The 56,477-nt window shown below is 35.0% G+C and overlaps 4 protein-coding genes across 4 annotated transcripts; 3 read left to right on the top strand and 1 right to left on the bottom strand.

The window, feature by feature from the left end:
* On the top strand, positions 10,415-11,071 carry LOC107621827. Its single transcript, XM_016323816.2, has 2 exons — positions 10,415-10,626; positions 10,822-11,071. Exons 1-2 carry the CDS (start codon positions 10,456-10,458, stop codon positions 11,044-11,046), a joined length of 396 nt encoding a protein of 131 aa, XP_016179302.1. The 5' UTR covers positions 10,415-10,455; the 3' UTR covers positions 11,047-11,071.
* LOC107620277 (protein FAR1-RELATED SEQUENCE 5-like) lies at positions 13,700-16,057 on the top strand. The gene has a single exon (XM_016322463.1). The coding sequence runs from the start codon at positions 13,700-13,702 to the stop codon at positions 16,055-16,057; it is 2,358 nt and encodes a 785-aa protein (XP_016177949.1).
* On the top strand, positions 27,116-27,969 carry LOC107624060 (putative 3,4-dihydroxy-2-butanone kinase). Its single transcript, XM_021113874.1, has 3 exons — positions 27,116-27,364; positions 27,448-27,488; positions 27,616-27,969. The coding sequence occupies exons 1-3, from the start codon at positions 27,194-27,196 to the stop codon at positions 27,740-27,742; spliced, it is 339 nt and encodes a 112-aa protein (XP_020969533.1). The 5' UTR covers positions 27,116-27,193; the 3' UTR covers positions 27,743-27,969.
* LOC107620279 (methyltransferase-like protein 6) lies at positions 33,888-37,522 on the bottom strand. Its single transcript, XM_021113873.1, has 9 exons — positions 37,417-37,522; positions 37,263-37,324; positions 36,760-36,810; positions 36,624-36,642; positions 36,395-36,499; positions 35,557-35,664; positions 35,165-35,215; positions 34,721-34,783; positions 33,888-34,632 (listed from the first exon to the last, which is right to left on the bottom strand). The coding sequence occupies exons 1-9, from the start codon at positions 37,438-37,440 to the stop codon at positions 34,513-34,515; spliced, it is 603 nt and encodes a 200-aa protein (XP_020969532.1). The 5' UTR covers positions 37,441-37,522; the 3' UTR covers positions 33,888-34,512.

Below are 56,477 nucleotides of genomic sequence, written 5' to 3' on the forward strand. Positions count from 1 at the left end.
ACTAGTATAATTTATTAATTTTACCAATAATTTAGTTAATATTTAAAAGTATTGACTAAAAATATAATATTAAACTAAAAATATTAAATTATTAATTAAAAATGTTAGTCAATATAAATTAAAATTAACGACCTCTGAACTTTTTTCATTTTTTAATCATATTATCAGAGATCAGACTAGCTAATCTTATTCAAGATTCATGAATATCTTTGCTTATATCGTCTTTTATGGAGATGGTATTGCCGTATTGCCCCACCCAAAATTGCTATTGTCATTCCCTTCTTAAATTTTTGTATGCTCTTCCTAATATACTCTTTCTTTCTTAAATGAATAATCCAATGAAACAATGATATAATTTCTGATTATAAGATTTCACTGTTGTGAAAAGTGTAACAATGTCTACGTTAAGCCAATAAACTATAACTCAAATGACATAGTCTTTTTATATTCATTTAGAAGTTGCAGGTTTAAGTATCACTTCTAACTTTAAAAAAAAATATATCTATGTTAGGTGTGATAATAATCCCTTCCCGTCTTGTACTTTACCTTCTTTTGGACTCACTCTTGATACAATAACGAAGGGACTTATTTAGCGAGTCAGTATATTACTAGAGTTAGTAACTTAATGTTTGCTAGTTGCCGCTCGTTAATTAGTTATAGGTAGTCATATGAATGTCTTGTGTTTTTATTTGGTATGCTTTTTGTAAAGCAACTACGTCACATAACGATGATGCATGGACTAGTACATAATATATCACACATATCTCTCACGCTAAAGCTTCTTGATGAGTGTGCCGGCAAGTAACATAACAAGCCCGTGACCATAATTAATCAATGGTAGTTCAATACTTATTTGAGAGTGTATGAATATTTGGATTTTGGATCCTAATTTGAAATGTGACCAATTTGGAAATAGCAATGTGCGTTGATTAGTTTCGCCTGCATACCGTGGTCCAAAGGGAATGAATGAAAGGATGAAAATTGACGAATATTACGTTTTGGCCTAAGGTTGGACGTATGGCATAATAGTACAAGAATATAGGCTTTTTTATATAAATAAATAATAAAAATACATTATTTACCAAAATACGCACAGATAGAAATCGTTTCAGAAACACACAGGCCCAACTTAGGGAGGGCGACCGCGAAGTGGAGATCCACTCCAAACCGTGTCTGGTGGCCACAAAATGGGCCTAACACCTGCAGCTCCCATATCATTTTCGGCGTCCACGAAATGGGGGAGGGGGGCACCTAGTTGCCGCTGCCTGCGAAATGGCCGAAATGGCCATAGCAGGGGAGGGGATGAATTTCATATTACCACAAAGTTAATTCATTAAATATGATGAGTTTGGAAAACTCCAAATTAATTTGATGATGATCAAACATTATTAAAATAATTAGTCACAAAATTATTAACTTGAATTTTAACTCATATTTGTTAATTAATAATTTTGTTGCTTGCATATTTTGTCATTGGGCATAAAGAAAACTTGAACCCCATAATGGTTGGCAAAAATAATCAGCCTTGTGCAAAAATGTCTTAAAATATGTGACTGAATTATTATTATGAAAGTTGGGCCAGATTTTGTCGAACAAGCCCAAATTAATCTTTGCTACAAGACCATCAAGGCTTGGTCCGAAAAATTGAAAAAGGAAGAAAGCAATATTGCATGCTTTCCTCGATTACCCACTTTCATCGTTGAATGGATTTCAAATTCAATTAACTTGCATTAATTGCATTGGAAACAGAAAAGGGAAAGTGGAAATTGATTTGATGGTCTTTAATGTTTTACACGTTACTAGACATGGGTTTTGGAAACTTAATTCATTCTAATTCTCTTTCTTAGTTCCATTGAAAGCTTTTTCTGCATTCTCTCTCTTCTCTTTCTTTGCTTTCAGTCATGTCACAGGAAAGAAAAAGAAGTAAGTTATCAGAGATGAGGCACTGTAGCAGTGAAGTTAGAAGCAAGAAAAGGGATAAGGTGATGATGTCCTTAGCAGAAAGAAGATCCACAGTAGGGTGTGGCTGAGATCTTTGCCACTAATGGTAAGATGTGGTGAAGAAGTCTCAAGCTCTCAGAGAAGAAGATCCCTGGAGTATGACTCGTCTCTACTTTTGATCAACCATCACAGAAGATAGCTACTGTAGCTACGTGGAGGAAGAGGCAGAAGATAGAGCAAATGGAGCTGTCAAGCATCAAGGACTCATCAATGGTCAGGAATCCTTCTTGGAGTGCAAGTCAAGATGGAAGGCCTAGATTGATGAAGTTTGGTGAGAAGGGATGAGGAAGAGGTAATTGCATGTTGGATTTTACATTCAGTTCTCTCTCTTCTCTCTTTGTCTGAACCGGTTTGATGTTTGAAGAAGAAGAAGTTGGCTCAGTTCAACCGTTTCAACCTTGGAGGCTTCTCCTTCTATAATAAGGGTGGACAGCCAAGGCTTGAAGCAAGGAGAAAAGAGTGAAAGCATAGAGTTCTCATAGCTACCCAAGCTAACAGAAGTTCTTCTCCTTCAAAGTTTTTCATGTTGTATTTTTCTGTTTAGTTTTGTCTGTCTTGAGTCTTATGGAAAAAGGCAAACAGTAAGGTTTGTATGAAAAAGCCATAGAGCGAAAAAAGGCAGAGTATACAAAATTAAAAGAAAAAGTCATAGACGTCCTAGAGGTCCTTTGTACATCTGTGTTGTGTTTCATGATTCTGTGAGAATCCCCTTGCAAGTTGGGTTAGCACTTAGCAGTTGAAAGCTTGGTAGGTGACCAAGTCAAGTTTAGGATTGGGGATAGATTCTGGACTTGTCCCAGATAGGAATGGTAGTTCCTAAGGAGAATTGGTGTATGTAATCTGCTTGATTATAGTGAAATTCCATCATTGTTGTGATGGAGACTGGATATAGGCTGCACTGCACTTAGCAGCTGAACTAGGATACTTCTGGGTGTGATTCTCTCTTTCTATTCTACTCAATTTCTGATTCTGTTTGTAGGAGACAAAATTGAAAAATATCTCCTCACTGGTTACGAGACAAAAAGAAAAAGTCTCTTAACTAGCGACGAAACAAAAAGCAGAAATATCTCCTAAAACATTTTAAAAGGCAGCAAGAATCACTCAGCAAAAAAGGGACTAAGATTCAACCCCCTTCTCTTAACCACTGATAACCATCAAGATAATTATCTAAATAATAATTTGAACATTGAAGTATATGTTTTGCAATTAAATTAGAGTGGTGTCATGTGCTTCTATGTTGTTTACATGTGTAATATTTATTTTGAAGGTTTATTTGCGTTCATTGTAAAACTTCGGTTAGTCGAAAATTCTATGTAGTGTGTTTTGGTAGTGGAAAGATATGGTTTCAAGTTGGTGTTTATGAGCCACAAGCATTGCCTTCAGCACCAAACACGATCCTTCGTGGAGGAAAAAAAATCAATGGTAACCTGACTATTTCAACCTTGTTGAATATGAATAGTACATCCCTGACCCTGAGAATATTATAACTTTGACAATTAAAGTTGAAGACAAACTATATATAACCATACAGGAATTCATAGATATTATCATCAACTATTACTTCTGCTAGAGGAAGCTGATTTAGTAGGAATTGACAAACCCAAGAAGCAGCTGTGTGATTTGCTTTTTAGTAATGAACAAGGTCGTTTTGTAATTCCCATTCATGGGATGGGAGGCTTGGGGAAAACTACATTGGCAAAGCAAGTCTATGATGATCGCAAAGTGCATAAGCGTTTCAAGATTCATGCTTGGGTTAGTGTCTCTCATCCTTTCCAAATAGAAGAACTCCTCAAAGACCTTGTTCACCAGCTCCATAATGTCATTCGCAAACTAGCTCCTGAAGAAGTTGGACAAATGAGAAGTGACAAGTTGAAAGAGGTGATCAAGAATCTACTTCAGCAAAGTAGGTACCTCATTGTGCTGGATGATGTCTGGCATATAAATGTCTGGGATTCAGTCAAACTTGCTTTTCCTAATAACAACCGAGGAAGTAGAGAAATGCTTACCACGCACAACAAAAACGTAACATTGTATTCCTGCTATGGCCATTTCGCAGGAACCGACAACTAGGTGCCCCCCATTTCGTGGACGCCGAAAATGATATGGGAGCTGCAGGTGTCAGGCCTATTTTGTGACCGCCAGACACGGTTTGGAGTAAATTTCTATTTTGCGGTCGCCCTCTCTGAGTTGGGCTTACGTATTTTTGGANAAAAAAAGACATATAATTTCGCTCTAATTAAATACAAGGAAGCTTTTCTAACACACTCACAAATCCAATACACTTGTTCAATTGTTCTTATATTATATATGCATTACTAGTTTATTGCTTTCTATATTTATAATTTATCTCTATATATACATTGACAATACTATAATCTTTCACATTTACATTTTACAACGGACTTTTTCGACGGATTTTCATGACCTAGCAATGGATATTGATGTTAGCAACAGATATTATTGCTAAAGATGACGACATCAACAGTTTCAAAGGAAATTTTCTATATATCGCTAATTTGTGATAGAATTTTGTAACAAATTTTTTAGAATATCAGTAGCTAATCCGAATTATAGAAATTCTTCTATTTAATTTAGACGCTAGCGACTAATTTTATCTATCGATAACTTTGGCCAAAAATTACTTTTGGACAACTAATGCGATCCCATGAGAAAAAAAAAAGTATGTTTGGAAAAGAAATATATGTTGCTAATAATGATAAAATTCAATTTTTCTCTAGTATTTTAAACTTAATTCTATATATGTTAAAATCAACGCATAAAATCTAATTATACAATAGACAATACATAATTTACAATGGAAAAGTATAGGGAGCCAAGTATTCACATGTTAAAAATTGAACAACTCAATTTTTAATGATTAATTTTAAATTATTTTTTTAAATTTAAAATTTGATTAATTGACATTAATGACATTTTTAAATTAAAACTTACTTTAATTTGTTTTTACTTCCACTCACCATTCACCACACAAAACCATAAATCCTAATTCCTCTTCCTAATGTCCCACGCTGCTGCGGTTTCATCCTCGCACTGTTAACGTCGCCGCTGCACCGTCCTCACGCGCCATCGCCAGTCGTCCTTGCATCCTTCTCTGCCACCTCATTTGCCGTTTACATACACAGGAAAGACAGCCACCATCGCGCTTTTACTTCACCCTCCTCCCATCTCATTGTGACTCCCCATCGCTGTCCTGATGCACCCTCGTCGCTCGCGACTTCCCATCGCTTGCCACTCGCACCCCGGAACTCTCCATCCGTCGCGACGTAGCCATCACCAAGTCCCAATTCGCGACACGTGATCAACTACTCCGATCCATGGCGACTCCTCCACTCATCGCAACCCGCCACCGTGAGTCCCTCACTGTCCACACAACGCCGTTCAAGACGTCGTCGTCGCCGCCGGCCATCCTGCGACTCTTCGATCTCCTCCTCTTATTTGGTTTTAAATGATTTTTTTAACTAATTTTTTATATTTCTTTTTTCTACATTTCAGATGATTCTTTTATTAGTTTTGGATGATTCTTTTTCCTATGTTTTGTATGTATTTTCTTAGAATTTGGATTATTCTTTTTATTAGTTTTGGATATTTTTTTCCTATGTTTTTTATGTTTTTTTCTTAGGATTTGGATGATTCTTTATCTTATATTTTGGTGTTAGCTATTTTTTGGAGTTTCAAAATTTTTTGTGGAAGGAGGAATTCGTGTTTGCGTAATAAATGGTAAAAGGTGAATTAGAGTAAAAAGAGGCTATTAATAATCATTAATTTATATCTTTTAATTAAAAAAAATTTTAAATAACCACTAATTAGTGACAATTAATGTTATTAATTAATATAGAATATAATTCAAAAATATTTGTTAGTTTATTGTTGGCCAAACCCCTCTCAATTCACTAGCGAGATTGATTTGGAAATTACAATTTAGCCATATCAATAATTTCAATAATATTAGACTTAATATATTTTTAAATCAAATTTTGTTAATTATCTTTATTGAACAATTAATTCCTTGAACTAATGAAATTAATCCCTAAGTAACTGATGATTAAATTTTCAAAAGTTTGAGGTCTTATACTTTTTATCTAGTGTTGCATTTTGTAAAAATTACTTCGATAAAAATTTATACAACGGTGCAACACTTAATTAAATTTATATTAATATTCTTTGATCCTATGACACATTACGAAAGGGTAATATGGGCAAGAAGAGAACTCAGCTGAGAGAAGAAGATTCTGAAAATTCAGGATCTAACAAACTCTGAAGCATGATCCAATAAAATGCAGTTTGGCGAGTATCAATAGTTGGAAGATAGTGAAAATTCTATCAGAATTATGATGAAGATTGATAAATACAAGTCACAATGTATAAAATGGTTGAATTAAGATACATGGTAGTGTAAGTTTATTTGTTTTTGTTCTGTTTTATTTTATTCGTTATGAGATAAAATAATTTTATCTCTTGCATAATCACTAACTCAAACATAACAGTAAATCATTAATAACAAAATTTCAATCTGTGTTGATGTTCAAATTTCTTAAAAGATAAAAAATGACGTTAGATTCAAACCCCTTCTTTAAGCCATTGTGAACCTTCACGCCGTTTGGATTAAATTGGTCGATTTAATCGTTGTTAACCAGTTCAAATATAGAAACGATCCTAATTTCTAATCAAGTTGACTAAACCTCCGATTAATTAGTTATTTGGTCGAATTTATCGATTCAACTAGAATTTGATAAATGTGATCACAGATGGAGGTAGTTTTAGGTGCTTTGGGATCCATATATGGCGGCTGTAGTTTGAGTCTTTGAGAGAGAGATGTTGAAACTAGGGAGTTAGTCTGACGAAGTGATAGAAGAAAAAATAAGGCTCGTAGGGATTATGGGAGAAAAAATGAAGATAATAAAAATGGTAGGATTGTCAAACAGTTCAGACTCGACTAAGTCTATATGGATTGGCCTGTTTATCTTTTGTTTGTTTATGTATTTTAATTTTCAAGTTCGAATTGTTTATGACGAGTCTTATGAGTTAAACGATTTGATCCATTATTTTTTAATATTTTATTTAAAAATTAAAAAAAAAATCGAAAAAAATTTGGACAAATTAAAAAATGGGTCGAATAAAAAAAATATTAAAAAAAAGTGATTTAAGCAATTTAATTTTCTACTTTTTTTTAAGTAAATCGATTTCAACCTGGTTAACCAAAAATTTAAATAGACCTATTTTATAAATAAAAATCTATTAGTTTAAACAGGTAAATAGATTGATTGAATAAATTTAGTCTATTTTGACAATCTTAAAAAATAGAAAGAAAATTAGTCAAAATGGATATGATAACGATGAATTAATAATTATTAATATATAGACACAACATATATATGAAGTTAACTATAATAAATAGAATGTAATTTTTAAGATAATTATGTAGTATATATATCTAAACATCGAGGAAACATGCACTACTATCACATTAACAACCTAAAAATGAAATGTTTAGATATTTATATGCATGATAGAAAGTGATTTCCTACAAATACATAAGAAATTCAAAGTTTTTTTAAATACTTCATTATGAACTAATTTGGTGGTTTACTACATGTACACATCGCACTTAACTTTTGTTTTCAACCAACGGACTTTGAATTTGAAAATTCAATTCAAAGAAATAATATGTAGTTCAATTCATATAAGTCAAAATAAGAGAGAGAATACGAGTTTTATTAAGAAACAATCACATTATTGTATCATTGTCTACGTAATCTACTTGCAGTCGTCATTCATTCTTGGCAAAACTAAAAGATACAAATGAATGTACACCTTTTCCAGTTTCATTATTCTTTCAACTATATCGACGTTCTCATTTCGACTTGATACTACAACATCCAATCAAATTCACCCATTTCGTTACAAATTTCACATGGCTATTAGTAAATTAAAAAAGATTCCATTATTACGTTTTCTTATACTATCGTCGTACACCAAAATTATTTTTAATATTTAAATTGGACTAATTATGTTTTTAAGATTGATAAAAATACATTATATAAATTTTTGATTGATTTATTGTTAACAGTCTACTAGTGATGCTCGATGATGTGTTATTTGTAATTTGGTTATACGTAACGGTATAATATGTTGGTCCATAAATAATATTTTCGCATATATAAATGATTATATAATGTGTTATAATAGTATCCGTCCACATGTTATTTGCTATTTTATCGTAAAACATATTTTTTATTTATTTTAGACAAAAAAAATTTTATTTCATAATAACCCAAACAAAATGTATTTCTATTCTTAATTTCTTGTGAAAACCACGCGTGTTTTTTAACGAATTTCTATCATTAAGATCATTATATATACCATGTAATTTAGAATAATAAGAACTCTATTGATTTAGTTAAATTTGTAAATGGATGATTATCATGGTTACGTATATGGCTATATATGATAAACAAAGAAGTTTGTGGATGAGTAGAGAGAAAGCAGAGATATAAATAGTAGACCAGAATGAGAAACGTAATTTAGTAGTGTAATGATTATTTAGAATTATTCTATTTATATAATATCAGATTATATTTACCATCACATAACACCCTTCCTTATATATATAATAGCTTAAATTCATAGCATTCCGTTATAACTGATTCTAGAGAATTGGCAAAACACTTATAATTGCTGAACCCTTTTAACTGATAAACATAGATATATACTTGATATTTTTATGATTTTACGTGGCTACGTAAAGTATTATTTTGATTCAAAACAAGTTTTAATTTATTCTTTAACATTTTAAACGTTTTATTTTAATAGTAACAATTTTAAATATGTTATTTAAATTTTAAAAAGTCTGAAATCGGATTTAATATTATCCCATCAGTAAATTTTACACAAATAATTTGCGTACCCAAAAATTAATAACTAATGTTCGATTTTAGTTTGTGACTTAAAAATTCATTAACAATTACTAACGTAAAATTTTTTTCTTTAATTTTGGAGCGTTAATAATTGATTACTAGAATTTGAAATTTTGTATAAAAAGTTGATCAAAAAAAATATTACAAAAAGGTTTAATTTTGATTATATTTTTTTAATATACAAAAAACATATGACTTAATTAATAATATCATAACATCTACATTTTTTGTTCTATTAATTATTTGCATCATAACATTAAATCTACTTATAATTTTTGAAGATAAAAATAAAATATTTAAAACATTAAAAATTAAATTAAAATTTAGATGGACCAAAATAGTATTTTATTTTTTTACAACAGAAGAATAAATATACAAATAACAAAACTCTAAATATAAATAACATAAATTAATTAATGTTGCTGCCTAGTAGCTGCTAGAATTTGAATCTCTTCCTTCTTCTTACACCACAAGATCATGCATATTATAGCAAGTGCAATCTTCAATATTTCTGTTGAGATCGTCGTGCATTTTGGCCTCCTCATTTCCATTTTCCGCTCAAGCTTTTCTTGATTATTATTATTTCTGAATTTGACACCACAATCTTCATTATTCTCATCATTTTCTTTGGTGAACCTTTCTTCTCCGACGTCTTCGTCTTCGGCTAGCAAATGCGGCAGTGGATAACCCTCCAAGTCTCTTCGTTCCCATTCTTCGATATCCATGGCGCATTCTCCGCCATAACTTGCGCCTGCCATTGCCAACGCTTCTAAGGAAACCATCATTGTCACTTGGATTGTTCGTTGCTAAGTTTTCAGTATTTCAATCCAAAAAGGTGAAAAGGCTAACGCAAACTGTTGTTAACTATTCAGAATGGTTTGCCTCAAATTGATGATCGAAGATGCTTATATGTTTGTGTTGTAAGTTGTAATAATGATTGCTTCGTTTCCAAATTATTTATATATAGATATGAACGTACGAAAAAAAAATATATTGTGAATACATGTCACGTGATGAGTGTATACAATTCAAATGTGGAAGATATTATTAATTGACTGTAGGATTGTTTAAATTAGAGGAAATGCTGAATTGAAATACACTCGTGAGCATGCGCAGTTAGATAATCTATTGTCTCTCTTAAGGGAGACACTCTAGTTGGATTAATCAAAACCAATTTCTACCAGAAGTTATTGAACGGTGTAATTTCTATTTTACAATATGGTCAATTGTTGATTGATACCACGTACACTCTATCACTTTGTGTGTGTATGAATGTGTCTATAAACTTCTGGATCAGATAAAAAATATAAACGGCAATGCATAATAGAAATATTCATGGTTGATATGTGATGTTTGTAGCAAGTTTATTAATGTGTGCGGTTAATCTTATGATAGGATGATGTTATTATATGTGCTATTGTGCTTCATCACTTAGTGTTCCATCCCCTAGTCAGTCTCATTTATCCTTGGATTCATTTGCACTGCTATCTCTTTGGTGGCTGCAGGTGTATCTGCAGCAATGAATGAGCTGCGTCCATGTGCCCCAATAAGTCTAAAACATGTCGTTGCCCAAGAATTGATTAAGGGATTACGAGCTGTTTCTGATTCATTGTTGCTGTACAATACAACTCGAGTGCTCAGAGCGAACGAATCAGGACTTTTCCTCTCACTCTGCCGGGCATTTATTGAGGTGCTTTATGATTTACATCCATGAGACTGATACTATAAAAATAATAACAAATTAACTAACCTTTGTCCCATTAAGTGGAGTACGATACAAAATTATTGTTTATAATTTGAGCTGCTAATCTGCTCTCATGCTCTTTCAATAAATTATTGTAAATATATGTTCTTGATTCCTTGAAATTTTTATTTTGATGTATAGGTTGCTTATCCTCATTCTGCAACATGTTTTGGACGATGTTACCCCGGTGGAGCAACAATTATTATGGATGCTAAGAACTTGTATGACGGAATCAGCCGCCTATTAGAGACATCCTCTGCTGCAAGAGAGCTCCCAAAACCAGTGAACAATGGCAAAGCAAAGGGTGCAGATGAGAATGGCGATGTTCCGGCAGCAGCAGAGAACGGAGAAACCACTATTGTATGAATTTTTGTGTTAGATATATAATTATTTATGTATCTTTTTCTAACAATTTAATTTCAAACTTTTGAAATCTTAATAACTCTATGGCAGTGCTTATTTTCCCCTTAATGTTTGTTGGTTTTCTTTTGAACACATTTAACAAATAGAAATATTGCAAAAATGTTATATCAACGTTCTTTTATGAATGAGTTTCAGTTATTAATTCCTTCTGGAATATGTAATATTTATCATTTTTTATAGAATTTATTACAAATTCTAACTTATTTGTCAACTTTTTGTTGGCATACGGGATAAATTTAGGTTGCATGCAATATTAGTATTAAAAGTATATATATATATATATATATGGGAGCTTCTATGGTGGCCAAGAAGTTAAGGTGGCCAAAGTGACCATATGATGTGTACTGCAATTTTTGATGACACCTGCAGTTAGAGATTGTGATTGACTTTATTATGACCAAATGAATTTTTTAATTACAGTAAAAATAATAATAGTTGATAACATTAATGAAGGGTAAAATCATAAATTTGAAATTTATTTTTGAGAAAAAAATTTATTAGAAAAAATAAAAGAAATTTGAAAGCCAAAGTTAGGGTTCCAAATTCAAACAGGGAATGAATGGTGTAGTGAGTCTATCGTTGTTGAAGGTTGCTGGCCTCTCTTTGTAGCCGGCGGTTGTCTGCAGAGGTAAAATTCATTGTGAGTTGTTGTCGCGGCACCTGTTAGAAATTGGTTGGAGAAGGTGATTTGTGTGGATTATTCTATCAAGGTGTCGGAGGCGGGGATATATCATGGACAGCGTTGAAGGGCGCTAGTTGGAGGTGAAAGCGGGGAAAAAGCATGGTGGGTCATTTGCGTCGTATCTGGTAGGCGCGGATTGGAGAAGACTGTGTGGGTGGAATTAAACATCAAGGTGTCGGAAGCGGCTTGGCACAACGGGTATATCATCGGTGGCATTAGCAGTCGCTACATTCAGGTATGTTATCATCCTTTTTTCGTTTTTGTCTGCAGTCATTGTTGAGTATTTTGTTTTTGTTCTTAGTATGCTGAATGAGTATGGCTCCTGGAACCATATTAAATGGTCGTCTTTAGATTATTATTGAAACTTCAATAAAAGTACCTTACTTCTGTTGGTATCCAATATTAATGAATTCAATAAAGTACTAAAACATGCCATTTGATTGTACAAAAAATTTAACAATAATGTGTGTACATATTTTAGTATTCATGAATCAAATTTTTTTCTCATTTTCTTCTTATCTTTAGAAAGTATTATTGATTTAGTTGCTGAGAGATGTATGTGTCAGACCATTTATGTATATTTAGCTTATTCACATTGATGGTATAGAGAGAGTCATTAGTTATAAAAAGTGTTTGTGTTAGAAATTTTTGTGGGAAGGATTGAAAGAAATTTGAGTACTTCTCCATAAATCTCACTGCAAGTTATGATCTTACTTATCTATTTGAGTGATCTGTATTTTATTTTATTTTGATTTCGAATTATTTTTGCGCAAAATAAATCTTTTACTTTCGAGTTATGCTTTAGTTCCTATTTATTCTCTCGAATGTTCTGGTTTTAAATAAACTCTCATGTTTATCTTCTTTTTCTCATTCTTTCGTTGAAAGGGTTAAAGGAGAGTTGAATACTTCTCCATAAATGTCACTGGAAGTTATATTTGAATTTTCTTTATGTTATTGTATTTCAATTTCCAAAATTTTTTGCACAAAATAAACCTCTTATGTTTGAGTTATGCTTTAGTTCTACTAGTACTTTTTTTGTCCGATATCCTCTGTTAAAATAAACCACATGTTTATCTTCTTTCTTTCTTTTTTTTTTTTATATTTGGAAGGATTGAAGGAGATTTGAGTACTTCTTCATAAATGCCACTACAAGTTATGATCGAATGTATCTATTTAAGATTTTCTTATTTTAGTTTATTTTGATTTTCAATTTTTTCGTACAAAATTAAATATTTTACTTTTGAGTTTTGCTTTAGTTCTACTAGTACTCTTTCTTGTCTGATATTCTTGATTCAAAATAAGAAATTGTTTATCTTCTTTGTCTCCTTTTGTTGGAAGGGTTGAAAGAGATTTTAATACTTTTCTTCAAATTCCAGTATAAACTATGATCTAATGTATGTATGTATTTGAGTTTTTCTTGTTTTATTTGATTTTGATTTTCAATTTCTGTTCTGCATAAAATTAAGGTGTTACTCTTGAGTTATGCTTTAGTTCTACTAGTACTATTTCCTCTCCAATATCTGAGTTTAAATAAATTTTCTTATGTATCTTCTTTCTCCCATTTTTTTTATAAGGGTTGGACTACCAAAATCATAAGGATTGATGATGTAAATAAAATAAACTTGTTTCTTTCTTTGATATGAAATTATTCTTTTATATATAAAGTTGTTGCTTTTGTATAATTAGGTAAAGGCTTTAAAATATCTTCAAAGCATTAGGAAAGCCAGGTAGCACTCTATTCTTCGTCTGATTTAATTTGAAGAGAATTGGAATTCTTAAGAGAATTGAAAATTATACTTTTCTTGAATTGTGATAAATGTTGTGAATCAAATGTTAGAATTTTATGTTATCTTCGGTGTTGCCAGTGTGTTTAAATTTGAATTGTATAATGCAAATACTTAATAACGCCTTGGAATGGATAGTGGCAGCGAAGGGAACTCGGACTTTTCGGGTCAATGGACCGATGGATGGAGTAGTGAGTCCGAAGAGGAAGAGGAAGAGGTGTCTAAGGGGTTAGAGTCACCGTCACGAGTGGGCAAGGATAATGAGCCGGTAGAGAGAGTTGATGTATTTGGTGAAGGGGACAATGGTGGCAGAATGCCTTCATCGGAGTCACCACGTGGTTCAGGCGATCAAATGAGTGATGATGTGGACACTTCGATGCTTTCAACCGCGGCTGCATTGGCCGATGCCGAATTTCATGGGGTTGAAGAGGCTTATGCAAGATATGTGGAGTATGCAAAGGCGACTGGATTTGCGATTCGAAAAGGGGATTCCATTAAAGATGATGAAGGCAATGTTGTGAGGAAATTTTTCTATTGCAATCGACAGGGCTTGCAGGAGAAGAAGCATTATGAGAGGGCGGATAGGAAAAGGGCGCATAAGGCAGAGACTAGGACCAACTGTAGTGCGAAGTTCATTGTATTTTTAGACAAACAGTGTGGCAAGTGGAGGACGAAGATATTTGTTCAAGATCACAATCATGATTTGACTTTGCCTGCTTTCACTAACGTGATGGCAGCTCACCGCAATATCAACGAAGGTGATAAAGCCCACATTCATAGTATGCACGAAGCAGGATTCCAAACCAATCAGATCATGGGGTTCTTTTCATATTTGTCCGGGGGTTATCGAAACTTGCACTTCATAAAGAAGGATGTTTACAACTATATCGACAATGTACGTCGCTCTCGGATTGTTCAGGGCGATGCGGCAGCAGCAATAAGTTATCTGAAGGGAAAAACCGAGATGGATCCATTAGCTGTTGTGATGTACACATATTGTCCCGAAAACCACCTTGGTCATCTGTTTTGGTCAGACGGAGCAATGCAGTATGACTATGAGTGCTTTGGTGACGTGTTGGCATTTGATTCGACATATAGGAAGAATCTATACAACCAGCCTTTAGTAATATTTTCTGGCACTAATCACCACCGACAGACAATAATTTTTAGTTTCGGGTTGTTGGAGGATGAGAAAATTCCATCTTATAAGTGGCTGCTAGGCACTTTCCTTGAGGTCATGCATCAAAAACAGCCCAAAGTTTTGGTTATAGATAGATACGAGTCAATGAAGGAGGCTATTAGGACAGAATTCCCTAATGCCACGCATCGACTTTGCACCTGGCACTTAGCGCGGAATGCTGTTTCAAACATCAAGGATAATGATTTTTGTTCTGCTTTTAAGACTGCTGTGTATGGTCATTTTGAGGTAGAGGAGTTTGATCAATATTGGGCAGACATGGTTGCTGCATTCGGGTTACAGGAGAACAAATGGATTTGGGCAACGTACGAGAAGAGGGTACATTGGAAAAATGCGTATTTGTGTGATACGTTTTGTGCTGGGTTGAGAACGACGTCAAGATGCGAGGGTATTAATGCATCGCTTAAAAGGTTTATCAAGTCCTCGAATTGTTTGTTGGAGTTGGTCGAGAATCTTGAACGTGTGGTTAAGGACTACAGGAATAATGAGTTTATCGCGGATTATAAATCTCTATATTCAGAACCGGTCATAACCACTGGGTTGGAATCAATTGAGAGGGCCATGTCACAAATCTACACTAGAGAGATATTTTTCGAGGTTAAGAAACAGATTGAAGGGGTGGCTGCGTTGATAGTTCTTCATAGGGAGAGTTATGGTAGCACAGAGAAATTCATGTTTAGAAAGTTTCGTAAGCCCCGTCGGGTTTACTCTGTACTGTATGAAAGCAACTCTGAAAGGTATGAGTGTTCTTGCAAGCTTTGGAACAGCATAGAAATTCCATGCAGCCATATCATCTGTGTTTTGAAAGAGCTGGAGAAGGATGCCTTGCCAATGCGGTTGGTGCTGAAAAGGTGGTGCAAAAATGCTAAGTCTGGATCATTCCACGACTCGGACGGAGGTTTGGATAGTAATAGAGCATTTCGAGGGCGATATGGTTCATTGTGGACTTCTTTCCTCCCTATGTGTTTGTTAGCGGCTCAACGGCCTGCCACGTACAAGTACGCTGCTGCCAAGATAGCGCAGCTATTAAAAGAGATTGAAGCGGAAGTTTCGAAGGGTAACAGTTCAACTTTCGTGCATGATACTGTAGATGGTGAAGATATTTTAGATCCAAAGATTATCAAGTCAAAAGGTGCACCGCGGTCAACCGGCAACGGCAAAATGGCTAGGCGATGCAAGCGCGGCCACGGTTTTGGACATGATCGGCGAAATTGCACAGCAAACAAGGAGGACATGTTAGATGAGGTTAGTGTTAAATTTAAAGTCGCCATTGGTAGTGTTACCGTATGATAATTTACTATTTCATTTTTTCAATACTAAGTATGGAAAAATACTGTAAATCAACTTATTGTCCAGTCATTAGGGTTCGATTTGAGACAAAGTCAGCATGGTGGAAAAAGATCTTGCCGTGCCAAGAATTGTGGGGTCAGCCAAGACACCATTTCTGCATGATCAAGGAGCTTCAACCATTAACACCTAAAGAAAGGGGGTATTTACTGGCTTCAAAAGTTCAGCATGGCTAGTCAAAGTGCCGAACACACTGGTGCTAAATTTAGATAACCATAAGATCATTTTGTCAAGGGGTAATGAGTGAATACATGTACCTGGTTTCATTAGTCTGATGTTAAAGAAACTGTTGGTCTTTATGATAGTTTTTATTTTGATGTTAAAAGAAATTGTTGGTCTTTTTGATAGTTATGTCGTATGTGTAAATTTCAGTTGATTCGAATTAAACTGTGCTAAACAAACTTTTATTTCAAACAAATGAAAACAAAAAATTAAAAATAATATTGGTGTTCAATTTTATGTACTCTTTATGTACTCCTACTATAATTAATTATCATCAACAAAGAAACTAATATAAAAATAATTTACGTAACGAATAATTTGAATATTTTTATATTTTTAATTTACATAACTATTAATATTATAATGGATTAATTTAAATTTAAAAAAAATTATTCATGTAGTACAATATAATACAAATAAAGTGAATTCGAAATCTATAAACACGGGTTTTGTGTGTAAATCAAATAGGATGAGTCCTATTACATTTGGCTAGTAGTTTATATGCGAAAACGTACTCCCTTGGGTGTTATATGCGATTTGCATCCATTTACCCTGTAGATTCCAAATTCGATGGATTTATATAGTAACATAAATGGGTGATCGAAATTATATTTGCATGGTTTTGGTTAATTGTGTTACTTTAATTTAAATTGTGACTTACTATTTAAATGAAGTTAATTTACTAGCTTCATGACCGTAACAGTTTGTACAGCTGAGTCGATTTTGAACTTTAGATCCAATCATATGGTAACCTCATCCAATATCTTAGTGTATATATATATATATATATCTTAAAGTTGTATCTGATTTGTATGTACATGTATGCTTTGGTTTTCACGAAAAAGAGTTATCGAAAGGTTATGCGGTTTTAAGTTTTAAACAGGCTCATATTTTAATCTTAAATATTATAAGAGTCGTGGTAATACTCGAGCTATCAGAGTGGCGCAGCCGGAAGCGTGACATTTCGATAGTTAGGGTGTTACATTTGTGGTATCAGAGCATTCTTTCCTGTAGAGCCTGAGGAATGGATTGACTATGCTTCAATTGCATACTCTGAGCGTTTGTCATGTTTTAGGTCTTGTTGAATGACGAGAATTAGAGCTTTATGCACTTGACGGTCTATTGATTAATGCCATTAGTCTTGCGTTGCGTGATTCCTGATATTAAGTTTGGCCGGCTTAATACTAGTGAATTATGTATATGAAAGCACTGATGGGTTATCATAGATGATATCCGAGTTTTGAGTAAGGTAAATCGCGGGTTTTGGGAACGTTAGAAACTATTTCTCGAGGTTACACAGTTATGTTCTTTGGATTCTGTTGGATGTCTTGTGACTTATTGTTTATTGACCTATCTTGATGTTCTTGTTGCCATTTCTTTTGGGAAACATTTTGTTTTCAATCCTATTTTTCTGTTCATATGCATTCTTCTTTGATCCCAAATTGCATATGTCGGTTTGAATTTCTTGGTGTATCTGTCTTTCTCTGTTTGAACTCTTTCTTGACCCATGTAATTTTTTGACATGACTTTGAACTTGTCTTGATGCAGTCTGCCTTTTTATGTCCATACTCCTAGTCTTGTTTAAAGAAATGGTGATTCAGTTTTTCTTTTAATTGACTATATTTATAACTAATTTTCAAACTTTTATAAAATCGCTTTTGATTTGATATACACCTATCGGGTAAAGTACTAAATTGGTCCCCTAGGTTTGGGCGTAATTCTGTTTTGGTCCTTAAGGTTTAAAGTGTTCTATTTGAATCCAAAACGTTTTCATTTAGCATCAATTTAGTCCCACAGTGAGGTCAAAATTAAATAATTAACAAAATGTCCTACATAACAACAGTTCAAGAACAAAATCGATAATTTGGAGAACAAGTACAAGCTCCAGAGGCATAAAATCAACCATTGATACATCAATACATTTATTTATTATTTTTTATAATATAAATAAAATATTTTCTATAAAACTAAAGAAAATGATAAATAAATGTATTGATGCATCAATGGTTGATTTTGTGCCTCTAGAGCTTGTACTTGTTCTCCAGATTATCGATTTTGTTCTTGAACTGTTGTTATATAGGACATTTTGTTAATTATTTAATTTTGACCTCACTGTGGGACTAAATTGATGCTAAATGAAAACGTTTTGGATTCAAATAGAACACTTTAAACCTTAAGGACCAAAACAGAATTACGCCCAAACCTAGAGGACCAATTTAGTACTTTACCCTACACCTATCTATATAAAACTTTGAAAATTCCTTATGCAATTTAAAAACTATTTATTTTTAATATCTCGTATGTTCTTTTACCGGTTTACGAAACTACACTTACTTTAAGTACAATTTAACTTTTCAAAAATAATTTTATTATGGTTCTGATACGTAACTTTATTTGATTATGTACTTAGGTAATTTTAAATTCTTAAAGGAAAGGCTTTTCGCTTTTATTCCAGTTAGTTTTCGTTTGACAAATTGACTTTAATTTAGCATGATACACTATTTACGCATTTGTTGTTCTTTTGAAAATATTGGGTTCATACATTTCCTCTTAAGTATGGGATAATTCTTTGAACTTTTGTTTCTATGGTTGTGATACTTGATTTTGTTATTAACTAATCTTTTTCTTTTATGAACTCCACCAGTAATCTCAATTTTCCTTCTCTTTTGAATTTCCTACTCCTCTAAGTCAGCTTGAATTTGTTTCTATCTAGTGTGTTGTTTGTCCTCCTAATTGTCCTTCTTTAGTCAAAGGTTCTTTCTTGAAAATTCACTGTTAATTGAGTTGTTTTTCCTGACGAGTTTTGCATTCTTTTGGACCAATGAAAAGCTTGTTTAGTATCCCATGCTTTGTGTACCTTGTTTTAACTCCCTTGATTTAAGATCCTTTCTTGTTTGGTCTGATTTCTTTTTAATTTCATCTTAAATATTCTTGAATGTTCTTATGTGATGGCAATTTCAAGTGTATTCCTAGAGTTTTGATGTGAACTTTTGAAACAAGTTTTGGATTCTCTTAAGAAATCTAAATCAATTCTTCTCGCTTAAATTGCATCCATAGTTATTCTTTAAAGTGACAAAGTTGCTTTGAAGTTGGCATGCATCGTTTTAAATAAATTTTTGAAACCGACTGATAAGCAAATTTTTACCTCGAAGTTTCCTTTTCTAAATAGAGTTTAACTTGTTCCATATCTGCTATAACATTTTATACACGCTTGTTTGAACTTAAACTTTGAGAGTTCTTGAACAAACATTTGATTTTCTTACAACCTTGCCACAACTTCAGTGTATACCTTTATTTGATTGAGTACCTAAATGTTCTTCAGGATTTTCAAAATTGTTTGGCCTTAACTCAATTGACTTTCATTTTTCAAACCTCGCCTATTCCATCTTTTACTTGGAAGCTATTTAGACAAAATGCAATTTAATTTTCTTTTAACCACATTGCAGTTTTGATATGTGTTTCTGTTACCCTTTTTGTGAAATGCGAGTTATATACATTTCTTTTAGCACATGAGGTGATTTTCTTTCAGTTTTTCATTCCTTATATTCAAATGTATTATGTGTACTAAAACATAAATTTTTAAACCTTGAGAGTGTTATCACTAGCTTTAGTTAACTTTCTTCTATGATTTTATACTTGTTACCTCAGCTTGATTTAGTTCCAAACTACTGCCTTGCTTATCCTTTTTGTGTTCCTATCAGTTTTCTCTAATTCAAGAGTCTTCCTTGAGGTTGTTAAACTGAATTTCTTTCCAATACTCTTCGTCGATTGTACATCCTTGTTTACTTGTGGATTCAGCAGTTCTTTCAGAACTCTTGCGGAGATTATCCTTGTTGTTTGTTTTTCTTTTTCAAATTCTTTTATCTTTCTGAGTAAACTCGAGAATTGTTTTGATGTCACGTGTGATCTTTAGGTATAGTAATGCGATGCGTTAGTTCCTTAAGACCTGTTTGTGGATCCGGAAGGTGAAGCGGCAAGTGTACAACGTTATGAGACGTCGTGAGAGTTTCGTTCCTCGCAAACAAGTTTGAAGATGTTATGCTTGCGAATGGTTATGAAGTTGTGAAGTGGTTGACGGAGTTAGGAAGTTGAAACTTAGAGAGGGGTACGAGATACATGAGTGAAAGCTATATCTGTTGTTAGATACCAACTTGTCTTGTAGCCTTTTGGCACATTAACCATAGCTCTGCCGTGTGAACACCTATCTTGACTTGCACCCTATATTGTTTCTCCAAAGCTTTTGTAAGGTTTTGAAACCATATAAACTTTTTGCATTGAGCCTATCTTGTATCTTTCACCTTACACTATACCATACCCTTATATTTAAATCTTATGGTTATCTAGTATTTGAAATTTTATGTATAGATGTTATGATTTCTTTCTTTCTTGAAAAGTATTTAAAAAGTAGTGTTAAGTCTATGTAGTATCTTATGCATTACTTCAATTTTCGAGGACGAAAATTTTTATAAGGTAGGTGGAATGTAAGACCCAAGACTTTTGGAAAGGTCTTATTTTGAACTAATTTCAAACCATATATCTATTTACAGTTTTAATTTCATAAATTATCTCATTGAAGGTAATTAAAGGTAGTTTTGATTAATTGGATTTGAAATAAATTAAGATTTTCATCCAAACTCTATAATTATGGATTATTTTTCTATTTACAACTTAAAGTTCTAGAAATCCAAAAATAATGAGTTTGGGCTATTTAAATTAAGATTTTATCTAATTCTACAATTACTGAGTTATTTTATATATTTAAATTGTAAAGTCGATAGTTGTGAAATAATAAGGATTTTTATATGATTTGGACTAAATAATGAATATTTTAAAATATTAATACTAATATTTTGGAAAATGAAGAAATTAAGTATATTATTTCCAACTATTTGATTTGGACATTTTATTGAAAATAATTTGTAAAATTGATGAACAAATAGTATTTTCTATATACAATTAGTGTTGGATTTAAATTGGGTTTCAATTACTATATTATCCACAATTTTATTTGAAATTACTAAAATGTCCCTAGCCCTAATTTTCTCAAAAACCCTAACCCATTACCCGGTTTCCCAAAACCCAACAGCAGTGACACACTTTCCCTTCCCCCAACTCAATGCGCAGCAATAGCTGCTGCCAAAGAAAGAAAGAAACAAAGAAAGAAAGAGAGATCAGAGGGGGAGGACCGGAGGGGAAAGAGAAGAGGAAGGAAGGGAGGTGGCGCCGGTGGGCGTCACTGCCACCGTCGCCACCGTCGTGATGCCGCCAGGAGGTCGGAACCGAGGAGAGTGAGAAAGTAGTAGCACCGAGAGGGAGAGGTCACTGTTGCTGCCACCGAGCTCGCCGCCATCGCTGCCAATGAAGCCCTCGTCGTCGCAGGTCAGATCTGAAGCGCGAGAGGAGGCCGCGAAGGAGGAGCCGCGCCACCCTTGTTGCCCGAGATTGCCGCCGCTGTTCGCCGCTGCTGGGTTCTGTCGCCGCCATCTTGCCTCTGCCGGCGAGCACGAAGAGAGAGAGATTGGACAGAGAGAGAGAAGACTCACGAGGGAGTCACCGCAGGAAGGAGTTCGCCGCCGCGTTCCGTTGTCTGCGCCGCTGTCATTCATCCTCCCTGCTGCCCGACGCCGTCGCCGTTCACGAAGAAGAGAGGGAGCTCGCATTGCCATTAGATCCACCGTTCCTAACCGTTTCTGTCGCCGCCGTCAGTGCCTTGCTGTTGCCGCCGCCGCCGCGGGAAGCTACGCCTCTATGTTTCTGGCCATCGGAAAACCTCGTCGCCATCGCCGGAAAAACTCTGCCGGTAAGGGTTTATGTTGGTCTTCATTTCCTTTGGGTTTCCGGAAGCTTCATTGTCGCTGTATGTTAGTTTCATCTATCGTCGCCGGAGATCTGGTCGCTGCCGCCACTCGAGGTGGTTACCGGGGCTGCTGCTAAGCCGGTTCAATGAACGCTGCTGGTTTGTTTTCTTAGTTCGGTAAGTAGTTGTGTTTTAGAAAACCCTGCATTAGTATCCTATTATGTTTGGTTATAAACTCTGAGGTCTTGGTAACGTAGGTTCGAGTTCTGTATGTTGCGTGTCACTTTTAAGTTGCTGTGAGTATTGCGAAAGTGATCAGATACCGAGTTGTGGTTTGCTGTTGATTTTGAGTTGAGACGAAAAGGACTCAGTGAGGCGTTTGGGATATGGTTTTGCGTCTTGAAGTAGGGGCTTTCAATACAAACTGATTTATTTTAAATTAGAAATTGTTATAAATGGATATGTTGTACGAAATGTATTTCTGGTGGTTATGTGAGTCTTATGAATTGTCTGATTGGCTCTGTTTTGAAAAGTGATTCTTGGCTAGCTGTGATTTGACTACGTTTGTTATTTAAAAGTAAATGGGTCAAGAATGATTTTGAAATAAGGTATTGAGCCTGATTGATTGTGGATATCATCAAGATTGATGAGTTATTGGTTGGTAGGCGTAAGGCCCGGGTTCGTCCCGCTTATGCTGAGAGATTTGATAATTGACGAGATTGTTGATAAGTCGCGTGCGCCTGGCAAGGACGGTGGTTAATCCCACTTGTCGAGGTTGCGGCGCCCGCGTAAGGATGGTGGTTAATCCCGCTTACGTGTAGATGTGAGGTCGGAGGCAAAGTATCCCGCTCACATCCTTTCGGATCACAGGAGTGTGCAGGCACTGACATCCTGGACCGTGTGGCGGGCACGTTATCCCAGAGGGTTCCCATGGGAATGTGTCGGGTTGGCAATTGAACCGACAATGTGATATCACAGCCAGTAGGACAGGAATTCATCATTTGCATCTATGTGATATTGTTTGGGTGTGCATATTGTATTTGGTTTGTCTATGTGAATACTTATGTTAACTTCTAACTATTATACTTGTTGTAATTGCTCTTGATTGTGTTTGAACCACATTAATTGTGATTGTGTTTGAATTGATTGGTTTGTGATGAGTTGGTTGCTGATTGAGCTGTTTGGGCCGGGGGCCGTGTTGGATTGGATGGGCTTGAGGCCGTGATTGGTATATTGAGTCCTAGTTTCAGGAGAGTTATGTTTATTATGATATGTATATTTGTAAACTAGTGTGTGTGCGTGTGTATATATATATATATATATATATATCTTAAGGTTGTATCTGATTTGTATGTACATGTATGTTTTGGTTTTCACGAAAAAGAGTTATCGAAAGGTTATGCGGTTTTAAGTTTTAAACAGGCTCATATTTTAATCTTAAATATTATAAGAGTCATGGTAATACTCGAGCTATCAGAGTGGCGCACCCGGAAGCGTGACATTTCGATAGTTAGGGTGTTACAGTTGGAAGGTAAGGCTCCAAACATGTCAAATGCCACACCTTCAGACAAGTCAATTGCAGAGTCATTTAAACTACCATTCGAACTATTTTGCTTTGCTTCGCTTCAGAACTACCAGAACGATTTCCCTCAGCTTCGTTACTAGAAGAAGAGCTCAAATCCTCTGTAAACCGGAATACAGCTTGGACCCAACGCCTGAAACCACCAAACACGATAGGAGAACTATAAAGGGTTATTACAGTCAAGAGAAGAGTGAAAGAAAAGCAAATCGCTTTTTCACTTTTAGGAAGTGGATAAAAAATGGGAAGAAATGAATATTATAACTAAAGTAAGATTATAACTCTTATATACAACACTAAGGTAACATTGCATGATTGTCCTGAGAGAGAAAACAGAAATCTTGGGGACAATAACATGTTTGGAGAAGGATACCGAGATAAAAAATTAAAATCGTCTCTGTCTCAGGACAATTTTAAGATAATTTACATAGTTCCAAAATAAAGGGACGAATGTGACATGCCTTTCTCCAAAAAGAAAGAATGCAGAACACGCATCTGTAAAACTATGCAAAAGAAAAGTTATCGGTTCATGATCAATTCTCTCGAACGGTTCTCAACTTGTTTGCAGTATACATGAAGCTTCACTACAAGGTTTTTGTTTATTTGTGGCAATTTTTTTCTTATTTGTGGAGGTTTATAACCCCCACCAAATGGTTTGTGGAGGTTTCTAAAACCCCAAAATTTGAGGTGCCACGAGATCTTTTGTGGGGGGTTTTATATGTGTTTAGTGAGGGTTTTATATTGAATTTTTGTGGCAGTTTTAAATCACTTTTGTGGCAGTTTAAAACCCCCACAAATTGACTTTTCAATTTAACACAAATTAATCATTTTGTGAGATTTTAAAACCTCCACAAACCTTATAGTTATTTATTTTTAATTTCAAATCATTCATTAATCTCATCTCATTTACATATTCTCAAATTAAAATTTTATTTTTTAATATCAAATTTAAAAACTAAATCTTTTATAACACAATTCCTCAATATAAGACATAATTCTAAATATAAAAAAATTCTCATCGTCAATAGTTTTAAACATATATGGTATTATTCTACATCATTAAATTTAAGCATAAAAATAACACTATTTAAGCAGCTTCCAAGAAGCAACATTAGCAATAACACTATGATGAGATTCTAAAGTTAAAAAATAAAAATAAAGCTGCTCTTGAAAATCTGCAAACCAGAGGTTAATGAAAATTGAATTAAAGGCACTACACCAAATTAGCCAAATAACTACACTTAATTTGTGACCCTTATTTTAAGGGTCTCTATTAATCAACATTGTGACACTTATACTCTTTATGTTTAAACTGTCATTGACTCTATGTCTCTCTCACTCTTTTTCTTTTTTCTTTTTTTCTAATTTTCTATTTTTTCTAAAACTGTATTCACATTTTCACTACTATTTTAGATGAGATGAGAAGAGATGAAAAACAGAGAAAGTCACGTAACAACCTTCACCACGCTATAGTTCGCCGTTCGTCGTTCGTCGTCATGATTCGCGTTGGACGTTCACCGTTCTCTATTTACCGTTCGTTGTACACTGTGGCGGTTCGCATTCGCCGTTCACCGTTCGCTGTCTCCCGCGTCGTCTTTTCTCTTCCCCTCGAGTGCGAACCCTAATTCCTTATCCAGTGACTTTTTCTTCTCTTCCAACCTCAATACTAAATACTGATTGTGAGTATTTAATTGTTCTTCTACTGTAATTTTTACCCCTGCAATTTCTTTGTTGTTGCATAATATTTTTTGTGCTGAAGTTGTTGCAATTGTTTGATCTTGGTGCTCTATTTTTTTGCAATTTATCGTAATGATTATATCCTCATGTTCATATTTGCTATGTTCTTTGAATTCTCTTATTTCTTTTTTCCGCACTCAACATGTTCGATGAAATGCTTCAACTAGATTTCTTTGAATTCTCTCTTTATTATTTCTTCTCTTGATTTCTTTGATATTTTTGTGCCTTGATAACATCATGAATTGGTTAGTACTCTTCTTGAATGATGCAAATTGCTACACTAGAAATGGAAAAGCTAATTAGCTAAAAATGCTAATTGGAATAAAATATAAGTAAACTATCTTAAGCTCTAAGAAATTATAAGCCATACTAGGCACTGAATTTAGAAAATTAAAGGTGTTGAATTCTTTTTCTATTCACAACATATTAAAAGCATTTGAACATATTAAAAGCATTTGAATGGTAGTTAAAATTCAAATTTGTCGGCCAAATGTTATAATTCCCAAAGCCATCAATTTTAGTTGTCACACCACCTTTAGGGTGATAATGTGAAAAAGGCAGCAAGGCAACTCAGGGCATGCCTTTCATGGAGAGACACCATTGTCACTGGTATGGTATATGCATTTTCAGTTACTTTTTGAATCATCCACTTCTCTTTTTGTTAGTTTTTCTTGCTTTACTGAATATGTTTTTTATTGTTCATTTCACCCTTTAACTAGCTAGTGTGACTTAGATTCATTTGACCATTATTTTACCAGAGTAAGAAAGATAGGTAATACTTTACTGTTATTGAGGAAACTGACGACCAGATCACTACCTCTTGAAATTTTCACTCACATTATCTCACTGTATTTATAGTTCTGTATTTATACTACACAACGTACAATTCCTTTAGTTCCCTTGCAGCACCTTATAGCTCCTTTATCAATTTACAATGAAGTGACGTGTATTTTGTTGTGCTCTCTCAAATATTGATCATTTGCATTAGATTGCAGATGGACGGTTTGGCCAAGACTGATAAGCTTGTTTTTATTTTGACGGCAACAAATCTTCCCTGGAATTAGATGCAGCCATAACCACTTCCAACCGCAACCAAAAGAAGTCCTCCAAGTTCGCATCAATGTAGCAGCACAAGTTGAAGTTTTAATCAAACAAGAAGATTTACTAGAATTCAAAAAATTGTAGGAGTTGCTGAAATTCAAAAATTGTTCCCTTCTTTCCACCTTGAAAAATAGGTATTGTTAAATACCCTGAGAAAATTAATATTGAAAAAGAAATAGAATATAAAACTGATCAAAGGATTTTGAAAAGAATACAACTTATGAAGCGCTGGGCTAGGTGGGAGGTATGAATTGAGCCTTAACTAATCAAAGGATTTTGATTCTAATATAATATGCATATGAATCACTTATATTTATTAATTTTATAATCCCTTGTGCAGATCAGTAATTTTGACTACCTAATGCAACTCAATACACTGGCTGGGCGTAGTTATAATGATATAACACAGGTGATCTTTTTCCCTTGTTTCTTAACCAGTAATTATTTCTTTTCTTAATTTATTAATTTTTATCTTATATGAAATTGTTATTTAAATGGAATTGACTTGTCAATATCATTTTGGTGAATCGGTAAAAGTAGAATTGACTTGTCAATATCATTTGAAAGTTGGTTGAGTTTTATTAAATCTATGTTAATCATGTCAACTGTATATGTACTTATATCCTGATATAATTTTTGAAATATGGTTCCTATGTTTACTTTACATAAGCCACAGAGACGACCTCTACAGCTAAGTGAGCAAGGCCAAGTCCTTGAGATTGCCATTGAAACCGCTGCAAATGTTATTCTAGATCTTAAGGACAGCCCTAATGATTGGGTCAGTAAAGTTGGTGATGGTGACTGTGGATCAACTGTGAGTCCTGTCCTCAAAATTGTCTATTATAGCTGTTGAAGTATCATGTGAATTACTTGATTTATATGGTTCAACTTCTGCAGATGTATAGAGGCGCAAAAGCCATTCTGGAGGACATCAAAAAGTAAGTCTACGTCCTATTTGGTTAGGTATATCTTTGTTTGTACTCTTAGGGACAAGTTACTGCAAAAGCAATTGCCAATTTGAATTGTAATCACACTCTGACCTGAACTGCTGTTTTTTGTTCACAGCTATCCTCTAAATGATGCTGCAGAAACTGTCAATGAAATTGGATCAACAATTCGAAGAGCCATGGGAGGAAGCAGGAACAAGTGGGATCATGTATTATGCTATACTTATGCCATTGTTGAAGTTTAACTAATTATGCTGCTTGAGTATTGCTTTCAAGAAACTTTCTCTTTTCAGATATACAATTTTCTACAAGGCAGCATATACACAGCTGAAACCAAGCTCTGGTTCTGTTGTCACGCCAAAACAATGTGGGAAATCCAATATGGCTACCATTAATTTCAGAGTTAACTTTTCCTTTTCCCATTTTTTACTGGCAATCCCTCATGAGTTGTTTGATTTTCAGGGGATGAGGCACTTGCATTGCTGCTGTTAGCAAATATGGGGGTGCTACTGCTGGTTAGAGAACCTCGCCTTTCAAAAGAGAATGTTTTTATCTTTTCTCTGATAATTATTGGTGCATTGAACCCAGACCGTCTGAAAAAATTTCAAGAGAGATATGCTAGCTTTAACGACCCAGTCATCCCCAAATTCCATTACGGATCACACTACTCCAGTGCAGGAACAGTGAGTTCCCCTCTATTTTCTGCTTCCTTTTTCAATAGAAAATTAAAAAATAACAAATTTAACTCAGATATATTAACTTATGGTCATGCTTTGTTGATATCTTGCTGTAGAATTAGTGTGTCTATTTTACTGCTGTGATAAATTTTAAAATTAGTTTATATTCATAGCACAACATAAACCACTATGAGTCTATGATAATGTTGACATTCAAACTACAATAGCAATAGAAGCAATTTCTTATTTTGTACACAATGTTCTCGAGTATGGTTGATTCGTTAATGGTTATTATCTTCTTTTCAGGTTCTGTATTATCTTGTTAGGGTTGAACCATTCACTACCCTTGCAATCAAACTTCAATGTGAAAAATTTGATCATGCAGATCGGATGTTCTCAGATGTTTCTACTACTTGGAATGGAGTCCTTGAGGACATGAGTGATGTGAAGGAATTGGTAAGTCTATTAACTTTAATGACAAACTGATTGATTTGTACCTTTTGCACTCTTCTCTCATCTTGTGCATTTTTTTGGGCCTATTTATGTCAACCTATTAGCTTCTCGAGCTATTTTACCTCCCTGAGGTCCTCACAAACAAAAATTCAATTGATTTTGGCACAACACAATTGGGAGAAAAGCTTGGTATACTCTATATTTTCAGCATTTGTTTCTTTAGAAGAATTTGTGGTACAGTCAAGTGCATATTTTAGTTATTATCCCTGTGATTCTTCTGCCATATCAGATACTGTAAGACTTCCTCCTTGGGCTGAGAATCTAGTTTATTTTGTGCATAAGCATTGGATGGTTCTGGAGAGTGAGTATGCATCTGCTCATTTACATGAGTGGATTGACCTCATATTTGGGTATGCACTTGCTTCAAGTTTTTTGCTTGTCCTTTAACAATACTCCTCTCTTTTCCTTCACTTTATATTCTGCTACTTTAACTGGCCTATTTGAATATTATCTTCTACATCCTCTTTGGTTTTATGAGCTTGGGGTTATGCCATGTATTTCAAACAAATTCAAATGTGCATTAGTCTTGGTGGTAATCTTTCTTCGGATATTTCTAATTTTCTATATTTCATGTTCCATTGCAAGTCTTTTTATTCGTGAATGCATTCTAATCATTGCATTCTCTCATTTACAGAGGACAAGAGTTGCTTGTGAAGCAATTGTTGAAGCTGGATACTGTTGAGATTGAAGGTGCAGCGAAGTTGCGAAAAAAAGTTGAGGATTAAGTTACAAGTATAATTGTTAGCTTTATATGTTTGGATTAAGTTGGAATTTTTTGAATTTACATTTTATGGATTATGACTATGTAAAACTTGTAGAATTTAACTTTTGAAATATATTGTTTCTATATTTGTAAAACTTGTGAGATTGAGTTTAAATTTATTGAAATATAATGTCATTTATTATTTTGTTGGTAGACACATAAATTATTTATAATAGAAATAATTTTTGCAATAATTAATAAAAGAAAGTATTGATGTGGGAGAGATTATGACAATTTAAAATAGTCACTAAAAAAGGAAAAAACTATCATAAGAACTAGTAACTTAATTAGTGACGGTTTAAATCGAAAAACCGTCATTAAAAATATTGTGACAGTTTAGATAGTCACTAAATATACCTAAAAACTGTCATAAGAACTAGTAACTTAGTGACGGTTTAAAATAGTCATGAAATATAAGGAAAAACTGTCATAGGATTTAGTAATTTAACGACAGTTTTAAAACGTCGCGAGATACAGCATAAAAAATACATTTACAAGTGTTACAAATTAGTGACGGTTTTATACTTCAAAAACTGTCACAAACAATTTAGCGACATTCCTTACCAACGGTGGTCCAAAACGTTACTATGTCAGCTGGTGACGCTCAAATCTGTGACGCTTTTTTAACCGTCGCAAAACCATTTAGTGACAGTTAAAATCGTCGCCAAGCATTAAAAAAAACCATCGCCAAAATGCTGTTTTGTTGTAGTGAGGGTATAATAGTAATTGACAAAAGTAAGGAGAAAAAATTGGATAGAGCTAAGGAAGCTTCATTTTTCTTATAAAAGACAGAAAATATATCACAATTTCTAATGGCTGATTTATTTATATAATAAAGACTTGAATTTTTTTCCTTTGTAACATTATTCATGACCTCTTTGGCCTGTGACATAAAAATTAACAAGCCAAATAACTACATATCTACTTACACTCAATCTAATACAAATAAGATATAATTTAAGAGCAAGAAGCTCTTTTTCTACTTTACAATTCAAATTGTGGTTGCTGAAGATTTGTTTAACTCACTAAAAAATGCAGTATCTTTGAGAGATTTGTTTAACTCACTAACAAGGTGATATAATTTCAATATACACTATTAATTTCAAAAATGACTTTGAAGCTTAACTCAAAAGAAGAAATTAATGCTATTCCAATTTTAAATTTAGCTGCGTATACACAGATAAAAATGTTGACAGATACGAGGTTGCCAAGCCTAAAATTAATTAATTAATTAATTGACTCGATCAAATACAAAACAGTAGTAGTAATGTTGGTAACATCAAATTGAATTGAACTAGAACTTTTAAGTTCTTCTCAATGTCCCTTAACCCTTTTGGTTTGGTTTTTAACTCTACTTAATTACAATCATATATAATTTAGATCTTAAGAAATGGACTTGATCCCACTTAACACCAATAAAGGAAATTCATCTTTATATTATTACTTACTTGGGTATGGGACTGATTTTGATTTTGTTGAGGATTCAAGCTCAAACTCAGAAGAGTAGATCTAGCTGATGATGCACAAATCATTCAAGAATTGTTGTTAATTATGCAATAACATCACATCACATGGATATATAGAAACTTACAGTATTATTATTACTAACAGAAGAGGAATCATGAGTGGAATTCAATGCAAATTCTTGAACTTGAATCAAATTCTTTAATGCAATTTTGCCTTCCATTATTGGGTTAGAGAGATTTATTGCGATCTAGCTAACTTTGAGATAGAACAATGCAGCACATACATACATCAGCAATCATATACTAACAATTATATACAAACTGAAGAAAAGCATCAGCAATCATATACTAACAACAACAAAATCTTGTCACATTAGATGGGTTATCAAACAATGTCATTAAAGGAAAGGATTCTCACCAACTAGCATGGCTTTTCACAAAAATTCCAAGTTACCATCTACAAGGTGCAATTTGAAACTGGTCAGTTGCAGTATCATATGTCTCAAGGGAAGAATCAAAGCATATTCTTTTACGGCATGAGGCTAATTACTACAAGACATGAAAGAAAAAAACACATCAAAAGGAAAAAAATATGAATAATGGAAACTGGAAAGCAACTAGTCATTTAGCTCTTGCACTTTAATTGGTATTTGCAAGTTCTTTTACAGGAAAAAAAAATCAAGAAGGATAAACTATCTCAAGCAATAGCAATATCTATTTATTTCACTAGGAACGAGGCCAATCATCACCATAGTTGTAATAAAGTGAAGAATTTTTATTCTTTTAAGTAGTTCCTGTATATAGCTAGGATAAGCAACTGTTGGGTGCTTTTATATATGAGTCTAAAAACAGTAATTAACAAAAACAAGTGGAAAACAAACTACTAAATATATATCCTACAACTAGTGATCATACAGTAGTAAGTTTTAATCTTCTATGTTCAAGCAAACATGCATTTTCTAGTGTATAATATTTTTCTGCTCAAAATAGATGGCTTCTTCCCCTTTTCTTTTCTCCTCTTTCACATTCAGAAATCATGATCTGTTCACTTACAAGCTCTAACAAGGCAATTTCATATTGCGTGCGTTACAACTTACACGCTCCACAAATGGATTAGTTGGCCATAAATAGACCATAAGCAACAAAACAAAACTGCAAATCAATTTACTCTCTCGAATTATACTCTGCCTCTGTTCCCTTTTATATTCATTTATCACTATATACGTGTGTTCCGAGAAGAAAGACTAATGGATAGCAGTGCAAAACCGACAGTTCAACAAAGTCTCAGGAAAAAAAAGGATAAAACTCGTATATATGAAATTGATAATGTGAAACACACTTGCTCATTCAATACAATCACAATATATTAATCACAGTTTTATTTTCATTCTTGCTTCTCTGTCAAAGTTCCTTCTCTGTATTCTTTAGTTTCTATCAATATAATATGTTAACAGAGATCATGTGTCTGCCCAAAAGTAGAGTAAAGTTCAATAAGATATATTAAATTGCACATTTTATTGATAAAGTTATACAAAACCTTGCCAAGAAAACCAAATTATCCCAATCAATAGTGAGGGCTTCCATGTCTCCTTTTCAAAGAAAACATGAATTCCAACCCCATCCAAAAATCATTCAATATATTCATACATGCCTTGAATACAAGGGAAAATAATAACGTGCAGAATAGAACATTGCACTGCTACGTGAAATGCTAGCAATGCAAAACTTTAGTGAAAGGAAATAACAACAACCAAAACATTACATAAAGTGAAGATTTGAAGGATTACTTGAAGAGTTTCTCTGTAATATGGTTCATTCGTGCAACATCGGCACCTATAAGTTCATCAACCTTTTTTCCATTTTGAAAGAAATGGAGTGTTGGCTGCACAACGGCACAAGGGATTATAAATATGAAGTGTGATTGATGGACACAGTGAGATATATGGTCCATACCTATGTAAGATTTTATGTATACAAAAGAATAACAGAATAAATGAATTTCTAACTAAAAGCTTAAACAATTACCACAGAAGTAATCTGTAACTTGCTTGCGTAATGTGCCTTGAATTTCTTCCTGAAACACATAGTAGAAAAGGGCAAAATTTCAGGTTTCAGCTGCCTTGGAGCATGGACTTATCTTATGCAAAACACCAGAACATAGTAGAAATACCAAAAAAAAAAATTAAGCTATTTCAGCTTATGAGTAGTAAAGCTTAGTAACTAAAAAAAATGGTTTTCCAGTACATAAATTTTATCTCTATCCATGATTTAAACCTGCATTACATTGTAGAAAATAGGCCATACCTGATCAATATCAATCTTATATGTTGTTACATGAGGGTACTTCTTACTTAGTTCTCCGATTATAGGAGAAATAAACCTGCCTACAAAGAAACAAGAACTAGGGAAACAGTTGGGATTTGTGTCTACAGTAAATAGAAAGCAAGAAAAATATATGAACAATCAGAAGCGCGGAAACTACCTCTTAGCAAACTGTCAATAAACATAGCATGTGATATCCATATAATTAATCATCACACATGCATAATCAAAATATCAAACAGAATATAGTTCACTATATTCCAACCCCATCCAAAAATCATTCAATATATTCATACATGCTTTGAATACAAGGGAAAATAATAGAACCGCGGGGAAGGGGGTTGAAGTTCAACTGCAAAATATCATGTCATTTTCCTTTGAACAAAGCAACACCAAAACAGATATGTCTTCAAAATTTACAAAAAAGGAGAGAGATAAGAACTCATTAGATCAACAAAGAAAGAAAACAACAAACAAGAACCAACCTCATGCTTGGTATCCCAGAGAACTTTTGGTTTACAATATACTCTTAAATATACTCTGAAAAATGGGAAATTAATTTGTATCTTCAGGAACAGATCAAAATGTCAATTAATTAATCAAGTAATTATAATTCACAATTAGAAAGAGAGATAGAGAATCATGATCATAGCAAATAATCAAATCCAAAATAACAAAGACGCAGAGAAACATAAAGAGACAAATGAAATTTTTCAAAATAAAATGACATTTATTAATAGAGAAGAGATATCAATAAATTAATGACGAAGAAGAAGTACCAGCGGCAGTTCGAAGGAGAAATATGGAGGGAGAGAAAGTTGCGTCGAAGAAGAAGCTTGGGAGCGAACAGATCTGAAAACACGTTGACAAAAGAGGTGGCTCGATCCAGAAGCGTTCTACCATGGCACGACGACAGAAACGGCGGCAGCAACAACAATGGCAGTGGTGACGGAAACAGCGGCAGCAACAACGGCGGTGGAAACTCCACTGTGACAGCAACAATAGTATAGAACGGACACGGCAGAAGCTCTCTATCGCAACAGACACGGCTGTGACGCCGGTGCCGGCGGCGAAAATGGCAGCGGAAATGACGGCGAAAATGGCGGTAGAACCCTAAAAATTACACGGCAGGGTCTCTAACTCGGTCTCAGGTTCTCAACTAACCCAGTCTCTCCATTTTGAAAAATTGGAAAAATTAAGCTAAGATTTAATTTTAATTAATGATTAGTGGAGGTTTTTTAAATTGCCAAAAATAAAATGTATTTTGGAGGTTTTTAAAAACCTTCACTAAAATACTCCCTCAAATAGATATTAATCTTGTAGTGCTTGTCAACAGCAAAACCATTTTCTCTGAATAAATTCGTCAAGAACTCGTTCGAAAAGTAGTAAGCACGCTGGATAGAAAATAAAGCATTACATTAGGAAATAAGAAATTTGGATGATCAAAGTTGTAAGATAACAATGCCAGAACTGAAACCTTACAGTGCCATCACCTCTGACATAAAAGTTGTCACTAATCTTTTGATCCTTCCCTAAAAATCTTTCCTATAGAACAGAAAATATGTATCACATGAATCATCATAGCTCAAACAAAAAGAAATAGTCAATCAAAATTTGGAATTAAAAAATTCCCCGAACAACACACTATAGTTCGTAACTTTTCCTTTTCTCTTATACTATACTGTAAACCATCCGAACCGTATCAAGCAAACCTCTATCCATCCTACTCTAGCCACCTTGGCATAGTTATCAAACCTAAAAGTAGCAATGTTTTATTTTTATTCACTTTGATATAAACAAGAAAAAGAAGTAAATTTCGATTCATACAATTATTAAAGAGAAATCAATATCAGAAGGAAAATTATCTGGACAAAAAATTGAGCTCTAGTCTATTCTTTAGGATATTATATGGTAACAAAAATCAACCTGGGAAAGATCTCCCGTGGCATAATCTCGGAACAGCACATATCCATTTGGCTGCAAATGGAGAAAGACATGAATTTCAACACATTTGAAATGAACTGTGAACAAGTTATCTAGCAAGTTTTATGAAAATGTATATCCAATTATTGAATACTAAAGTTTCTTCCCTTGATAATTTTTCTAACATTTTTCAATACTAGAGGCATCTTTTCTGGGGACACTGCTGATAACATAAATATCTGTTTACCAAGTCAGATACTTAAACAAGTGATCTACATATAGTTTTCAATAACAAGAGCACAAAACTTGTGAAATGAAGCCAAAAAATTGACAGATAGTATCTAAGAAATGCAAATGTGATCCCATAATCATTCTACAATACACAATGTAAGTACCATGGTAACAATATCAACCGAAGATGGAAGAATTTCTTTGCACAGATCATCAACTATCAAATCAGAGACAAAAGCTCTAACACGGGACTCCTTGAAGTCTTCATGCGTCTACAATTACAAACAAAAATATAATTACATAAATAAATGTAACAACTTTGCTTCCGTTGGATTTGGAATACTGTAAAATAAGCAATATTTCTCCTTTTATTTTATTTTATTTTTTTATAAATGAGAGAAGCTTAGGTGATACAAATTTATTCTTGATCAACATATATCAAATGCAGTTAATGCACTCTTTTTCCATAATAGAAATATGAATTCCTAAGTCTTACAGGTAATTGGATTGAGTTAGCGGATCACTGAGCAATAGACACTGAGGTTACAAAAGGGAAACTACATACTGCTAACCTGGAGGTGTTCGTGTCAAACACGGTTTAAACCAATGCTCCAATACTAGGTATGGATGTGGATTTACATTTTCCAGCACAATGAATGATATCAGAAGAGGTGGCAATTAGGTCCACCGTCCATTACTCTATCATCCATCAAAACCATCTATATCTGAATTTAGTTTAATACTATTCACCCAGTGAATTCAGTTTAATACTATTTAATATTGTTGGATGTTTTAACAATTTTGTAACAAATCAAAATGATATAATGGCTTTTTTTATTGATCTTCTATGGTCAAATCCAACATTCATGATCCATCTATTTGCCACTCTAAATTACCGATTACCATACATTTTTTTTATACCAACAAATCAGGAACGAATCAAGAAGCAGACAGCAAAATTGTTACAATGGAGAGGAAGTTTACAAAACGAAGATGTCTGACCTTAACTAACTCAATAGCCCGTGGCGAGAAATCACATGCATAAACAAAAGCATCTGGATAAGATGCTATCACTGGAAATATAGTATTTTCGGCTCCACAACCAACCTGTTTAGTAAATAGCTTTGACTATTAAGCAACTTATTAATACAAAGAACTACTAAACAGGATTTTGACAAAAAATGAATTTCATTCATAAACACCAAGAAAGAAGAAAATGAAAGTAATATACCTCCAAAATCACTTTTTTTCTTCTCCCCAAAAATGATTTTCATGCAAAAAATTGCTTATATTGTCAGTACTGCAAGCATCAAAGTTAAAAAGAAAACAAACCAAATCAAAATTGAAGATATTATTTCCTCACTCACCGAAAAGTAATCTCCCTATTCCTTATCCAAGTAGTGCCTATCCTTAAAAAACTGTAAAAAAAATTGAATCATCACTACAGCAAAATTACTTATAGCAAATGCCTTGAACATGAAACACAGATAATGGGTGAAAAACTTGGAAGAGTGATCATCCGGTTACAGAAATAGTCAATAGACACCACAGACAAGAGGAAACCAAATACAAAATGAAGCAATAAGACATTTGCATTAACATAGTATAGAATAGACTAGTCTAGTCTTTAGGTATTACTGCGAATCCAATTCAGTATATCATTTTCCCCAATAAACTACAAAAATCTCATCTTTTTATTTTATTTTATTTTATTATTAGAAATTTCAGCTTATCTTCATTCACTTTGCAAATCCAAATTCCCAAAACAATGAAACCAATGGCAAAAGATACTTATAATTAATACTAATTAAAAAAGAATATTTCACCAAGTATAAACTAAATAAAACATAATAAGCAAACAACCTTTTACCTTGTCCTTGTGGCACTTGTAGAAGACATCCCAATACCTCTTTGCTTCTCTTTCATACTTCTTTGCAAAGTAGAACCCAATAAACAAAATCCCCCAAAAAAAAAGCTTTTTTGTGCAGGAAGTTTGCAAGCAAGAGCATTATAAGAAAGAGTACCTCTCCAAAAAGGCGTGACCCCATTGTTTGAATTTGGGTAAATTTGCAACCTTTGTGTTTGTTGCGGTTTCTATTGCTCCATAGAATCTTGGGTAGGTGATGATGATGATTAAATAATAGTTAACATATTGTAATTAAAAATATATTATTGGATTTAGTTAGTGAACATTGTTAACATAGATTTATATATTAGAAAATATATTTTTTAATGTATTTAATAATTATTAGAATAAGTATAGGGAGCCAATGTACTTGTTGTACAATGCATACAATGGGGTTATTTTTAATTAAAATTAAATTTATGGGTAATGAATTAATTTTGAATTAATTCAAATTTAAATTTTGAAAAAAAATAGGATTAGAAGCAATTATAGGATCACAACGTAGACGTCAGTTTATCAATACCGTATCATCTCCATTGTCTCCAGGTCTAACTGAGAACTACTTTCCCACCCGTCACTCCCCGCCGTCGGACTCGCCTACCACCAGCGTCAAAGTCCGCCAAGGCCCTCGTCTAGCACCGCCTACACATTTTTTGTTCGATCTCCGTTGGGCCGCAACCATACAGACATCCAGCGAGCACAGCAAGCAGGCGTGTGTTTCATGTGTTTGATGTCGACGTCGCAAGTAGAAGGGGTCTCAAGTGTGCTTGCTCTTCCACCCCCGTCACCCCGCCAGAGTTCATTAATGGAGTGCATTGTGGCTGAACCGGTGGTTTGTTTTCCATCTCCCGGTGGGAATGAGATTTCATTAAATCCAAATGAAAATATAGATAAACCTCTCGTCGTCGATCCTGTTCAAATAACTAAGGTGAGCATCGTTACGTACAAAACGCTTTTCAATGGATGGTCATTTTTAGTTGAAGAAATTGTTTAGAATCAATGTAAGTGGCTTGTTTAATTTTATGTTGTTAATTGGTATTCAGATGCATCAACAACATGCTTCAGTCAACGAAGCTTAGGAAATTTTTAACATATCATTGTAGTCTTATATGTATGTCAAATGTGATTAACGATTGTAACCACGTCATATTAATGTGTTTTTGGAAGAAAATACTTATTTGTTGAAATAGCTTATATGAAAACCTATTAAAATTCAATATACTCCCTCATAAATAAAATACAGTGGCATGTAGGCAATGTTAATGCAAAAGTTATCAATTGAATTAGAGTTGTAGCCAATGGTAATATAAGTAAGAAGGATATATTTTGATAATGAAAAGGAAAAATGCAGGAGTTATCAATTGATGCTTTTCATGTATTTGCTTCCTGCATGTTAGTATTAGAAGATGAGTATATGTATATAGTTATGCATGATGCTCAATGTATGCATAAAGAAAGCATCTCTTAAAAGTAAAAATATGCACCAGTGGCAGTGGCTGGTAAACCGAGGAAGGAACTGTATGTATGGGAGTTGTACCTAATGCATGTTCAGCTGTATGCTATTCAGTGTTAACGTGAAAGAGAGTAGGTAGTAGTCACAATAACTGTGTAATAGTTCAAGTGAAATAATTGATTCAATTACCATGATTAGCATTTAAATGCCTTTTATGTAAAGCTTAAATTAGTTGGGTGGATGACTTGATCTATAAATTTAGTTAGCATTTTCTTGTACTAGTAAGTGAGGTTTCATGTACATGATAGTAAATAAAAATTGAATTTTTTTTTTGTAATTTATGTGTTTATGTTAAAAGTGCAGGCCACGCAAATGTTAGATGTTACTGATATTGGGAGTGACGAGATGGATACTTGTGACGAGGTTCAGATTGTAGTTTAAATTTGTGCAGTCAAGATCCGCATGTTTGATTTCATAATTAATGGCTTTATTTTTTTTCTGATACGTAGTTACCTGATCACGGTTCCCTGGAGGAAGATGAAATACCAAGTGTTGAAATGCGGTTTGCGAAGTTGCAACTAGCTCATGATTTTTATGTTAGCTACACAAAGAAAGTTGGATTTGCAACTAAGATAATGACGACAACATTTGACAAGATCACGAAGGAATTCGTTAACCAGGCTATCCACTGTAATCGGGATCGCATCCGCGGGTCTCGTGTCAAAGCACCAACGCGCAAGAACCCGATTTTAGCCATCGGGTGCAAGGCAAGAATATATGTGAAATTTGATAAGGAGAAGCAAGATTGGCTTTTCTTCAAGGTTGAGTTGAGGCACACGCACCCATGTTCGGGAAGAAGGCAGTGCACTACCGCGAGTATAGGCAGCTGACCATGCATGCGAAGTACGTGATTCAGAATAATGATGAGGCTGGGATTCGACCAAACAAGACCTTCCTAGCTTTGGCAAATGAGGTTGGGGGCCCCTCGAATATGGGATTATTAGAAAAGGATTTAAGAAACTATATTACAGTAAGACTCCGAACCAGCAACGCAAATGCGGATGTTAGGGTAATGATGAACTATTTCATGAGAATGAAGGACATCAATCCAAACTTCTTCTATGCAGTGAAATTGGATGATGAGTGTAGATTTAGGAGTGCAGTTTGGGTTGATACAAGGTGCAGGGCTTCCTATGAATACTACGGAGACGTTGTCTCACTTGATAGCACTTACAGTACAAATAGGTAACAGGTGGTGTAGTTGGTTTTTTTTTTTTTTTGGTTATTATTTTCCTTGTGGTTGTGACTGGGAATTCTTAATGGCATTTGGTTACGTGTATAAGCATGGGTTACCATTTGCGTCCTTCGTTGGTGTCAACCACCATGGTAAGTCGACCCTCCTTGGATGTGCGTTGTTGGAAAACGAGGAAATTTCGAGTTATGAGTGGGTTTTTACCCAATGGGTGACGTGCATGGGAACAGCTCCACAGTGCATCATTATCGATCAATGCAGATCCATGTATGGTGCGATAAGAAAGGCGTTACCCAATACACATCACCGTTGGTGCATTTGGCACATCATGAAGAAGTTTTCGCAGAAGCTTAGAGGTTATTGCCGGTACAGAGAGTTTTATGCCGACATCAAGGACATTATTTTCAACTCTCGGACGGAGGAGTCATTCGAGAAAAAATGGTTTGAATTTATAGAGGAGTACAATTTATATGACAACACATGGCTGTCAAGTTTGTAGTTGTACAATTACATTATGCTTTTCAATTGATAATTATGAGGTAGCTGGCTTTATCTGTTATGTAATAATGAGTTCAGTGAAAGGTTTCTTATAACTTGAACTGTGTGTTTTTTGTAGATCTTTATGATGACCGAAGCATGTGGGTTCCTATATTCTTCAAGGGTGAATTTTGGGCTGCCATGAGGAGTACGCAAGGGAGTGAGAGCATGCACACATTCTATGGTGGATTCTTATATAGCAAGACTAGCTTGGTCCAATTTGTTCACGAATACGACAATGTGCTTGGAGCCAAGGAGCAGAGAGAATTGGAGGATGATGCAGTAGACTCCAGGGGAGTTATATCTTGTGCAACGAGCTCGCCTATGGAGAGACAATTTCAGTAGGAGTACACTACTAGCATGTTTAGGGATGTTCAAGTTGAGTTTGTGAAAAAGGCTTATTGTAGAGCATCTGTAGTTACTAAAGATGGGCCAGTTGTATGCATGAAGGTGGAAGAGGAAAAATCAGTACATGATAATATGCTTTGTGTTTCGTACGTCGTCCACTTTGACCGCTCCACACAGGAGGTTCGTTGTGAGTGCAATCTTTTTGAGAGTTCAGGTGTGATGTGCTGTCACTGTCTTGAAGTTTTTCATTCGTTTAAAGTGTATAAAGTACATGCCTGCTATGTTCTCCCTCGATTGAGCAAGAATTTAAAGCGCAAGCATACTTATATCAAGAGCAGTCACGACGTCAGCTGATCAGATGTGAGTCATAATGCATTCAAGAGATTATGTGCACACTTTTACAACATTGCGCAGGAGTTTGTAAATGACGACGATGAAACAACATTGTTGCATGCTGCTCTAGAAGAAACAAGGGCCAAGCTAAGTGAGCACCATGCTAAGAAGAGGTCCGAGAGCATGGCGGAGACCCACACCAGCATTGGTTCACAAAATTCGAATGTTCTCGGTCTTGTCGACATCCAAAGACCATCTTGGTCACTACAAAGGGCCGGCCAAAGAGTAAGAGGCTCAGAGCGACCCTTGAGAAGTCTTTCAACAAATCTAGTCGGAGGAAAAACAAGAATGTTTCCCCGGTACATGCTTGTGTCAATATGACTTGAACTATTAATTTTGTTATTACATTATGTCATGAGTTCAATGTTGTAATTTTTGGATAAATTTAGCAGATGGTTCGTTCAAATACATATCAGGATACAAACATTGGTGATCCTATTGCCCGGAATGCGCCAGAACAAGTGGGAAGCTTCATGTCTTTGCTAAGCTCGTTTGACAAAAAGTTAGAATATACGGGACATGGGTGTGCGTGTGTTTCTTTTTCATCTTGATGTAGATATGATTTCGAATGGCATTCATGTATCATGGGTAATAAATGAGTTGGGTGGTATTATGTTATGAAGATCTATTTTACGGGGTTGAATGCAGTTGTTCCAAGAATCTATACATGATTAATTTTAGTCTACAATTCAAATTTGTTGCAAATAAACCAATTTAACATGTTGTATTATGTATGACTTTTAATTAGTGTGTTAACATGGATGTTCAATTCAATACGGAATCGGATGTTTATTTAAAGTTATCCACATATTCTTGTTTCAGAATAGTTAACGTGTATGTCTGAGATCAGTTTCAAGAATTTTCCATTGGATGTTCGATTCAGTAAGATTCAGATGTTTATAATTCCTAGTATCCCCGGATGGTTATTCTGTATAATTTGGGTGAATTTTGGTTGATATATTAGTATTATTTTTAATTTGGATGTTCGAACATGTACGACAGCGAATGGTTACTTCTTCTTATACGCAGATGATAACATAAAATTTCCATGACTTATTGTGTGTAATATTATACAAGAATTTTACCCTGGATGTTCATTTCCATAGGAAAGCAGATGTTCAATCCTATTGTTAACTGAATGGTTATTGTTGAGCACTAGCTTTTCTGTGCTGAGCTATTTTCTTGAAATAGAACCATAGTACTTAGAGAACCAAATATGTACATCATATATCTTATACCAAGAGTCTAACATCAAAAGACCATATACACCTAAGCCGAAAAACACATAAGTTAATAAAGGTTTCTATGTTCTTAAGACTAAGTACAACTATTGCTTTCTCCATTTTCGGTTTTTTTTCACAGGTTGTTCCCCGACCTGTTTCATCAGTGTCCTCGTACTTGGTGCCGTGAATGGTGATTTCACCTCCTTTTTCTTGTTTCTTCTAGGGTTGCGGTGCGCACATTTCTCATTTTCTTCCAACAAAGTTCGTACCTGTCCTATTGACTCATTGTGCACTCCCATGACAATGTCCAGCATTAGCTGAACTTTCAAAGCAAGAAGCATATCCTGTGGGTATTTTCATGATGAGGATAATGATTGAATTTTGTAAGAAACATGAACCGGAAATAAAAAATCTAAAAATGAGTGACAGAGTAACTTACATCATCCCATTCATGTAGTCTACAATCTTCAGTCCATAACTCCATGAATTTAATTACAAAGATGCCACAATCCCAACTATGTAAATAACAAGGGTCCATTCAGTATGATATCAATGTCAAACCAATTGCTAAGCATGAATTTGCTAGGTGTGGCGATTACTTATACTTACCCGTTGGGTTGCACGGGGACTGAGGCATATGCAATACTTGGGCCATTCAAAGTACGCTCATAAGTTGGTATAGCCACCTTGGACATGTCTTCAATCAGTCGACCATGTAAAAAACTCAACCATACTTTGTTAACTATTGAACTTATTTGTCAATGAATTCGAAAAAAATGCACATGTGGTGTCCTAACTTATCGCATATGCATCTAGTTTCCTCCTTTCATCAGTGGGTTCCTCACATTTCAGACTATCAATTACCAACACCCGTTTCTGGGCCACATTAAAAGCATACAGCCACCAGTGTCCTTTCCAACACATTGGAATAAACCACTGCAAAAAGATAACACAAATAACAACACATGCAAATATGAAATGCATGGAGTAAGATGCACGACAAACATAATAAACTTCATAGGTTGGTTCAATCTTTACCATTATTGGTTAAATGACCTAGCAAGTTCACTTTCACATATAGGAAGTACGAATGAATCGGTGCATGCAGAATACAAATGAGATAACCTTTAAAATTTCTCAAAACATCCATCAGTTTATGAAGAATAAGTGACCAGGACAAATAAGACATTATCCTAAAAAGGCTAACCATGTGCTACATAAAAAAGAATAATGTCTAACCCAATTTATTTTTTATGCTTCCACTTTGTCAAAGAATCTGTTGTCGTCTCCGAAATTTGGACCGAATCCATCATACACCAGAACTGGCCCATTCTGGAATGCATCCAAGTTATGTTGTCTTATCACCGTTTCCTGTTGCCAAAGTAGTATCCAGTGATGCTATAGCTATGATGAGAATTCAAAAAAATTACAATCTTCATACCAATATTCCTAGAGACACGCAATAGAAGTCACGTTTGAAGTGCGCTACCGGAGCATCATTAAATGTGTTGCACATCCATTGAATAATCTGCGTAGTAAAAGTAAGCACGCATGAAATCTAGGGTAAGAGAAACAAATTAATTGAAACTACAGCATGGGTTTCAATAATTTACATTACTGTTCACCCAACCGCGTGCTTTCAAAGTCCACAAATCCAACCTTGACAATTGAAGATACGACCTACCTTCAAAGGTAGCCAATGGTGCGCCTTTGTCGAGGCGAGAGTTCAGAATCCAACACCGGACCATTTCCTCCTTCTCCTCACCTAACTTCACACTCTTAAGCCTCGGATGTACCGTTATGAGGGGGGTGTGGCCGGTGACTTCTCTAGCTGTGTCCAGTGTTGTCAGAACCGGACCGAACAGGCCAATTGGACCGGAAAACCGATGAACCGGTGCCATAACCGCTCCGGGTAAGCTTTCGAATTGAACAAGGAATCGAATCGGATTGAACCGGCCGGATTTGATCAGAACCGGCGAACCGGCGGGTTTCATTTAACCCAGACCGGTTCTGAAATGGAACCCTAGCCCCCATCGTGTTCACTCCATCCCCTGTTTCCCTTCCCAACCCTTTTGGCCATGAGAGACCACCATAACTCCATGAGAGCTGAGGCCTGAGAGATAGAGACTAGAGAGTCTGCTTCAGTTTCAGCCACCTCGTCGCCAGCGCGGATCAGAGACCCGTTCAGCCTCAGGCAGCGCGGCACTCACCATCGCAACCACACGGCCACACCAGTGCGCCACTCACCACCGCCAAGAAGCACGTCCACGGTCCATCGAAGATTCAAGTCGCCACCTCGTCGCCTACTGCCTCCTGCTCGTCAGTCGTCAGTCGTCACCTCCGACCTCCCTCTTCTCTGCTCGAGTGCTCGTCCCTCCAGCCCTCCAGGATCCATCCCAGGTATGTATTTTTAATTTTTTGAAGTTATTCAGGATATTAAATTTTCAATAATTTAATACTGATAGTTAGAATTAATTGATTATTGTAGATTGATTATGTATGTTGGCTTCTGTTTGAGATTGTTGATTGTTCACATAATCACATATGTTTGATTTCAGTTTGATTTCTGTATGTTGGCAGATGAGAACATGAATACTTCCACATGTTTTTCTGTTTGATCTCTCTTGTTTGTTGATTTATTTTTTATTTCTGTCCAATTTGTTGATTATCCATTGTTGTTAGATTGTTGATTGTTGATTATCTGTTATAGTGTTATATATGTTGGTTGCTGTTGTATATTATTCTTAGTAGTTAGTGGATTGTTGTTGTGCATTATTCTTGGAGATTGGTGTTATATATGTTTGCACACATAGGACATTCCTTGATCCTGTTTTCTTAAGCACTTGTTTGGCTAAGCCTTTGATTGCAGTCACATATAGCTTGAGTAAGGTGTCAGAGTTCATAGCTCCAATTAGGACTGTTAGACTCACAAGGGATAGAAAACAAGATTGTGATTTGGTGTGTGGAAAACAGGTGACTTGGTAGTATGTCCAGAAGGAACAACTTGTAGGGAGCCATACCTATTAAGATTCAGCTCATTGTTTGTTGTATTGCTGATGAAATAGTTTCTATGGCTATGAATGCTCATGTCAGCATGTTCTATGGGACCACAGCGGCAGGCTTGAAGTGTTTGGACCGTACCCCATCTTCTTCATGAATCCTCGGCCATGTTACCACATTCACATTATGTTTATTTTCGTATTACTACTTATTTTTAGGATTTGAGACTTAATGTTTATTAAAATGTTATTGAAGATATGTTTTTTAACTGTTAATTTTTTAAGTTTTTAGCTATTTTATACGTTTTACTTATGTGGGACCGGGTTAACCGGTTCAACCAGTGATCTACCGGTTGAACCAGTGACTCAGTGACCCAGTAACCTGACCGGTTCGATCACCGGTTCAGTTCTGACAACTATGGCTGTGTCAAGCCAAGGGAAAAGCTAGGCCTTCCGAGACTCGGGGTGTGATAGCATGATTTGTTAGCCACGACCGTCTGAAGGGGTTCCACGTTAATGTACTTGTGTTCCCACCTTGTTCAAACTTTTCCAATAGTTTCTCAACTTCTGGACACTGCACGAAGTTCACGTCGAATTCTCTGCATCGAATGCAACTATAGTTACAAAGCACGTGTAGAAACCATTGAAATCATAGTATAATTAGGACATGCAATTTTGAGACAGACAACAGATGGTTACCTTAAATAATCAATATGCATTTTGTGTAATATGTTACAACTAATTGAAGATGTATGTCTAATTTGATTTTGAACCAACTGTTTAATTTAAACTAATAGGTTTTACGCACTTAGTTAATATGTTAAAATACAATGAGAAATGTGAGGTAACCAAATATCTTATTCTATATAGAAATTTAGCCTATCTGTGCTAACAAAATTACAGCAGGGAAATCAAGTACACACTGAGAAAAATTTATGTGTGGTCTATAGGCAGACGAAACTGTAATAAGCTAACTCTAGTTGTAGGCAGAGTTAAATTGCAGTACAAATGAGATATGGGAAAATGTCATCCCAAATAGAATCTTATTTCTAGAACTTGCCTGTCAAAATCATAATCAATAACTTCCACAAGTGCTGAAGAGGGTTTAATAGGATCCTGATTATGTTGAGCGAAAGCACAGTCCTCCTTATTTACATACTCACCATTCCTATTCAAGTCGTCTTGGAAGTGTCGGCGCCTTATTTGAGCAATGGGCACATCATCATCTTCGTCGGAGTCTGAAGGTACAATAGGTTGGCGCCTTCGTTGAGCAATGGGCACATCATCGTCTTTGTCGGAGTCTGAAGGTACAACATGTCTTTCGTTGCAACTTGGGCCTTCATGAGCTGATGTACTGTAGTCGCAGGATCTGGCCCTGACGATCAGCAACTTTTTTTCGCGTGCTTGTTCGGGCCTCCTAGTTTCTAAATGAGCTACGTAAGTAATCGACACAGAGAATAGAGACAACATGACGGTATGCGAACAAAATTCTATGTAATATAGCTTTCAAGATGCAAAAATTACATCACCATGTCAATAACCACCATTATTATAAACATAATATACTTAACTTAAATTCCAAGAAAGACATTACCTTGTGCGCCTCTCTATTCTTGGGTGCCCTCAGTCGGCTTTGTTTAGTGGAGGCTGATTCCTTGCTCCCTCTCTTCCTATCTCCGATGCAACCCTGATATGGACACGTCAATGGTATTTAGAAAGCAATAATTTACAATCCGACATTAGTGCATCAATCAATTTTACACAAATTCCTCATCGGTAAATTGGGTTAGCATATTGCAAGGAATTAATTAACCGGCATAGTACCTCAGCCAGCACATTGGCGGCTTTCTTCTCAAGTTCTGCAGCAGTCCATGCAATGACCCATGGTTCTTGTTCTCGACAGCGATCGAGTGGCCCATGCTGCAATCGTTGAAAGTATAACAGCTGAAAGGAAATGTAGAATTGTTATGTTCTGCCATCTAGAAGCAATCAAGTAAAAAAAGAAACTAAACATTACAATATACCAAAAGGGCGAACATGCAACCACCACAAGTTTCGTGGTTCTTAGATTGGAATTTCTCAATTGCTAGACCCAACCACTTGAATGTTTTATAAGCCCAATTAAATCTGCTGGGGTCGGTCACATCAAGAATAGGAGGGATGTACCAGGGGGATATGGTTTGTTGACTCGTTGGGCATAAGAACATTTTCAGCACCACCAGGATGAAGTGCCTTCTGAAATCTGCCCGTTGCGCATCAGTATCCATGGGACAGGCATACACGAAATTGCACAGCTGGGTGGTTGTCTTTTTCTAAAACTGTGCTTTGATGGTGAGATGGGCTGGATTCTTCTTTTTAAGTTCGGGTATGGCATCACCTACAATTTCAAAGGCAGAACAGTGTGTACAACAACTATTACGCAACGACAAGGGTATCAAACCAGGATACGTTTCGTAAATAATAAAAAGGGAACATTGCTATCTTACCCCCGTCGCGTATGCCTAATGCCTTCCCTATCAACTCAGAATTGATTCGGATGTTTCCAACATCCACTATAAGCGTATTCGTGTCCACATCGTATGCCCTCGCAAGTTGTTTCATTATACTTTGCTTCACCACCCATTTTGGAATCCTCTTGACGAAACCGAACTCAATTGCATCAATCTCTAGTAGCTTTTCCAAGGCATTAATGCTTTTCAGATGGGTGACCATGCCATTGATATAGGATGGAGAACAACGCGTCTCTACTAATTTCTGTGTACATCAATAAAACAAGGTTTAAGTCATCATAAGGAAGATTGATGAATGATGGAACACATATTACCTTGTTCCCCATCAGAATGGTTCTCAACAGATCAAAATCCAAACAAGTCCGTGCTTGGAAGGAATGAATGAATAATTAGTCTCTCCAATTTCTATATATTATTAATTCATCATACTTAAAATCCTACCCGATAAAGTAACATGATTAATCCACACACACAGCAGTTTGGGAATAAATTTATCTGCAGTGCCCCTTCAAAGAGAATCAGAATGAAGTTATTATGTCTAACTTAGAAGTATAAAATTCTCTTGAAACATGATGCTTTGGTATGTAGATACTTTTTGGATACAACAATTAAAATGTATGTTTGACACAATTAACTTACATGTTTGTTTCCATAAGACATTAAATGTTCATTTTTGCCTTTGCGTGGATGGTTATTCGTCAAATCAATAAAAATAAAGTAAAGCACCCAACGGAAAAGTAGAGTTATATGCTAACAAGTAATCCCAGTTCAAAACCAACCCTTCAACAGCATGCACAGTTTACCATCTACTTATTTCAAACAAATACAGGCAACATAAAAAACTGACCTACTCAAAACCAAGCAACTGAATAACTTTTCGCAGGAAAAAAACATTACAGCCACCAACTTCACAACATAATTTTAAACAAGAAGTTCTTGCACAATAATCATGCAACATGGTGAGGTTTTCAATTTTTAAAACCCAACAACCAAGCTACATAAACATTATACAGCCAACAAGTAACTTGGTAAACTATTTCCTAAAGTTTAATTTTTAAGGAAAAAAAAAGCAATGAACAAAATGATTAAATAAGAGGAACGATGGAAACAATATTTTTTCAATCAAATGAGCACCACCAAAGTGGATGAAAACTATAAGTGACATGCTAAACCAACCCGTCCAGGTACATCAAATCCAACAATTCATACCACAATTTTAATCAAGAATTCTGGCACAATAATCATGCAGCAAGGTGAGGCTTGCACTAACAGAAATTCAGCAAACAAGCGACATAAACAGTAACTAGCACTAGATACGGCAGCTATAGAAATCAGGAAAAATGATAATGAAGACACTTACTGTAAACTACAAATAATGGTGGTAGTGTTCGGTCACGGAGGCATTGGGACTAATGATGCCGGCTAACGCAAGATGGTGTGGGTTTCTGTCGTCGGGTGTTACAGGATGGGTCGGCAGCGGTGCGAGGTCTGTACTAAGACTAAAACAGTAAGAATTTATTAAATAAAAATCAATCTTTATGGTAAAATTATTGAGTAAGGACTTGCGTTGAAAGAATCTAGCCATAATAAAATTACATAAAATATTCAAATGAGCCACCTTGATAGATAAACACCCATACATCTAATCTTATAGAAACCTGAAGATGCTGGAGTTTCACAAAAGACAATAGCAATGTAATTTTTAAGTGACTGGCTGACTGAGAAATTAGATTAACTTGAGTTAAAAAAAACCTTTGCATTGGTAAACTATTTCAAAAATGAGGAGCAACCTAGAGAGCTTGGCTGGGTAAATAAAGAAAGAAACAAAGGTGCACAGCATCGAAAATATTAAAATAGATCACAATAAGTTGGCATGGTGTAGTATTTTTTGAAATATAATGTAAACAGAAAAAGAAAAAACCTGGTAAAAAATAATTAAACAAGCAAAAAAATTAAAACAATATTTATTTAAAGCAATCACAGCCCCCAAAGTGAAAAAGTACTGTCAAGACACAATCTAAAATAACCTGTCGAGGAACATTAAAGCAAACAACTGAAGTCACAATTTTAAAGAACAAGTACCTGCAAAATATTCATGCATTCCATTACAAAAAAACAACAAAGGATCCACTTTCATAGATAAACAACCATACAACTAATAATATAGCAACTTGAGAATGATGTGGTTTCAGTAGAGACAGTAGAATTCGATTGATTAAATGATTGACCGACTGAGATCTGAGATTGACTTGGGTGAAATAAACACCTTTACATTAGTAAATTGTTTCTTAAGTAGGAGTAACATAGGGGACTTGGCTGTTTAAGGGGAAAAAACAAGTTTAAAACATTGAAATTATTAAACCATATTACAGCAAAGTGGCATCAAACCAAACAATTCACTTCACAATTTTATAATACAAGTTCCCGCGCAATAATGATGCAGCAAGGGCATAATTTCAGTTTTAGAAATTCGACAACCAAGCGATATAAACAGTATCCAGCACTAGATACGGCATCAACAGGAATCAGGAAAAAATGAATGTAAATTGAAACTCTGTTATGAAGAAGTAATAAATAAGACTGAATGAAGGACGATTATAAACACTGGCGACGAAGCCTGGACCAACGCAGCAAACATTAAAAAATGAACAGCATCCAACCGGATACCAAAATAACCATCCGAAAGCTTGCTAAAATAACCATCGACACACTTTCAACAACAGGACAACACTAGTCAACTATTCTAGGAGACATAACATGCAACGGACCACACAGGGAGCGAAATATTCTACCCTGTTGGAACGAAATTTTTGAAAACCTTCCCGCGCTCAGACTTTTTAAATAGCAAACCTCTACACCTACAACTTTTTGTGCACGTTTTGGTGAATTGAACTTTGAACAATTTATTTGATCACTATTTACAACCAAACACCAACACACAGGTCAATGCATGTCATCCCAGGAATAACAAGAAAAAATTAAAATGACCAGAAAAAAAAACAAGATACTTTTCACTAACCTGCGTCAACAGAAAACTTACGCGCAGCCTTCAGTTGGTACTGCATGCACCGAAATAAGAGTTGAATGGCAGGTAGAAAGCCGGGTCTGGTGGTGCCTCCAATGGCTGGGAGTTGCTAGTGTGAAATGACGCTGACGAAGGCTTAGCCTTTGTGCTCCGTACTGCACCGATGGTGGATGACCCCGGTTGTTCAGGCACGGCGGAGCTTGGGTTGAACCGCCTGCGTGTCGTACACCTATGACGAAGAGAGAGCCGGTGGACTCTGCTGGGCGGGAGACACATGACGGATGCTCGCGGTGAAGGATGCTCAGCGCTTATCAGAGTTCCAATGGGGGAGACAGTGGGATGTTCAAAACAAAATATGAAGGGTTTGTCTTCTAACATGACGGTAACGGAAGAAAGGGGAATAGAGGGAAAATTAGGATTCCTAATTATGAGGGGTGGTTATTTTCAAAACTAAACATCACCTATCCACTAGGGTAAATCTGGGTAATTTCAATTTTTTATTCATATTGGTAGTATGTTAATTATAATTAAATTATATTAATAAAGTTATAAACTGTGATAAAATAATTAAATATAAATTAATTAATAAAAATTTTAATTATTCAATGTTTATTGATAATTTTGATGTAATATTTGACTATGTTTTGTAGGATTTATGAATGTTAAATGTAATCATCTACTGTCGTTGGATCTGTACAATTCTATTGTGGATGAGTATTTATAAGAGACTGATTTTGTTCACGTTTTCCATATTTAAATAATCTATTGTCAGTTAACAATAATAAACACTCTAATCAAGAGGTAGTTCCTGATAAACATACATTTTACTTTCCGATTGATGAGTGTGTTGTGACATTAGAAGATGTGGTTGTTATTCTTAACCTTCCAACAAATAATCTTCGAGTGATAGAGTAACAATGAGTGGTCACAATGTCTTAGAGGTTGAATATTTACACCAATTTGGAATTGCACCTAAGAAGACAGATTACAGATGAAGCTTCATAAAATTGACGTGGCTTCGGAACCTAAAGGATCATTTAGATTTGATTGATGTAAATAGCATTTAGAGGTCTATGAAGTGTCACATCATATTATTATTTGGGATAATCTTGTTTAGACTTTAGAGACATGTCTAGGGCATCGGTGCACTGAAAATTTTTGTGTTTGTTTTGCGACTTTGCTAGGACCAGAGAATTTAGGTGTGGATTAACATGTCTAGCACACTTGTATAGAGCACTATGTAGGGCATCTCGTTTCGAATGTAAGAAAATCGATAGTCTACTGACACTTTTGCTAAACGAGATGTCCTATATAATGCTCTATACAAGTGTGCTAGGCATGCCGATCCCCAACTAAATTCTCTGATCTTACGAAGCTGCGGAACAAAGACAAAAAATTTTAGTGCGTCGCTGCCCCAAACATGTCTCCAAATAAGATTGTTCAAAATAATAACATGATGTGGTACTTCACGTACCTTTGAATACAATTTTCATCAATCAAATCTAAATGATCCTTCAGGTTCCGAAGCCACGTCAACCTTATGAAGCTTCCTCTATAATCTGTTTTCTTAGGTGCAATCCTAAATTAGTGCAAACATTTAGCCTCTAAGACATTGTGCCTACTCATGGTCACTCTATCACTTGAAGATCATTTGTCGGAAGACTAAGAATAACAGCCACATCTTCTAATGTCATAGCACACTCATCAACCGGAAGGTGAAATGTATGTGTGTCAGGAACCACTTCTCGATTTGAGTGTTTACCATTGTCAATTGACATTGAATTATTCCAATATGAGAAATGTGATAAAAACCAATTTTCCGTAAATACTCCTCCACAATAGGATTGTAAGGATCGACAACAGTAAGTGCCCTACACTACTTTTAATTTCATAATTACATCCTTTTCATGTTAAAAATGTTAAAATTAACATAATATTTTTACCAAAATACATGCGGTCAAAGATTTAATTAAGTTTTTAATTATAAATACCTTTAATTTGCGAAGAAATATTCAGTTAACTCTAATATTTTTTACACTAGGAATGACTTAATTACAAAATTACAGTATAAGGACCCAATTGAAAGAAAAAAAAAGTATAGAGACCTAATTAAAAATTTAGTGAAATTATAGGACCAATGAGTAATTAAACCTTCTAATGATTATTACTAAATACACTTAAAATATATTTTCTAATATATAATGTAAACCCCGTTAAATTAGCAGATAATTAGTCAATAAATTAGTTTAATAAAGAAGATTAGAAATGCGAAAATAATATTCAATTAGGACAGAGCTCATCGAAACGAGAATTTTGACACTAATTTCGAAGAAATCGGTCCAAAATTAGATCGAATGGGTCGAACCGCTTGAACCGGATCCAAACCGGGCCGTGGGCCCAACCGGCTCAGCATTTAAATGAGCTTAAAAGCTCATTTCCTTCATTAACGTAACAGAAGCAGCAGCGCACCAGGGAGAAGAGAGGAACGCCGAAACCCCTGCGTCAACTCCCGAACGCCGTAGCTCCTCCGTCCGAGCTCCGATCGCCGCACTGTTTGCGACAACGCGACCACCGCGTCGAGCTCTACGTTTCTATCAGAACAATTTCATAGGTAACTCATTCTTTGTTCTCAGCCTCTTTTTCCCCAATTTTTGGAAATTTGAGTGGAGGTATTGAATTTCTTTGTTCTTTGATATTTTAGGATCCGATTAGCTTGAGGAAAACATTCACTCTTACTAATGTGAAGCTTGGGTAAGGTGAGGTTAATATAAATCCTATTTAATTTGTTGAATTTATGTTTTTGGAATTAAATTGGCTATATATGTGTTATAAATATGTATTAGGCTGAGAATAAATAATTGGAGCTTGAAATTGTGAATATTGGAACTTGGAGGAAGCTGAGCCTAGAGTTTATTGAGCTTTTGAGGGGCTGTCTTGGTTTTAATTAAAATTGCCTTGATCGTTACGTGGGAATCAGCCAAGGTATGGTTTAGATTTCTTGCATTTAATATATAATGTTCTGTGAAAACTTAGGCTAGATGACCATAGAATAGGTTGGAATGTATGTGTGTGTTGTTGTTTAGCATCTTGCTGTTATAAATGGATTGGTATGGAGCTGAGGATTGATTGATGGTTAGACAAATTATAATTGTTGAATTGAGAATGTCATTATGTATCTTGTGAGCTATGGTTTTAGTTGCAGGATTGGGTATATGTGTATGTAATTATTGATGGGTTAAAGTATGACCTTTGTATGGTTATTGCATTGAGAATGGAGGACACTTTGTGTAGTAAGTGTAGGTTGTTGTGTTGATCTCATGGGTTTTGGTTTGAATGAAGAGGAGGTTTTGAAAGTTTATAAAATCTTGGTTTTGGACCGAACTTCAGCGAGGTGTAACTTGGCTTTCGGACCCTCAATTTTCTTCCAACTTATTTTAAAATGAAAATTGGGTTTATGAAGTTTATGTTGTTCGAAGAACAGATGAAAAGTATTCTAAATCGAAGAAGTTATGGGTGTTGGAAGATTGGAACTCAAAATTGGTTTTTGTTACAATTCTACAGCTTTGTTATTGAATCTGTTTATTTTAAAAACACGTACTCCCACGCGTACGCGTCACCCACGCGTACGCATGGCATGGAATTTTAACGATGCGTACGCGACTGATCCCATGCGCACGCATAAGGGGTTAGCAAGCATGTCCACGCGTACGCATGATAAAGGGACGCGCGTGCGAGCTACAGTTTCACAATCCCATGCGCACACGTGGCCCCTGTTCCAGCAAACATGATTTTTGAAGTTTTAAAACCTATTTCAAACTTCTAAACCTCTATTTTCATTCCTTTAGTGATAAATAGTGGTGTTAAGCCTGACGGTCAGATGAAGCTAGGAAATGGGGATAACTTGTAGGTGAAGTAAAGCCAAAAAGAAAATGATGAATTGATTATGAAATGTTATGGATGATTATGAATGATACTTGGCTTGATAATTAAATGAATGATTATGTATGAAACTTGGCTTGAATGATTAAATGATCTGAGATACGAGGTTCCCTGGATAAAGTGTCGTGGCTTGCCACCACGTGTACCAGGTTGAAAACTCGATACTCTGTTGACCCTACAATGTAAGGGTGACCGGACACGTATAAATTCCCAAGAATATTAACCCCCATTGAGCAATATTGATTATTTGAGAAAAAGCTATGCATAGACTCTTGGGGATGCGCGTTGAGGGACAGTCTAAGGTTTTCGGACTTATCGGGTTGGCTGGATAACCGACAGATGAGCCTCATCAGCCATAGGACAGCATGCATCATATGCATACTACTTGAATTACTTGCTTGTGCGTTAACTGGGTGTGCCTAAGTGTATTTACCATGCTAAATGTATACTTGTTACCTGCAATACTTGTAACCTTTGTGTGCTTACCTTTATCTGTTTATCTATCTGTGAAATGCTGACGGAGATGGAGATATAGAGGAATGGTAGTATGGGACTTAGATTTAAGGTTAAGTTAAGTTAGGCTTAGATACTCTTAGAAAACCACCTTTTATGTCTTCTGTTTAATACTTTAAGCTCTATAATCTGAGTGTCGGCATTCTAGGATTGCCTCTGGCATTCCCAGGACCTTATATATTATGTGTGTGGCACCTTTACCATATTGAGAACCTCCGGTTCTTATTGCATACTATGTTGTTGTTTTTCATATGCAAGTCGAGAGGTGTCTCATTAGGCGTCTGGGCTCCTGAAGTGAAGTGGTTACTGGGCTATTTTGTTGTACAGTGATGTATGTATATATGTACTTAGCTTATTCTCCACATAACTTGTTTTTTTTTATCCACTTAAATGTTTATGGAGAGACAGGATTTTGTTTATGTACATTTGTGTGTGTGTGTGTATATATATATATATGTATGTATGTGTGTGTGTGTGTGTAAGTATTCTCCGGCCAGCCTTGACTTCGCAGGCTGAGTTAGGAGTTTGTTATTTTGTATCTTTGACTCTCTATTCCTACTTTTATTATTTTATGTTTGATAGATATAGTTTTCTTCACACACAAGTTATTCCGTTTCTAGAGCGTTGCGCTTTTTATTTCGCGATTTTGTTTTACCCATTTTTCAAGGCTCCTAGTTTATTATATTCTTTCTGATATTATATGTATGTATTTTAATTTTAAAGGTCGTAGCACCTCACCACCTCTGTGTTACATCCTAAGTGTAATGCTCTGTGTGGTAGGATGTTACATATAAACCTACATTAACAACATTCACTAACTAAATCCAATAATACATTTCAAACTACAATATGTTAACTATCATTTAATCATTATAAACAATATTAATCTCTAACATTATCACTAATAAATTTTGCTAAATCAAAAAAATTAAAAATAATAACTTACTTAATTAAAATGGCTGAGATAATTAACAATGTAAAGAGTAG

This window comes from Arachis ipaensis, chromosome B10 (genome assembly GCF_000816755.2).
Source record: "Arachis ipaensis cultivar K30076 chromosome B10, Araip1.1, whole genome shotgun sequence".
Classification (NCBI taxonomy): Eukaryota; Viridiplantae; Streptophyta; class Magnoliopsida; order Fabales; family Fabaceae; genus Arachis; species Arachis ipaensis.

Bases quoted from the DNA above. Each gene is read 5' to 3' on its own strand.
- LOC107621827 (XM_016323816.2), top strand. From the start codon at position 10,456: ATGAATGAGCTGCGTCCATGTGCCCCAATAAGTCTAAAACATGTCGTT. The intron at 10,627-10,821 runs GTGCTTTATGAT...TTTGATGTATAG, and splicing joins TCTGCCGGGCATTTATTGAG to GTTGCTTATCCTCATTCTGC.
- LOC107620277 (XM_016322463.1), top strand. From the start codon at position 13,700: ATGGATAGTGGCAGCGAAGGGAACTCGGACTTTTCGGGTCAATGGACC.
- LOC107620279 (XM_021113873.1), bottom strand. From the start codon at position 37,440: ATGGGGTCACGCCTTTTTGGAGAG. The intron at 37,325-37,416 runs GTACTCTTTCTT...TCTACTTTGCAA, and splicing joins GGTCACGCCTTTTTGGAGAG to AGAAGTATGAAAGAGAAGCA. The intron at 34,633-34,720 runs GTAAGGTTTCAG...TTTTCTATCCAG, and splicing joins ATGTCAGAGGTGATGGCACT to CGTGCTTACTACTTTTCGAA.
- LOC107624060 (XM_021113874.1), top strand. From the start codon at position 27,194: ATGGTTCCTATGTTTACTTTACATAAGCCACAGAGACGACCTCTACAG. The intron at 27,365-27,447 runs GTGAGTCCTGTC...CAACTTCTGCAG, and splicing joins ATGGTGACTGTGGATCAACT to ATGTATAGAGGCGCAAAAGC. The intron at 27,489-27,615 runs GTAAGTCTACGT...TTTTGTTCACAG, and splicing joins ATTCTGGAGGACATCAAAAA to CTATCCTCTAAATGATGCTG.